Source organism: Oryctolagus cuniculus, chromosome 9 (genome assembly GCF_051225735.1).
Source record: "Oryctolagus cuniculus isolate XC-2025 breed Fujian yellow rabbit chromosome 9, ASM5122573v1, whole genome shotgun sequence".
NCBI lineage: Eukaryota > Metazoa > Chordata > Mammalia > Lagomorpha > Leporidae > Oryctolagus > Oryctolagus cuniculus.
Window position 1 is genome coordinate 102,376,010 of NC_142875.1, and position 72,089 is coordinate 102,448,098.

Consider the following 72,089-nt stretch of genomic DNA (forward strand, 5'->3'; position numbering starts at 1 on the left):
CTTGAACTCTCTAACTCCCTTATCATCAATCTCCTAAGTTTTCCATGTAGATTACTAGGACATATTTTGCACATACACATTTCTTTTATTTTTTCTCTAGCTTTAGATTTGAAGTAGACATAATTGAATCAACGGTAATCCTTGGAGCATGGCATATTGTCATTATTGGTGAACTTTTTTAGTTAACTGGTCATTTACTTCTAGTCATAATAAAACACTGGTGAAACCACCAACTATGATTCATCAATCATACTATATGCCATTTATCACCAAACACTCTACAAACCTCCTATATTTCTAAAAGATCTTTTCCATTCTGTATACAGTGTCATTGTTGAAAACAAATTTTATCAAAGCATTACCCTACTTGCCATACTTCAGGATCTTTTTGATAACCTTATTTTCTGTTATCAGACCCTTTATTTTTATAGATTTATTTATTTATTTGAAAAGCAGAATTAGAGAGAGAGAGAGAGAGAGAGAGAGAGAGAGAGAAGGGAGAGAAAGAGAGAAAGAAAGAATCTTCCATTTGCTGGTTCATTCCTCAAATGGCCACAATGGCTGGATCTGGTCTGATCCAAAACCAGGAGCGAGGAGCTTCTTCCATGTCTCCCACATGGGTGCAGGGGCCACCCATCCACTGCTTTCCCAGGCCATTAGCAGGGACCTGGATTGGAAGAAGGCAGATGGGACTTGAACTTGCACCCCTATATGATGCTGGCACTGCAGGCGGCTGATTAACCCACCGAGCCACAACACCAGCTCTCAGACCATAAGTCTTGAAGCACACAATGATCCTGAGAGATAATCAAAATAGAAATGCTGTGTAATTATCATGCTGAAAAAATTCCTGGAACTGCTATTCAAAAGCACTTTGTTATAATGCATGAACAAAGCAGAATTCCAATTACTAGAACTAAGCAAAAAAAAAACCAGAAATTTGGATTAAAAGAAAACTATTAGCTTATGGCCTTGTCCAAATATTGATGGAGTCTGCGGTCACAACAGGTTTCTATAGCCTTGGCAGCTCATGGTGATCACTGGGGTCATAAATAAGAGTTAATTGTTAAATGAACAACAGAAGTCATTGCACTTACTCCCCATGTAGGACTTCTGTCCTTAATGAGTTGTACTATGAGAATTAACTGCAAAACTTGTTCTCAAAATGTACTCGATATGTTGTGTATGTGTGTGGGTGCAAACTGTTGAAATCTTTACATAGCATAGAGTTGGTCCTCTGTATATAAAATTAAACTAAAAATGAATCATAATGAAAAATGGAATGGGAGAGGGAGTAGGAGGTAGGACGAGAGTCATGGTGGGAGGACAGGTATGGGGTAAGTACTGCTATATTCCTAAAGTTGTATCTATGAAAAATACATTCCTTAAACAAAAGCTTTAAAAATATATCTGGAACAAATTAGAAAGGCAACATTTATTGTTTCTGGTTGGTGGAAGTCTTGGTAAGAAAAAGGCATAGATTTGCTCCATGATTTATATAATAATACTATATACCTGCAATCTATATGGAGAGATTTTCAACTTAACAATAAAGCTTTCTCCACCATAAAATCTAGGTGACTCTGAAAAATCAATCATTCAGAGAAGAGCTACAAGAAGGTATATGATTATTTCAATGGATGTAGAGAAAACATTTGATAAAATACAACACCCTTTCATGATGATACAAGGTCAAAATTCATTCCAAAAAATTAAAAGAAAATATTTCAAAATCTAGCACTACTTCCCTTCTCTATTCCTCTTCCTTCTACCACTTGTCATACCCATTGTCCATACAAAAATGTCTCAGATTTTCCAGCAAAGTATCTTCTCACTTATGTGTCCACTCAAATTTTTCACATCTTCAATTTCCCAAAACCTGGCCCTTGTAGGGGTTTCTCCTGCACCACATATTGTCATAAACATAACTTCTCTCTCCTTCATCAAATTGCTAATAATTGCTTTTTTAATAAGCAGCTTTACTAATGTATAATTGATATAAAACAAGTGCCATATATTAAAGTATTTGATATGTTTAGTTTTGAAATATGTATGTACCCAGGAAACCATCAACACAATCATGATAAAGATTACTAGAAGTAGCCAAGAAGAACCAGAAATCCCCTTGAATAATTTATTTAGAAATTGTATCAGCCAGGACAAGGTAGTAAATTTGAAGGTCCTCTGCTCACATCCACCCCTCCATAGAATCATAAGTTTGGCAGTCATCTATAGACAAAGTACCTTAATGGGAGCTTGGGATACAAACTGAAAGTTACCAAACCCTGCTTTAGCTGTGGGGAGGGATAACTGTTTTAAGACAGTAGATGTATCAAGTAACAGGCTTACTGACCATGGTGCCAGCACCACGGCTCAATAGGCTAATCATCTGCCTTGCAGCGCCGGCACACCGGGTTCTAGTCCATGTCGGGGCACCAGATTCTGTCCTGGTTGCTCCTCTTCCAGTCCAGCTCTCTGCCATGGCCCAGGAGTGCAGTGTAGAACGGCCCAAGTGCTTGGGCCCTGCACCCGCATGGGAGACCAGGAGAAGCACCTGGCTCCGGGCTTCAGATCAGCGTGGCATGCCGGCCACAGCGCTCTGGCCACAGCAGCCATTGTGGGGTGAACCAATGGTAAAGGAAGACCTTTCTTTGTCTCTCGCTCTCACTGTCCACTCTGCCTGTCGAAAAAAAAAAGAGTCAAAGGGATCACATAAGCAAGACTAGCGTCTGCTAATAATAACTGACAGAATTAAAAAGGAGAGAACAAACCAACATGGAAAGCAGGATACACAGCAGACTCATAGAATGGCAGATGTCCTAAACAGCACTCTGGCCTCAGAATCAGCCCTTAAGGTATTTGGATCTGGCTAAAAAGCCCATGAGAGTTTCACAGGTTTGGAAAACCAAAACACTGTGGCAAAACAACAACAACAACAACAACAACAACAAACTTAATTGAAAGATATTGTGAGTGAGATCCCAGCAGAAAAAATGGGCTATTAAAGAAGGAGGTACTTTTCTCTGAAGGGAGGAGAGACTATGGCCTTGTCTAAATAAGATCAGAGTTGGGGCCGGCGCCGTGGCTCAATAGGCTAATCCTCCACCTAGCGGCGCCGGCACACCGGGTTCTAGTCCCAGTCGGGGCGCCGGATTCTGTCCCGTTTGCCCCTCTTCCAGGCCAGCTCTCTGCTATGGCCTGGGAGTGCAGTGGAGGATGGCCCAAGTCCTTGGGCCCTGCACCCGCATGGGAGACCAGGAGAAGCACCTGGCTCCTGCCTTCAGATCAGTGCGATGCGCAGGCCGCAGCGCGCTGGCCGCGGGTGAACCAATGGCAAAAAGGAAGACCTTTCTCTCTGTCTCTCTCTCTCACTGTCCACTCTGCCTGTCAAAAAAAAAATAATAAATAAATAAATAAAATAAGATCAGAGTTGGCAAACTGAAGAGGCTTCCATAGCCTTGGCAGCTTATGACAAGGTGATTACTGATGCCATAAACAAGAGTGTCAATTGTTAAATCAACAATGGGAGTCACTGTGCACTTACTCCCCGTGTAGGATCTCTGTCCTTAACGTGTGAATTAATGGCATAACTAGTACTCAAACAGTACTTTACACTTTGTGTTCCTGTGTAGATGCAAACTGTTGAAATCTCTACTTAGTATATATGAAATTGATCTTCTGTATAGAAAGATAGTTGATAATGAATCTTGATGTGAATGGGATGGGAGAGGGAGTGGGAGATGGGATGGTTGCAGGTAGGAGGGTGGTTATGGGAGGGATAAAGCCACTATAATCCAAAAGTTGTACTTTGGAAATTTATACTTATTATATAAAAGTTAAAAAAAACACAAAAACAAAAAAAGAAAGAATTTTATCACCACTCACCTATCCTTACAAAAGAGGCTTAAGGATGTGCTACACACAGAAACACAGAAATATAGCAATCATTATGAAAGAAAAAGTAAAAGTAAACCCAAAATAAATAACAGGAATATTTATAAAAAATGGCAGGGCTAAGACATTATTTATCAATAGTAACTTTAAATGTAAATGGCCCCGTGGTTCACTTGGTTAATCCTCCGCCTGCAGTGCTGGCATACCATATGGCCACAGGTTCTAGTCCTGGTTTCTCCTCTTCCAGTCCAGTTCTCTGCTGTGGCCCGGGAGGGCAGCAGCAAGTGCTTGGGGCCCTGCACCCACATGGGAGACCAGGAAGAAGCACCTGGCTCCTGGCTTTGAATTGGTGCAGCTCCAGCCGTGGCGGCCATCTGGGGAGTGAACCAACAGAGGGGAGATCTTTTTCTTTGTCCGTCTCTCTCTCACTGTCTAGAACTCTACCTGTCAAATAAAATTTAAAAAATGTAAATGGCATCAACTTTCCAATTAAAAGATACAGACTGAAGAATGGATTGAAAAACAAGATCTATCTATTTGCTCCCTAAAAGAAACACATCTCCCAACAAAGTAACCCACAGTCTGAAAGTGAAAGGATGTAAAAAGCTATTCCATGCTAACAGAAAGCAACAAAGGGCAGGTATCATACAAACTGGACTTTAACACAAAAACTGTTAAAAGAGACAAAGAAGGGCATTATGTAATGATTAAGAGATCTATTCAACTAAGAAATGACTATATTAAATGTATATACACTTGGGGATGGCGCCATGGCTCATTTGGTTAATCCTCTGCCTGCAGCACCGGCATTCCATATGGGAGCTGGGTTCTAGTCCCAGTTGCTCCTCTTCCAGTCCAGCTCTCTGCTGTGGCCCGGGAAGGCAGTGGAAGATGGTCCAAGTGCTTGGGCCCCTGCACCTGTGTGGGAGACCAGAAGGAAGCACCTGGCTCTCAGCTTCAGATCTGCACAGTGCCAGACATAGTGGCCATTTGGGGGGTGAACTAACAGAAGGAAGACCTTTCTCTCTGTCTCTCTAACTATATCTGTCAAATAAAAAAATGAAAAAAAAATGTATATGCACTAAATTACAGGGCATCTGCCTATCTGAAAGAAATGTTAATTCATATAAAGGGAGACATAAACTCCAATACAATAGTAATGGGGGACTTCAGTACCCCACTGTCATCAATGGACAGATCAACTAGACAGAAAATCAACAAAGAAACTACATAGCTAATTGACACTCTGGAGCAAATGGACCCAACTGATATCTACTAACTTTTAACCCACAGTGACAAAATAGACATTCTTAGTGCATGAAACATGCTCCTGAATGATCAGTGGGTCATGGAAGAAATCACAAAAGACATCATTGGGCCTACATCAATAAATGGGAAAGGCACAAAATAAATGCAACTCAGTGAGATTTAGAAAAACATTGAGATTTAGGAAAATGTTAACATTTAACAACATACCAAACCAGATTTTTAAGAAGAAAAGAATAATTAAAATTAGAGAAGAAATAAGCAAAGTTGAACCAAACAACAACAACAAAAAACTATACAAAAGACAAGTGAAATGAAGAGCAATTTTTTAAAAAAATAAACAAAATTGATACAGTATTGGCCTAACTAACAAAAAAGACAGGAGAAAACTCAAAACAATAGAATTAGCGATGAAAAGGTTTGTGTAACAACAGATATTACAGAAATAAAAAGAATCACCAGAAATTACTACAAAGAGCTGTAAGTCAATAAATTGGGAAACCTACAAGAAATGGACAGATTCCTGGCAACACACAATCAATCAAAATTGAGTCATGAAGAGATAGAAAACCTGAACAGACTAATAAAGAAGATGAAAATCGAATCAGTAATAAAGACCCTCCTAACAAAGAAAAACCCAGGACGACCAAATGGCTTCACTGCTGAATTCTGGCAGACATTTAAAGAACTAATTCCAGTTCTTCTCAAGCTATTCAAAACAACTGAAAGGGAGGGTATCCTCCCAACCTTCTTCTATGAAGCCAACATCACCTTAAATACTAAACAGGTAAAAGATATAACAGAGAAAGAGAATTATGGACCAATATCCCTGATGAACATAGATGCAAAAAATCCTCAAGAAAATATTATATAATCAAATCCAGTAACACATCAGAAAGATCATTCACCCGGAACAAGTGGGATTTATCCCTGGTATGCAGGAATGGTTCAACATTTGCAAACCAGTCAATATGATACATCACATTAACAAAGTGAAGAACAAAAACCATATGATTATTTCAATAGATGTAGAGATAGCATTTGATAAAATACAGCATTCTTTCATGATGAAAACTTCAAGCAAATTGGGTACAGAAGGAACATTCCTCAACACAATCAAGGCAACTTATGACAAAACCATGCCAGAATCCTATTGAATGTGAAAAAGTTGGAAACATTCCCAAGATCTGGAACCAGACAAGGATGTCCACTTTCACCATTGCTATCCAGTATTTTACTGAAAGTTTTAGCTAGAACCATTAAGCAAGAAAAAGAAATTTCTTTTTCTTTTAAAGAAAGATAGTCAAACTATCTTTATTAGAAGATGACATGATTCTATAAATAGGGCATCCAAAAGGCTTCATTGACTTTTGGAATTAAAAGAAAAAAGTTTGGTAAAATAACAGGAAATAAAATTAAGACACAAAAATCAATAGCCTTTGTATACACAGACAATGCCATGGCTGAGAAAGAACTTTTAAGATCAATTCCATTTAAAATAGTTACAAAAAGAATTAAATAACTTGAAATAAATTTAACCAAGGATTTCAAAGGTCTAAGTGATTAAAATTATAAAACATTAAAGAAAGAAATAGAAGAAGACATTAAAAACTGGAAAAATGTTCCAAGTGCATGGATTGAAAGAATCAATATCATCAACACCCATACTACCAAAGTATTTACATATTCAATGCAATCACAATCAAAATACCAATGGTATTCTTCATAGATAGAAAAAATGATTGTAAAATTCTGTGGAAACACAAGAGACCCTGAATAGCTAAAGAAATTTTATACAACATAATCAAAGCTGGAGGCATTACAATACCAGATTTCAAGACACATTACTTGGCAGTTATGATCAAAACAATCTGATACTGTTAAATGTATCATAGGGTTAGGATCAAGTGTTAAATGGTCATATAGATAGGATTAAGTAGTTGATAATAATAATAGATAGAATTAAAAGGAGTGAATTCTCCAACATGGGAAACAGTCCATTCAGCAGACTCGTAGAATGACAATCGCTTTAAATATCACTCTGACCACAGAATCAGTCCTTACGGCATTCTGGTCTGGCTGAAAAGCCCACAAGAGCATTTTAGGCATGGAAAGTCAAGACACTGAGGCAAAAAAAGTTTCTTATGTGAAGGACATCTGTGGGAGAGACTCCAGTTGACAGAAGTGATCATCAAAGAAAGATGTACTGTTCTCTGAAGGGAGGAGAGAACTTCCAATTTCCTTATGGTCTTGTCTAAATACTGAAGGAGTTTGTGGATTCAAAAGGCTTTCATAGCCTAAGCAGCTCAGGTCAGAGCCTTGGGTGTCACTGACGTCTTACATAAGAGTGTTAATTGTTAAATTAACGAAGGAGTCATTGTGCACTAACTTCCCATGCAAGACCTCTGTCCTCAGAGAGCTGTAATATGAAAGTTAACAGCAAAACTTGTTCTCAAAGATTTATTTTATTTTAGTGTATTAACTGGAGGATATTCTTATGTCTCGTAAGTTTTAGTTATGCCTAAGTATCCAACTCCATTGCTTATTGTCTTAGGTACTTCAATAATCAATGATAAAACTTGTTCTCACGGACTTACTTTGTTTAATGAATTAAGTGGATGATATTCTTATGTCTCAAAAGTTATAGTTATGTCTAAGTGCTTGCAAATAGAAGAGGATACCAAAAATGGAAAAATCTTCCATGCTCATGGATTTGAAGAATCAATATCACCAAAATGTCCATTCTCCCAAAAGCAATTTATGGATTCAATGCGATACCAAAGACATTCTTCATAGACATGGAAAAAATGATGCTGAAATTCATATGGAGGCACAGGAGGCCTCAAATAGCTAAAGCAATCTTATACAACAAAAACAAAGCCGGAGGCATCACAATACCAGATTTCAGGACATACTACAGGGCACTTGTAATCAAAACAGCATGGTACTGGTACAGAAACAGATGGATAAACCAATGGAACAGAATAGAAACACCAGATATCAATCCAAACATCTACAGCCAACTCATATTTGATCAAGGATCTAAAACCAATTCCTGGAGCAAGGACAGTCTATTCAACAAATGGTGCTGGGAAAACTGGATTTCCACCTGCAGAAGCATGAAGCAAGACCCCTACCTTACACCTTACACAAAAATCCACTCAATGTGGATTAAAGGTCTAAATCTACAACCCAACACCATCAAATTATTAGAGAACATAGGAGAAACTCTGTAAGATATAGGCACAAAGATTTCTTGGAAAAGACCCCAGAGGCACACGAGCCAAAGCAAAAATTAACAATTGGGATTACGTCAAATTGAGAAGTTTCTGTACTGCAAAAGAAACAGTCAGGAAAGTGAAGAGACAACCAACAGAATGGGAAAAACATTTGCAAGTTATGCAACTGATAAAGGATTAATAACCAGAATCTCAAGAGATCAAGAAACTCCACAACATCAAAACAAAGAACCCATTAAAGAGATGGGCCAAGGACCTCAATAGACATTTTTCAAAAGAGGAAATCCAATGGCCAACAGACACATGAAAAAATGTTCAAGATCACTAGCCATCAGGGAAATGCAAATCAAAACCACAATGAAGTTTCACCTCACCCTGGTTAGAATGGCTCACACACAGAAATCAACTAACAACAGATGCTGGCAAGGATGTGGGGGAAAAGGCACACTAATCTACTGTTGGTGGGAATGCAAACTTACCAAGCCACTGTGGAAGTCAGTTGGGAGATTCCTTAGAAACTTGAATATAGCCCTACCATACAACCCAGTCGTCTTACTCCTTGGAATTTTTCCAAAGGAAATTAAATTGGCAAATAAAAGAGCTGTTTGCACCTCAATGTTTATTGCAGCTCAATTCACAATAGCTAAGACAGGGAATCAACCTAAATGCCCATCAACAGAAGACTGGATAAAGAAATTATGGGATATGTACTCTATAGAATACTATACAGCAATAAAAAAAAAAACAATGAAATCCGGTCATTTGCAACAAATGGAGAAATCTGGAAAACATCATGCTGAGTGAAATGAGCCATTCCCAATGGACAAATATCATATATTCTCCCTGATCAGTGACAACTGACTGAACAGCTAAAAGGAAACCTGTTGAAGTGAAATGCATACTATGAGAAACAATGACTTGATCAGCCCTCGTTCTGACTGTTGAGGAATAGCTCACTATTTTATTCCTTTTACTATTTTTTGTTTTGTTCTACTTAATACCATTGGTTGAACTCTTTAATTAACACACAATTATTCTTAGGTGTTTAAATTTAACTGAAAAGTGATCCCTATTAAATATAAGAGTGGGAATAAGAGAGGGAGGAGATGTACATTTTGGCACATGCTCACTCTAACTTACCCCTAATGGTAGAGCTAGAAATGTTCAAGGGGATTACAATTCAATCCCATCAAGGTAATATATACAAATGCCATCTTACTTGTTAAAGTGCTTAGTTTCAGTTCATAATTGATCAAAAAGATAGGATTGTCAAAGGAATCTATAAATAAGACCAGTGTCTGCAAATAATAATTGATAGAATTAAAAAGGAGAGACTGATCCTACATGAGAAGTACGATACGCAGCAGGCTCATTGAATGGCAAATGCCCTAAGCAGCACTCTGGCCTCAGAATCAGCCCTTAAGGCATTCGGATCTGGCTAAAAAGCCCATGAGAGCTTCACAGGCATGGAAAGCCAAGACACGGTGAAAAAAAAAATGACCTAAATGAAAGATATTGTGAGTGAGATCTCAGTGGAAAAAATAGGCCATCAAAGAAGGCAGTACCTTTCTCTGAAGGGTGGAGAGACCTTCCACTTTGACTATGGCCTTGTCTAAGTAAGATCGGAGTTGGCAAACTGAAGAGGCTTCCATAGCCTTGGCAGCTCATGACAAGAGCCTCGGGTGATTACTGACGTCATAAATAAGAGTGTCAATTGTTTAAATCAACAACGGGAGTCACTGTGCACCTGTCCTCATGTAGGATCTCTGTCCTTAATGTGTTGTACTATGTGGATTAACGGTAAAACTACTACCCAAACTGTACTCTACACTTTGTGTATCTTTGCGGGTGCAGTCTGTTGAAATCTTTACTTAGTATATACTAAGTTGATTTTTTGTATATAAAGATAAATGAAAATGAATTATGAAGAATGGGATGGGAGAGGGAGTGGGAAATGGGGTGGTTGCGGGTGGGAGGGAGGTTATGGGGGGAAACTGCTATAATCCAGAAGTTGTACTTTGGAAATTTATATTTATTAAATAAAAGTTTAAAAATAAAGATTTGCTTATTTATTTTAAATTCAGAGTTACACAGAGAGAGGAGAGGCAGAAAGAGAGAGAGGTCTTCCATCCAATGGTTCACTCCCCAATTGGCTACAATGGCCAGAGATGGGCCTATCTGAAGCCAGGAGCCAGGAGCTTCTTCTGAATCTCCCACGTGAGTGCAGGGGCCAAGGACTTGGGCCATAGCAGAGAGCTGGATTGGAAGTGGAGCAGCCGGGTCTTGCACCAGCGCCCATATGGGATGCCAGTGCTTCAGGCCAAGGCATTAACCCACTTTGCCCCTGCACCATCCCCCTTGGGTGCTTCTTTAAAGTTAATAAGTTTCTCAAAAAAAAAAAAAAAGAAATGAAATTAACTTTGCGATGCAAAGACTTTGAACAGCCCTTGTTTCAACTGCTGAGGAACAGGTTTTTTTTCCATACAAATTGTTGATCTCATTACTTAGTGTATTGTTGGTCTTCTGTGTATAAAGTTAACTGAAAATAGATCTTAGTAGAGAAGAGGATTGGGAATGGGTGAAGGAGGAGGAAGAGGGTTGGGAGTCTGTGTGGGAGGGTGGTACAGTGTGAAGAATCACTATATTTCTGAAGTTGTACTTATAAAATGCATGAGTCTTATTCCTCATGAAAAAAAGAAAAAATCTAATACTTTGGATTTTTCCTTTAATGCATTTTGGGTGGAATAGAGCAACATGCAGTCTAGGGCGAATTATTCACCATCCCTTTCCTTGGCAACTTAAGGCTAAGAACAAATACAAAAACTGTGGTTGACATTCTTTGTAAGTGTAGTTACTATGAGACTGTGTTTTCTGGAGTAACAAGTAGTTAGTTATTTTTCCTAGTGATGTGAAAAATCATTGCTCAATTGAGAAATAAACTTTAATAAAGAAAATAAAGTATACTATACAGGGGTAAGTACTCAGAGAAAAGTCTCAGAGCAGCTTTTGGGGAGGCAGGACACACAGAGGAACAATATGTGTGAAATACCATGAAACAAGGCGAGGTTTTGCACGCCCAAGAAAGGAAAGCAAGCCAGAACGCCCTTGTTGATTGTATTATAATGAATATTTCCCTGGAAGACTGAAGACATTTCTTTAATTCCCCATATCTGGTATATGACTGACACCTGACAATTCAAGGGTACTTCAATAAGTTTGTAGTAATTTTTAAAAAAGCTTATTTTGGTGCAAATAAAGTTTTTCAATTCATGCATACTTTTTCATAACATGCATTTTCATGAACTTTTTGTAGTGCCTGTGTATTTATTCCATGTTTACCATTAGCAGTTGTTTTAAATTCTCATGTTTTTACTTGCTGATGTTCACTTGTATTGCTGCTTCTTCCGCCTTAAGCTCTTTTACTTTTTTTATTTGAGATTTATTTATTTGTTTGAAATAAAGGGCTACAAAGAGAGAGGGAGGGAGAAGCAGAGAGATTGTCTATTCACTAGTTCACTCCCTAAATGGCTACAATAGCCAGGGCTGGGAGAGGCCGAAGCCAGAAGCCAGGAGCTTTTTCCAGGTCTCTCACATGGGTTCAGGGGCCCAACTACTTGGGCCATCTTCTGCTGCTTTCCCAGACACATTGGCACTGAGCTGTATCGGAAGTAGAGCAGCCTGGACTTGAACTGGCGCCCATGTGGGATGCTGGTGTTGCAGGAGACAAATAACCTGCTATGTTAGAATGCCAGCCCCAAGCCCCTTTATTTTTTGTACCTTTAGCAAAGTCCCTACCTTTCGACACAATTTAAGCCTCTCTTCATAGAACAAAGTTTTTCATGTGTACCTTTCTCTGAGCAGATCTGACCATTTTTTCCTTTAGTTTATTGCTATTCTATGGTTTCCCTTACTGGAATCTGAGTTATTTGGAACTGAAACACTGTTTTGGTCATTTTTATCTTACCACTTGTGTAATCAGTAATAGTCATCACTAATTCTATTGGTGTGCTCTGTCCATTAGAAAAGGAACACAAATGTTGTCCATACACAATCTATACAAAATTAGCCATTAGATGGGTTGAACATTTAACCTAGTAGTTAAGATGTCTGCATTCCACACTGTAGTATCTGGGTTCAATTCCCAGCTGTGGTTCTTGACCCTGACATCCTGCTAGCACAGACTCTGGGGGTATCTGTGATGGCTCAAGTAGTTGAGTTTCTGCAATCCACATGGGAGCCTTTGATGGAAATTCCAGATCCTATTTCCAACCCTAACCTACCCTAGGGCTTTTGGAAAGTGGACTAGAAAATAGGAGGTGTGTGTGTGTGTGTGTGTGTGTGTGTCTTATGTGTCTCTCTCTACCTCTAAGTAAAAAAGTCATTATACACTTTATTATGAAAATGTTAAACATGAATATAATGATAAAATATTACTTGTGTTTTGTCTGTTTTGCTTTAGCAAATAAAAATAGTAATTTAACTATATAACAATTATTGTGTTTTGTATGTTTAAGATGTTAGACAATCTACAAGATGCACTTTTTCCTAGTATTGTATAATTTTAATCTGTGAAGCATGTCACTGAAGGAACTAGAGTAAACAATTGTAATCTGTTATTTTTGTTTTGTATCCAGAATGCTGAACCTGGGCATTTGCAAGTTGTAGATTAATTTGTGTGCATATATATATATATATATATAATCTTGATGTTTATATTTCTGATTCTAGTTATAACATTACTGTGAAATTACATTGATTCAGTGTCATTCTAAAATAAATTTTCCTGGCAGCCAAAAAAAAAATGTTAGTCCAAAATTAAAAATACTCAATTTAACAGCAACAAAATATTAATATTTCTGCTTAAGTTTCATAAATATATGGGAAGTATTTCTCAATTTCCTTTGATTTGTTTAATGTTCTATATTGAAGAAAACATAAGCATGAAGTGAAACCTAAGCTCTTTCAATGACTTCCCCTTTTGGGTTAACTCCTCCTCCTCCATTATATAGCCTTTCCATTTTTGTGAGTGAGTGATTTTCAAAATTCTCAGTAATTCTCTTTTTGAGGAGAATACGTCTATGGACTGATATAAGAAGATCTAGAATAATTTGAATCATAAAGCACTGGAATGGATAAACTCAGAATGATACTACTTGAAGACTCAGGACCTATTGGTAAAAACTTCAAATTTATCCCACATTCACTCCGTAGTGAGTATACAATTATTCTTATAGTCAACAGATAAAATTTAAAAATATTTGGCATCAAAAGAGTAAGAAACAGAAAAAGGGCACCAAAGCTTAGATAGCAGTACCTTTGATCTGTCATATATTCAAAAGTGAAGATATAAGAAAAGGATTAGAGTTGACGTCAATTATAAAACTGCTGAAATGAAATTAAGAACTGAAGTTAACTATATTGAATATTAAAATCATAAATTTTAGAAATTATAGAATATGCAGAAGTGAATGTTGATTGAAAGGTGATTATCTAGAAGAAATTTAGAGTAATATCTTGAGTACTGAAATCTACTTCATAATTTATATGAACAAGTTGAAATAATTTAATATTCTTCCTTCTAGTATTGGGTTAGAGAAATAAAGAGAAATGGACTGTTAACAACACTAAAGAACGCTTTAGGATGTATCTAAAGAGATTATGGGATCCCATTTGGGGGTTTTACAGAGGAAACCTCTGAAACATTTATTACATTGTACAGTTACCACTTGCCAGGTACTGATGAAGCTAATAGATGATATAATACATTCCTTCTTACCTCTTACAGATGGATCAGGCAGACACACAGTAGTTGAATATTCAGGCGGTAATGGAATATAGAAATCTCAGAAAACCTGCTCTGTGCCTACACAGAGAATTGCTCGCTTCTGTTTCACGGGTGCCTTTTCAATTTTCCAGGTTTTAAGGCTTGTCCTTGCCATTATTTGTTCCACTCTAAGTTTTTTCTAATCCCTCACTCCTAGCTTGCCTGTGAACACAAACATTTGCCAAGCTATTTCACCAAGACTGTGGAATCCTGCTATGTATTTTTTTCTTGGATTCCTTCCATTTAGAAGGAAGGATTTTTCCCTCCTGGTTGACTTTCTTTGTTGATCTCAGTCCTCTAAAACCACCTTCTTTTTCTAAAGTTTCTTGAAGGAAGACTATACTTTTCCTACTTCCCCCTTTTTTCACAGATTTTAGAAGAGATTTTGTCCACTTGCATCCCTTCACTATCGCTTTAGTCTCACTTCTCAGTGCCTCCTTCATCGCCAGTTCTCTTGGTAAGTGCTTTGTACTTGGAGCCTTAGCCCACCCTGACAAAAAATCATTAAAAAGCAAATAATAATTCTAAAGGTTGAGCAGCATCTAAAAACTAATTAACATACTCAATGGATTCAAAGGATGAGATATTAAAAGCATACAATAAGAAGCTAAGCGTGTGAAACCAAAATATCAGCAAGTTTTCTCTTCCAAAATAAAATACAGAGAAAAGTGCATTTTACAAAAAAAAAAAAAATGCCTAGCTGAAAAACAAAGAAGAATACAGAGAAGAAGAAATTTCAGAATAGCAAGGATAAAAGATAATTTTAAAACCACTTAAACCAATGCCAAAATTTATCTAGAAATATATTGAAGGAAGCCAGGCTGGTAGAACAAGCAGGCTCCTGAATTATGCTAAAGTAATGCCAAGGAGACAACTGATGGAATTTGGGAAGGGTGTGGGGAGTTTACTTTATGGTAGAAGATAATATGAAACTATCGCCATTTCAATTTCCCTTTATGTTAATAAGGTGCAGTCATATTCCAACTGTTATTTTTAAAATTCAGGCAATTTTTCATATATATAGGAAATAGGTGTTAAACTCTTTTCATTCTTCTAAGTCCACCATCAGCCTTCTTTCATTGATTTTATGATTTGGAAGAAACTTATGCAGCTCATTCTATTCATCTTATTGAACCGGTAAATTCTCCTTGAAGATTCCATAAAGTTCCACTATGAAGAGTATCCAGCCATAAAATAAAGATACCATATAGTATTGTGTTACTTAGCTTTGTTGATTGTATTCCATAGCCTCATTTAAAGCCTGTGAAACTAAGAGTTGTATTTGAATGGCTATGAAATATCATTCTCATACTATACTATGGATGGGTCCAGGGTGACTCTCAACTCTGACTTTGAAAACTATGTAAGAAACCTGAAAAGTGAGTAGTCTCTATCTTCCCTGAAGAGACCTCAATCAATTGATGTATTAACCCAACATTGCAGGTGGAACAGAGAAGCAACTGAGGCTCATGGCTGGTGAAAACAATTGTAGTGGGAGAGTAGAAGTGAAAGTCCAGGAGGAATGGGGCACAGTGTGTAATAATGACTGGAGCATGGAGGAGGTCTCTGTGATATGCAGACAGCTCGGATGTCCAACTGCCATCAAAGCCCCGAGCTGGGCTAATTCCAGCGCAGGTTCTGGGCGCATTTGGATGGACCATGTTTCCTGCAGAGGAAATGAATTGGCTCTTTGGGATTGCAAACATGAAGGATGGGGAAAGCATAACTGTACTCACCAACAAGATGCTGGAGTAACCTGCTCAGGTAAGAACTGCTAAATCAAAGTATCAATATGAAATAGTTGATGGGAAAAATATGTGTAGATGGTTTGAAAACTAAAAGGAACTGCTTTTCTGTAAGTAACGTAGTCCATTTATAAAATTACCTAATCCGTGGATAGAAGAGCATAAAATACATGACAAAGCCCGTATGATTTTTTTCACTTTTTTTCTTTTTTTTTTTTTTAAAGATTTGTTTTATTTATCTGAAAGATAGAGATACAGAGAGAGGTAGAGACAGAGAAAGAGGTCTTCAATCCGCTGGTTCACTCCCCAGATGGCCACAATGGCCGGAGCTGAGCCAGTCTGAAGTCAGGAGCCAGGAGCATCTTCTGGGTGTCCCACGTGGGTACAGGGGCCAAGGCCTTGGGCCATCTTCCACTGCTTTCCCAGGCCATAGCAGAGAGCTAGATCAGAAGAGGAGTAGCCGGGACTAGAACTGGCACCCATATGGGAAGCTTGCACTTCAGGCCAGGGCTTTAATCCACTGTGCCATAGTGCTGGCCCTGTTTTTTCGCTTTTTTTTTAAAAAAAGATTTATTTATTTTATTGAAAGGCAGAGTTGGGGCCAGCATTGTGGGTTAAGGCACCCCCCAGATGCTGACATCGTTTATGGGTGCCAGTTTGTTCCTAGCTGCTCCGCTTCCAATTCAGCTCCCTGCTAATGCACCTGGGAAAGCAGCAGAGGGTGGTTTAGGTGCTTGAGCCCCTGCACCCATGTGGGAGACCTGGATGAAACTTGTGGCTCCTGGATTTGGCCTGTCCCAGCCCTGATCTTTGTGGCCATTTGAGGAGTGAACAAGCAGATGAAAGACTTTCTCTCTCTCTCTCTCTCTCTCTCTCTCTCTCTCCCCACCCCCTGTAACTGGAAGGAAGGAAAGAAGGAAAGAAGGAAAGAAGGAAAGAAGGAAGGAAGGAAGGAAGGAAGGAAGGAAGGAAGGAAGGAAGGAAGGAAGGAAGGAAGGAAGGAATCAAAGGAGATATACAGATAGGGAGAGACACAGAGAGAGCAAGATCTTCCATGCATTGGTTCACTCCCCAAATGGCCACAGTGGCCAGGGCTGGGCCAAGCTGAAGCCAGAAGCCTGGAAGACATTCGGGTCTCCTCCATGGGTGTCAGGGGTCCAAGTACTTGGGCAATCTTAAGCACTGTGCCACAATGCCAGACCTACATATTGTTTTTAAAAAGGGGTTGAAAAAGGCTCTGTTGTGATGGAATCTTCCCAGAGTGAACATTCATGAGCAGAAACACAGTGACTACTGGCTATGAAGTCAGAACACCATGCAGAGGTGGCCTAGAAGCAGGCATTTCAAAGTAGATAAACCAAATAGGGCTACAGTCAAAGAGAAGAGACTTCCAAGGAAACAGTCAACAAAGCCTTAGACACAAAATCTCCGTGCAAACTGCTGAAAGGTCGCTGAGCGTCCTTCACCCTGAACAATGCTTGTACTTGCTGAACAAACGAATGTGTGGAAAAAAAATCCCCACAACAGCCCTAGGTGGAAAAGTTTCTAATCACATTTTAAAGATGAAGAAATAGAAGTGCAGAGAGAACTGAGGCCTCTAAAACATTAACATACAAAACATCTTGTGGATCTTTTGAAAACATGGATTCTGATGCAGCAGGTCTGGTGAAGCTTCTGTATGCATTTCTGCATTTCTCACTCACAGGTGATGCTGGAGCTGCCAGACAGCTGTGCATCCAGACAAGACAATGGCTTTAGGTCTTGCAGGGAACTATGCAGGCTAGCAGTTTATAAGGAACGCCAGCCTAGGCACCTACCAGCTCTGTGACTCTGCCTGTCTCTCATTCTGTTACATCTCCATCTCCTTAGCAAATTAATTGAAGAGAGAGTGAACTTGATTAAAGTACTTGATACAGTGCCTGAAAGGCTGGGGCTGAGGCTGGGCCAGGGCCAAAACTGGGAGCTGGGAATCCAATCCAGGTCTCCAATATGAGTGACAGGAATCCCATTACTGGAGCCATCACCTGTTGCATTAGCAGGAAGCTGGATTCCAGAGCCAGAGCCAGGTATTGAACCCAGACACTCCAATGTGGAACCAGGGCAGCTTAACAGCACCTTAACCATTATGCTAAACACCTACCCCTATAATAAAATTTTCATAAAATACTATTACTATAATTAAAATCAGAGAAACAGGACTAATCAATAAGGAAGTGACTGGCTTTTTGTAACCTCATATTCCTCCATAAAATATCTTAACATCTAACTCAATTCCTTATCCCTTTTCCCAGTGACATATTCATTTAAGGTACTAAACCATAAATCATTACCATTGCATCCAGTAATGATAATCCACATAGTGAATCAAGTAAAAAATATTCCTAGCACCAGTATATCCTTCCTGTTGCTTCCAGCATGCTTTGAAGGTTGAAGGGCTTCAAAAAGGTCCTGGAAAAGTGGAATTGAAAGTAGTGTGCATTTTCCATGAACGTTTTGAAGCACTTCAGTGTGATTTCCCTTGTGCACTGCTATTCATTTAATTTACACTGTGATTTCATTTACCTTGTAAGTTTTATCTCAGTTGACCTCAGAGTAACCCAGAAATTACACATCAGGCCTTTCTGCTTGCAAATATCAAGGTCACGTTTTGGACCCAGTTCATACTCCTGGGCTCCCCATTTCCCCTTGCTCATTTTGCTGACTTTTACAATCTATGTCACAGTGTGTTGGAAACAGCATAGACTGGTATCTAGAAAAATACTTTGAATTAAATTCTAGCACAGTCACTCATTATTGCTATGATTTCGTGCAAGTTGTTAACTCTAAATTTCACTTTCTGAGGACTCTGATAACAATGCATGCAAAGCTACTGGTATACTGTTCTGGGTATTGAAAATATGTGTTTCCTCACACTGCCTATCTTTCATTATCTTGTGAACTCGGTTTCCTTCTTTCCCTCCTTTCTTCTTTCCTCCCTCACTCCCTCTTGTCCTTCCCTCCTCCTTCTTTTCCCTCTGTCTCTCTTCCACTCTCTCCCACTTCTCCTCTTCCTCCTTTACTCTTCCTGTTAATCATTATGGGAGTAGGGGAGACTAGGGAATAACTAAAGTAACATCTATAGCAAAGTTTAAAATCATAAATCTTACCAAGTTGTCACCATAATTATTACTGTTTATAGAGCTGCTGTTTAGCTAAGACATCAGTGTTATTTTCAGCTCTTGTGTCCTGTCTGTTTTTAACTAAGAATGGAGTTAAACTCATTTTCCAAAATGTGTACACCTAATCCTCCACATAGAAATGAATAATAGAAAAGAACTTATTACTGTTCAAAGATTCCCTAATTTTATGAGGTCATGGAGTCTGCACTCTGAAGTCCTGCACCCTAATTAATGTTCAGTCCTCAGAGCCTCCAGCTCTTGGGAGGTTTTAGTATTGATGGGCACTGAAGCAGTGCATCGTGAGAGTCAAGGGAACTGGCTCCAGGACGGCACTCCTTTCTTTCTCTTCCCGGCTCTGTTATTTTCTAGGTGCTCATGACAAACACCTAGACTCAGGCTGCTCTTCTGCACAGGGAGGGTAATGATAACAGCACACAAGAAGAGTTGTTGTGATAATGGCAATAATGCTAAATAAAAACCTCATTAAGTGGACACTTGTGTAGTGTAGAGCTTTTAAAAATAATTCCTTTTTCAAGAAAGAGCTTCTAAACATTTTGTTGAATCACAAATAGCTTTTGTTTCTCAGGTGTTCCAAAAAGTCATTCAAAATCTTTTCTCAGGTATTTTTCATAAATATCAAATAATCATATCTTCAGAGAAAATCTAAGGGATAGTGGATACAGATAAATTTCCATAAGAAAAATTTGTTGCTTAAAATGATAGCAGATGCTTTGGGGACTATAAAAGATTTGGTTCCAAGAGAAAATTGGTAATAAAGGAATTAACTGAACAGATTTTCCCCCAAGTTTTAAGAATTTTATATACCACAGTGTGCTTTTTTTGTGTGCAAGCTGTTTTTGCTTACTTATGCATTTTTTGCTTTGTCTTATTTTCAATTTCCAAATTCAACTTTACTCAGCTATTCACATTCTGAATTAGTTGTAATAAATGTTAAAATAAAGATTTTAAATGCTCAACAGACAACTAGTTTGTTATTTTCACTGCTTTATTGTTTCAGCTGATTTTATTTTTGTTCTACTTTTTAAAAATAAACGATTTGATTAAATTTATCTATTTCTATACAAAAGAATATTCATTTCTGTCTTAGTAGTGAAAGGAAATAAAACAAAGCAGAAAATTTTAATTTGCAAAATAGTTTCCTTGGTAAGTAGATGTAGAGAAAAGTCTAAATCTGAATTGTTAACTGAATCTTACAGATTAAAATTCTCCAATATGTGGAGTATAATTTAAGGACAGCAAAAAATCCCAAGTGTCCAGAGGAACCTCATTTTCTAAAGTCATCCCTAAATGAATATCACTTGTGGACTCTGGTCTTTTCTCTGCCTTAGATGGATCTGATTTGGAAATGAGGCTGATGAATGGAGGAAACCGGTGCTCAGGAAGAATAGAGGTCAAGTTCCAAGGCCAGTGGGGAACAGTGTGTGATGATAACTTCAATATCGATCATGCCACTGTGGTTTGCAAGCAACTTGAATGTGGAAGTGTCATCAGTTTCCTTGTTTCAGCAAAGTTTGGAGAAGGTTCTGGGCCAATCTGGTTTGATGATCTTGTATGCAGTGGAAATGAGTCAGCTCTCTGGAACTGCAAGCACAGAGGATGGGGCACGCACAACTGCGATCACGCTGAGGACGCTGGTGTGATTTGCTCGGGTAAGGACTCAAGAAGCTTAGGCTGTTCTGCACAAGAGGACTGAGTCTCAAGAGCCTGTACTCTCAGGAACATAGGAAGCCTCTTCCTTTGCCACCTCACTATTGCCTCATTTGGGGTTCCAGTTCTGATCATAATCAAGGCAAGGAATGTCCAACAAGAAAGAGAGAGGGAGGAGGGTCTTGACAAGGATATTTTGTTCCCTGGATGAGTTTTAAGAGCAGCTCACCTCCTCATCTAACTGACAAATCTCCTGTTTAGCCCCATTAATCCACTCTTTCCCAAATCATTAGTTCAGACTAACAGAATCAGATGATGAAAACAAAACTTAAAAGCCAACATTTTTATTTCCTACTAAAATCTCATCTATAGTAGGGTTACAGGGTGAGTATGCTCTGTGTCTACCTAGAAACTTTCATATTCCACAACTGGATCAGGGGACATGGTAATGGGTTGATGTGAGCAAGGCTACCACTCTTCCTTGTTCTATTGATTTCTTAGTTTGAAAGAGATATATTGTGTCTTGACCTTCAGAGATCTATTAGGAAATATTGAATAAAAATATTCCTATCTTAACCAATTCTCTCTCTCTCTCTCTCTCACTCACTTCCTCCTTTCTTCCATTCACCCTTTCCCCATTCCAACCAAAGGAAGGAAATTATATTCAAACAAATTTTAAAATAAGGGAATATTGATTCAGAAAACTGAGAAATCCAGAGGTTACAGGTGGCTTCATGCATGACTAGATTCAGGTGCTTGAAAAAGTCACCTGAGTTCTGTCTTTTTCTCCAATTACTTTTTAAAAAATAATTTATTTGAGGCAAGGGGAGAGACAGACAGACAGACAGAGAAGAGAATTCCCATCTGCTGATTCACTCCCCAAAATGCCATCACCACTGCACCAGGGCTGTGCCAGGCCAAAGCCAAGAGCCAGGAGCTTCTTCTTCCAGGTCCTCCACATGGGTGAAGAGGCTCAAGCACTTGGGCCATCTTCTGCTGCTTTCCGAGGTGCATTATCAGGGAGTTGGATTGCAAGTGAAGCAGCCAGGTCTCACACCAGCACCCACATAGGATGCCGACCACAGGTGGTGGCTTAACCAACTATGCCATGATGTGGTCCCTTTGCTCTGCTTTTAGACTATGGAAGTGCTCTCAAGAGGAGCAGAAAAATAACATAATTAGGTAATATAGATGGGTAATGCAAAGGGAGTGTTTAGTATTGAGGCACATTGGAATATGTGGGTTTCATTGAAACACATGCAAATGTATTTGAGCAAGAAAAGTAAACAATCCAAGCAAAATTGTGATTATCAAACAAGCATGCATCTAAACAGATCTCCTGTTAGGAAAGCTTCCTGAAGTATGTGCTCTATACTAAAAAGTCCAGTTTCCTTGCCTGACCCACTCCACCTTCCCGCCTTCCCACCTTCCCACCTTCCCTCTTTAACAATTTTCAGAGGCGTAAAGCATGGTCATCTTTGTCTCCACTGATATCTCTCCCCTTTCCTTAACTCATCTCAGGTGGAGCTGTTTGTGGTACCCTCATTTAAGTTTCCTTATTGTTGACTTGTTGTGTGTCCCTGTTATAGATGGGGCAGATCTGAGCCTGAGACTGGTAGATGGAGTCACTGAATGTTCTGGAAGATTAGAAGTGAAGTTCCAAGGAGAATGGGGAACAATATGTGATGATGGTTGGGACAAGAAGGATGCCGCTGTGGCTTGTAAACAACTGGGATGTCCAACTGCCATCACGGCCATTGGTCGAGTTAATGCCAGTGAGGGATCTGGACACATTTGGCTTGACAGTGTTTCCTGCAATGGGTATGAGTCTGATCTCTGGCATTGTAAACACCAAGACTGGGGAAAGCATTATTGCAGTCATCATGAGGATGCTGGCGTGACATGCTCAGGTAAGTCAGAATGAAACAAAAAGCAGAGAAGAAAGGATCTGTGCTCTTTATGAGTAAGAATAGCTGTGTGATGTGAGCTATGTGCAGACCTAAGAAATTCCTCACTGGGAATTAACTTACAGTTGTGAGGAATTGTTGTCTCATTCTTTATTCAGCTAGTGTGGAGAGTTGTCCAACTCTCTTCTGTGTCTTAATTATTAAGTTTTCTGTTATGGATCACTACTCAAATTCTAAGTCAATAACTCAGAGACAAATTTCTGTGGGACTCTCTTTTTCCTTTTCTTTAGTTTTACCATATTTGATTGTTTATTTGGAATCAAAATGCCACGACATCATTTTGAATACTGGGAACATAAACATGAACAAAACCCAGACATCATGCTCATGAATTTTTTAAAATTGTATTTAAGGGGGCCGGCGCCGTGGCTCAATAGGTTAATCCTCCACCTTGTGGCACCAGCACACCAGGTTCTAGTCCCAGTCAGGGCGCCGGATTCTGTCCCGGTTGCCCCTTCTTCCAGGCCAGCTCTCTGCTGTGGCCTGGGAGTGCAGTGGAGGATGGCCCAAGTCCTTGGGCCCTGCACCCCATGGGAGACCAGGAGAAGCACCTGGCTCCTGCCTTCGGATCAGCACAGTGCGCTGGCCGTGGTGGCCATTGGAGGGTGAACCAATGGCAAAAAGAAGATCTTTCTCTCTGTCTCTCTCTCACTGTCCACTCTGCCTGTCAAAAAAATTGTATTTAAGGAATACAAACTTTATGCATTTCATATATAGAAATTTAGAAACACAGTAATCTTTCCCACCCATACTCCTACCCTTCCTCCTCTTTCTTTCATTCCCATTCTTATTTTTTACAAAGATCTATTTTCAGTTAACTTTATACTCATAAGATTAATGTTACACTAAGTAGAGAGTTCAACAAATAATATAAAGGAAAAAAACAAAACAAAACAAAACAAACATTGTTTCTCAACAGTCAGGACAAGGGCTGTTCAAAATCATTGCCTAACAAAGTGCCAATTTCACTCCTATAGATTACATTTTAAGTACTCTGTTAGTTACCATTGATCAGAGAGAATATATGGTATTTATCTTTATGGGACTTGATTATTTCATTAAGTATAATGGTTTCCTGTTCCATCCATTTTGTTGCAAATGACAGGATTTCATTTTTTCACCACTTTGTGTATTCCATAGTATATAGATATCATAATTTCTTTATCCAGTCTTAAATTGATGGACATCTGGGTTGATTCCATATCTTAGCTATTGTGAACTAAGCTGCAATAATGCTCATAAATTTCTGCTGTTGACAATTTTTTTGACAGGAAGAGTTAGACAGTGAGAGAGAGACAGAGAGAAAGGTCTTCCTTCCGTTGGTTCACCCCCCCAAATGGCTGCTACGGCCAGCGCACTGCACTGATCTGAAGCCAGGAGCCAGGTGCTTCTCCTGGTCTCCCATGCGGGTGAAGGCCCAAGCACTTGGGCCATCCTCTACTGCCTTCCCAGTCCACAGCAGAGAGCTGGACTGGAAGAGGAGCAACCGGGACAGAACCGGTGCCCCAACTGGGACTAGAACCTGGGGTGCTGGCACCACAGGCGGAGGATTAGCCTAGTGAGCCGTGGCGCCGGCCTACTGTTGACAATTTTTATTAGCTTTTCAAACTACAATCTCTTTTCTAATCAGATTCATGATCTATACTTGTTGTCTTCTTAAAATGTCAGGAAATAACTAAACCATAATTTCAGTATTTCAGCATCTGAAGAGGTGGTAGACAAAAAAAATCCTTTGAGAGAATCTATACCCTAAGTTTATGCTTTTTTTACAGATGGATCAGACCTGAAGCTGAGACTTGTTGGTGGAGGCAGCCGCTGTGCTGGAACAGTGGAGGTGGAAATTCAGAAACTTTTAGGGAAGGTGTGCAACAAAGGCTGGACAATGGAAAAAGCTAATGTGGTTTGCAGGCAACTGGGATGTGGATCTGCACTCAAAACATCCTATCAGGTGTATTCCAAAATTAAGGCAACAAACACATGGCTATTTGCAAGCAGCTGTATTGGAAATGAAAGTTCACTTTGGGACTGCAACAATTGGCAGTGGGGTGGACTTCCCTGTGATCCTGAAGAAGAAGCCCAAGTCACCTGCTCAGGTAAGGCATTTAATCAACTTACTAAGAAGTTTAATTCTTTTTTTTTTAACTTTTATTTAATGAATATAAATTTCCAAAGTACGACTTATGGATTACAATGGCTTCCCCCCATACCGTCCTTCCCACCCACAACCCTCCCCTTTCCCACTCCCTCTCCCCTTCCATTCACATCAAGATTCATTTTCGATTATCTTAATATACAGAAGATCAGCTTAGTATATACATCAAGTATGGATTTCAACAGTTTGCTCCCACACAGAAACATAAAGTGAAAAATAATAGATGATTTTTTTTAAAATGATGATGAAATCAGAGCAGACCTATTGTCATGTTTAATCCCAGTGAGAGTCAAGTTGGGAATTGATAATTTCTTTTTTTTTTTTTTTACAGAGGATCAGTTTAGTATGCATTAAGTAAGGATTTCAACAGTTTGCACCCCCATAGAAACACAAAGTGAAATATATTGTTTGAGTACTCGTTATAGCATTAAATCTCAATGTACAGCACATTAAGGATAGAGATCCTACATGAGGAGTAAGTGCACAGTGACTCCTGTTGTTGACTTTACCAATTGACACTCCTGTCTATGGCATCAGTAATCTCCCTATGCTCCAGTCATGAGTTTCCAAGGCTATGGAAGCCCTCTGAGTTCTCCGACTCTTATCTTGTTTAGACAAGGTCATAGTCAAAGTGGAGGTTCTCTCCTCCCTTCAGAGAAAGGTACCTCCTTCTTTGATGACCTGTTCTTTCCACTGGGATCTCACTCGCAGAGATCTTTTGCCAGAGTGTCTTGGCTTTCCATGCCTGAAATACTCTCATGAGCTTTTCAGCCAGCTCCGAATGCCTTTAGGGCTGTTTAATTCTAAGTGAGTAAATATCCAGTAATATCCTTGAAACTGCAAAGAAACACTAGTCTGGAATACCTCTAATTCTCTGGCTTTTTGAATGATGAAACATGTGAAGGAAAACATATTTATTGGTTGCTGAAACGTTCATGAGCAGATGTGAAGCTTCAAGACAGAACCATGACTCAAGGAATGCATAAAGGATTTTGATAAGGCTGTCAGGAAGCAAGGAGGAGAAAACGGGGGGAAGGAGTGACATACATATCAAGGTAATAAATGCCCAAGTAAGAATGGGTCATGTTTATTTTTAAAAGTCAGAAGTTTGATGAAAACTACATAGAAGCATCAAAAACGGTGAAGACAGACCCAAGATGCAGTGAGTGGAGGATGATGTACAGGACCAAGAGATGGAGTCAGTGGCCTCTAATGTTATGAATAATGTAAGCAAAATGCTAGAAGGAAAGAAGTATCATTGCCCCAGGAATGGTTGTCTATAGACGGAAAAGTTACAGAATTCTTTCAGAAGGTTAGGTCCAAAGAGAAATGAGGAGGTCAGGAATTTGCTGTGTCAAAGTCTTTGTCTCATGGCAAAGCCATGAGGAACAAGTGTGAGAAGTCACCAAGCATCATGGCCTCCCTTTCCAACTCTTCAATCCCTTCCATACCCCCAGCATGAAGGAAAATCGAGAAACCATGTCATCTCTCACATAACTGTTATTATTTTTCAGGCCACAGGGAACCCAGGCTGGCTGGAGGGGACATTCCCTGCTCTGGTCGTGTTGAAGTGAAGCATGGTGACAAATGGGGCTCCGTCTGTGATTCTGACTTCTCCCTGGAAGCTGCCAATGTGCTATGCAGAGAGTTACAGTGTGGCACAGCCATCTCTATCCTTGGGGGAGCTCACTTTGGAGAAGGAAATGGACAGATCTGGGCTGAAGAATACCTATGTGAGGGAAATGAGATGCATCTTTCACTCTGCCCAGTAGCACTCCGCACAGATGGGACTTGCAACCATAGCAGGGACATTGGCGTAGTCTGCTCAAGTGAGGCCCAGAGGAATCTTCAGTTTGCTCTGATACTGGGAAGGGAGTAGGGTAAGGTAGTCACAAACATTTTTTCTAAAGCCCTGTCTCCTTCCAGGATACGCAGAAGTTCGGTTGGTGAATGGCAAGTCATCCTGTGAGGGAAGGGTGGAGCTCAAAGTGCTTGGGACCTGGGGAGCCCTCTGCAATTCTCACTGGGACATAGAAGATGCCCACGTTCTTTGCCAGCAGCTTAAATGTGGAGTTGCCCTTTCTATCCCAGGAGGAGCACATTTTGGGAAAGGAAGTGGCCAGGTCTGGAGACACATGTTTCACTGCAGTGGGATGGAGCAGCACATAGGCGATTGTCCTGTAACTGCTCTGGGTGCATCGCTTTGTACAGCAGGCCAAGTGGCCTCTGTGATCTGCTCAGGTAAGAAGGTGAAGGGTATCCAGGGATGAGCCTCCCCCACGTGATGTGCCTTAGGAACTGGATGGAGAGGAGCAATGAAAGAGAATGAAGAGTATTGAGGGATCATGAGAGGCGTGTCAGAATATTAATCTCATTTGTCTTCTTAGAGGACAAGTGAACTTAATTTTCATAGACTTTGTTGTTTAAGCATAATATATGCCAAGCTTTTCTCAAATACCCAATTCACTCTTAGGTTGACTTCCTCTCTAAAGTGATGCTTCTCCAATACTCATCTACAGGACACTCCATCTGAGCTTCCTTACTCCTCTTAACATTTTGTGTTTTGTATGACTGACCACTTTGGTATTTGCAGGAAACCAGTCCCAGACACTAGCTCCATGCAATCTGTCTTCTTTGGCCCCAACAAGCTCTACCAGTCCCAAAGACAGTGCTGTTGCCTGCATAGGTGAGAATCAGTAACCAATCTAGGAAAATGGATGCATTTAATTAGCATTTTCTTTTTTTAACTTTTATTTAATAAATATAAATTTCCAAAGTACAGCTTATGGATTACAATGGCTCCCCCCCCATAATTTCCCTCCCACCCGCAACCCTCCCCTTTCCTGCTCCCTCTCCCCTTCCATTCATATCAAGATTCATTTTCAATTCCCTTTAAACACAGAAGATCAGTTTAGCATACATTAAGTAAAGATTTCAACAGTTTGCACCCACATAGAAACACAAAGTGAAAAATACTGTTTGAGTACTAGTTATAGCATTAAATACCAATGTACAGCACATTAAGGACAGAGCATTTTCATTTCTTTTCAGGGAGTGGTCAACTTCGCCTGGTAAATGGTGGAGGTCGCTGTGCTGGAAGAGTAGAGATCTATCATGAGGGTTCCTGGGGCACCATCTGTGATGACAGCTGGGACCTGAGTGATGCCCACGTGGTGTGCAAACAGCTGGACTGTGGAGTGGCCATTAATGCCACTGGCTCTGCTCATTTTGGTGAAGGAACAGGACCTATCTTGTTGGATGAAATGAACTGCAATGGCAAAGAATCCCATATTTGGCAGTGCCTTTCACATGGCTGGGGCAGGCACAACTGTAGACATAAGGAGGATGCAGGAGTTATCTGCTCAGGTAAGCTCTACACAGAACTTATGGTTACAACTGCATGAAAAGGATGGAGGTGAGGCAAAGGTAATGCAGGATAATCTAAAAGGTTCCCTTGAAAATTGAGTTCAGAGGAAATTATTGGAAGAGTTGGAATTCCCAGAAGTATGGATCTCATGGATAAGTGTTACCTCATGTGCCAGGTAGTATGTTATAAAGAGAAGAATCCAGAAACAAGCTTATATACCAGGAAAATAACACCAAAGGTAATAATGAAGTTCTTCTATAAACTAGATATTATATAAGGATTTGATGAAAGTACTATGTAATTACTCTATTAATTTTTTAATTAATTAATTAATTTTTATTTAGTAAATATAAATTTCCAAAGTACAGTTTATGGATTACAATGGCTTTCCCCCCCAATAATTTCCCTCCCACTCGCACCTCCCCCATCTCCCACTCCCTCTCCCATTCCTAATTACTCTATTAATTTAAAAAGTGGATTTAAAGGGACAAGAATACACTCAGCCTGTCATTCTACAAAGGAAAATATAATTATCATGTCCAAGTAATTGTTCCTGGCAGATAAGTGGTAATTATTTGTTAAGGAATAAAAACTGCCATTAGAGTCCACTTCTCTTGTTTTGAATACATGGTGAGTTTCCGAAATTATTGTGAAATAGAAAAATGTACTCTGTGGTGATGCACTGGAGAAAACAATACTACAACTCAGTAAGTTGGGGAAGTGAAAAATTCTGTATGCCAGCAGTGATTAACTCCTATTTCAAGACAAAAATCTAGTAGAGAGCATGCACAGCAAAACTGTGAAGTGTCAGGAAAGGAAATCTTTCATTTTAACCTAATGAACACAATACATTGGTCTTAGTGCCTTTGTTGCACTAACTTTATCAAGCACAGTTGCCAAAGAAATAAAAAAGAGCACACAAAGAAATGAGATATGTTTGAGGTGATGAATATACTAAGCACCCTGCTTTGATCTTTACACAATGTTTATATGCATTGAAACATCACATCATATCCCACGAATATATACAACTGTAGTGTGTTATCTAAAAATAAACAAAAGAGGACAGATAAGATTCTTAAGCTTAAAACTACAGTAAGTTTGGGAGAAAATCCAAACTAGATAATTGAATAAAGTCACGGTGCCTTTGGTTAAATTGGCAAAGCATCTTATGACCACTGATGGCCTTGTACAGACAACTCTTTGTCCAAAATTCAAGACTAGAAAACCATAAGATAGGTATATAATAAACTCTATGTTTAACTGAAGTCAACTAAACCATCCAGAAGGTACTAAAGAATTGCTAGTGGTTGACATAGTGTGCCGTTCTCACGTCACAGTGAAGGGAGGGAGCCTTTGATTCTTCAGATGATGTGAAGCCACTACTTCTGTGTTTCACCCCAGAGTTCATGTCCCTGAGACTGACCAGTGAAAACAGCAGGGAGACCTGCAGAGGGCGTCTGGAAGTTTTTTACAATGGAGCTTGGGGCAGCGTTGGGAGGAATAACATGTCTTCAACCACTGTGGGGGTTGTATGCCGGCAGCTGGGCTGTGCAGACAAAGGAAACATCAACCCTGCATCCTCAGACAAGACACCATCGAGGCACATGTGGGTGGACAACATTCAGTGTCCCAAAGGACCTGCTACATTATGGGAATGTCCATCATCTCCATGGAAGCAGAGAGTGGCCAGCCCCTCAGAGGAGACGTGGATCACATGTGAGAGTGAGTAGCCATTGTTTCAAATACAAACTCCCTTCTGTAGCTCCACTATCACCTTCTCATAAGGCCTATTTGGTTTTATTTTCCTATTCTCATACCAGCTTCACTTGTCAGATCTCCTTAGACAAGAATGGGTAACCTCTAGGTAATTGTTATTCTACTTAGGTGGTGTCATTGGTTTTATTTGACTTGGCCTAGATATATTCAGGATGAAATACTATTATTCCAAAGAATATAATGTTCCCCATACTCTACTTGAAGGTTTTATTCAACAGCTTTCTCTGTGAACAAATGAACAGAGAGTATGTGATTCTCTATTTGACTATTGAATGATTTACCTTTCCTTTTGCCATTTTCTTCCAAATATTATCCTGCTACACTGATATAAGGAGAAAAGCAGTCATAAAGATCAACCCTAAAGCATTTCCCCATTCCACATTTATTAGACAGTGACTTTTAGCTATTTAAGAATTTTTCAGGCTTTTTTCCATTTGAGAGAATTTAACCTTCCAGATTTACCATGTTAACTTTATTCATTTGACATTATCTGAGTCACAATGTGATTCTAGAGGGAAAATATTTATTACTTTGAAAGGCAGAGTTAGAGAGAGAGAGAGAGAGAGAGAGAGAGAGAATCCATCTGTAGGTTCTACTCCCTAGATGACTACAATGGCCCAGTGTAATCCAGGTCAAAGTCAGGAGCCTGAAATTTCTTCTGGGTCTCCCAAATGGGTTTCAGGGAACTAGGAACTTGGGGCATCATCTATTGATTTCCCATGTGCATTAGCAGGAAGCTAAATTGAAAGTGGAGCAACCAAGACTTGAATCTGCTCTCTGATATGGGATGCTAGCATCACAAGTGGTAGCATAAGAGCTGTGCCATAATGCTGTCCCCAACACAATGGAAAACAGTGATACTTTCCCATACCCTGCCTCCTGCCCATGCTCCAACCTTCTTCCTCCACCCTTTCATATCCCCACTGATAATTTTTACAAAGATTTATTTTCAGTTTACATAAAGATCATATAGTTAACCCTACACTAGAAGAGACAAGGGCTATAAACAATCTTCAAATCTCAAAACATCCATTTCACTCCAAAACATTACATTTTAGGTACTCTATTAGTTACCCAAGATCAGGGAAACATTTGATATCTGTATTTTGGGGACTGGCTTATTTAACTAAGTATAATGGTTTCCAGTTGCATCCATATTGTTGGAAAAGACAGGACTTCATTTTTTATAGCCATGTAATAATCCATAGTGTATATGTACCATAATTTCTTTATCAGATCAACAGTTGATTGACAACTGGGTTGATCCACATCTTAGCTATTATGAATTGTGTTGCAATGAACACTGAGGTACAGATAACTCTTTCATATACTGATATCTCTTGGTTTGGGTAAATTCCAAGGAGTGGGACAGCTGGAACATATGCCAGGTCCATATTCAGATTTCTGAGGCATCTCCATACTGTCTTCCACAGTGGCTTGACCAGTTTGCATTCCCACCAACAGTGGATTAGGGTACCTTTTCCCCCGCATCTTTGCCAGCATTTGTTGTTTTTTGATTTCTATATGAAAGCCATTCTAAGAGGAATGAGGTGAAACCTCGTTGTAGTTTTGATTTGTATTTCCCTGATGGCTAGTGATCCTGAGCATTTTTCCATGTGTCTGTTGGCCATTTGAATTTCCTCCCTTGAAAAATACCTGTTCAAGTCCTTTGCCCATTTCCTAACTGTATTGTGTGTTTCATTGTTAAATTTCTTGAGCATTTTATAGATTCTGGTTATTAACCCTTTATCAGTTGCAGAGTTTGAAAATACTTTCTCCCGGACGGTGCCTTGGCTCACTAGGCTAATCCTCTGCCTGCAGCACTGGTACTCCAGGTTCTAGTCCCGGTTGGGGGCACCGATTCTGTCCTGGTTGCTCCTCTTCCAGTCCAGATCTCTGCTGTGGCCCAGGAAGGCAGTGGAGGATGGCCCGAGTGCTTGGGCCCTGCACCTGCATGGGAGATCAGGAGGAAGCACCTGGATCTTGGCTTCAGATGGGTGCAGCGTGCCGGCTGTGGCAGCCATTTGGGGGTGGGGGTGAACCTACGGAAGGAAGACCTTTCTCTCTGACTCTTTCTCTCACTGTCTAACTCTACCTGTCAAAAAATTTTAAAAAATAAAAAATAAATTAAAAAAAGAAAATACTTTCTCCCATTCTGCTGGCTGCCTCTTCACTTTGCTGAGTGTTTCTTTTACAGTACAGAAGCTTCTCACCTTGATGTAATCCCATTTGTCAGTTTTGTATTTTATTACCGTGCTTCTGTGGTCTTTTCCAAGAAGTCTTTGCCTATGCCATTGTCTTGCAGAGACAGTGCTCTCTAGTAATTGGATGTTATCAGGTCATAGATTTAAGTCTTTGATCCATTTTGAGTGGATTTGTGTGTAAGGTGTAAAATATGGGTCCAGTTTCATCCTTCTGAATATGGAGATCCAGTTTCCCCAACACCATTTGTTGAAAAGACTGTCCTTGTTCCAGGGACTGGTTTAATCTCCTTTGTCAAGATAAGTTGTTTGTATATGCATGGATTGATTTCTGAAGTTTCTATTGTGTTCCATTGATCTATATGTCTGTTTTTGTGCCAGCATCAGACTGTTTCAACTATAACTGCCGTGTAGTATGTCTTGAAATATGGTATTGTGATGCCTCTGGCATTGCTTTTGTTTAATAAGATTAATTTAGCTATTTGGGGTCTCCTGTATTTTCAAATGAATTTTAGCATCTTTTTTTCTATATCTGCAAAGAATGTTGTTGGTGTTTTGATTGAGATCACATTGAATCTGTAAGTTGCTTTTGGTAGTTTAGATATTCTAATAAAGTTGATTCTTCCAATATGTGAACATGGAAGATTTTTCCACTTGTTAGTGTCTTCTATTTCTTTCTTTAGTGTTTGGTAATTTTCATCATAGAAATCTTTGACATTCTTGATTAAATTTATTCCAAGGTGTTTAATTCTTTTTTGAGCTATGATGAATGGGACTGAACTTAAAAGCTCTTTCTCAGCCATGGCATTGTCTGTGTATACAAAGGCTATTGAATTTTTGTGTTAATTTTATATCCTGTCACTTTACTGAACTCTTTTATGAGTTCCAATAATCCCTCAGGGGAGTCTTTTGGATTCCCTGTATATAGAATCATGTCATCTGAAAATAGGGATAGTTTGACTTCCTCCTTTCTAATTTGTATCCCTTTGATTTCTTTTTCTTCCCTAATAGCTCTGGTTAAAACTCCCAGGAGTCTTACATTAAATATCATATTATATTAAATAACAACAGTGAGAGTGGACCTCCTTCTCTAGTTCTGAATTAGGGGGAATGCTTCCAACTTTTACTCACTCAATAGGATACTGGCTATCTGTTTGTCATAGATTGCCTTGATTGTGTTGAGGAATGATCCCTCTATATGCAATTTGCTTAAGGTTTTTATCATGAAATAGTGTTATATTTTATCAAATACTTTCTCTTATCTATTGAGATAATCATATTGTTTTTGTTGTTCAGTTTGTTAATGTGATGTATCATACTGAATGATTTGCAAATGTTGAATCATCCCTGTGTACCAGAGATAATCCCACTTGCTCTGGGAGAATGATCTTTCTCATGCATTGCTGGATTCAATTAGCTAATATTTGTTGAGGATTTTTACATCAAGTTCATCAGGGATATTTGTCTATAGTTCTCTTTCTCTGTTGTATCTTTGTCTGGTTTAGGAATTAAGGTGATACTGGCATATTAGAAGGAGTTTGGGAGGATTCCCTCCCCTCCAATTGTTTTGAAGAGCTTGAGAAGAATTGGAATGAATTATTCTTTAAAAGTCTGCTAAAATTCAGCAGTGAATCCATCCAGTCCTGGGTTTTTCTTTGTTGGGGGCTCTTTATTACTGATTCAATGTCTGTCTTGGTTATTGGTCTGTTTAGGTTTTCTATGTCTTCATGACTCAGTTTCAGTAGATTGTATGTTTCTAGGAATTTATTCATTTCTTGTAGGTTCCCCAAGAATTCTCTTTGCAGAAATTCCTGATGATTCTTTTTATTTCGGTGGTATATGTTGTTACATTTCATTTTCATCTCAGTCTTTATTGATTTGGATTTTCTCCCTCCTTTTTTCATTAGTTGGGCTAATGATGTATTAATTTTGCTTAATTTTTCATAAAACCAGCTCTTCATTTCACTGATTTTTTTGTATCTTTTCAATTTTGTTTATTAGCTAATTTTAATTATTTTTTTCCTCCTACAAATTTGGAGTTTGATTTGTTGTTGTTTTTATAGGAACTTACATGCACACAATGATTCTTATGTACATAATAATGTATATCCACTTTGTTGAAAGGATGTGAACTTTAATAGAATATAAATTTCATAAAAATATAAATTTTAAAGTACACGTCAAAGTTTTAAAATAGATTTTGAAAAATCAATTTCATGTATCTTTCCTCTGTGACTTTTTAGAAGCTTTTGTCTTCCCAGAATAACCCAGATGTCTCTGATTCCTCAGACAAAATAAGACTTCAAGAAGGGCCCAACAATTGTTCTGGACGTGTGGAGGTCTGGCATGGAGGCTTTTGGGGGACAGTGTGTGATGACTCCTGGGACATTGTGGATGCACAGGTGGTTTGTCGCCAGTTGGGCTGTGGCGAAGCTTTTGAGGCAATCAAAGAAGCTGGCTTTGGTCTAGGGACTGGACCTATATGGCTCAATGAAGTGAAGTGCAAAGGGAACGAATCTTCCTTGTGGGAATGTCCTGCTGGACCATGGGGGCACAGTGACTGCTGGCACAAGGAAGATGCAGCTGTAAAATGCCACCCAGGTGAGGCTCAGGAGCCTGCATTAAGCTTGGGTCTCTGGGAGCAAACTGGGGAGCACACTGGGGTCATATAAAAATTGGACATAACAGCAGGGATCTGAAGGGGCGAGAATCATGATAGTTCTAATGAAAAATAATGAAAATATTTGTTGTTATATGAGGAGTCTTTAAAAATTTCATGGAAAATGCATACTATGTGTGGATTCAAAATTATTTTGCACCAAAATGAACTTATCTTTTAAAAAAGATTTATTTATGTTTATTTGGATGTCGAGAGACAGAGAGATCTTCCATCTGCTGACTCACTCACCTGCATTGGCTGGTGCTGGGCCAGACTGAAGCCAGGAGCCAGGAGCTTCTTCCTGGTCTCCTACATGGGTGGCAGGGTTCCAAGGACTTGGGCCATCTTATGCTGCTTTTCCCAGGCCATTAGCAGGGAGCTGGATCAGAAATGGAGCAGCCAGGACACGAACTGGTGCCCATATGGGTTACTGGCATTGTCAACAATGGTTTTACCTGCTATACTACAACAACAGCCTCAAACTTATGATTCTTTTTTCCATGAACTTTTTGAAGTCATCTCATACACTGGCCTTCATTGAGGAAAAGTATATTACCTATTGGTATCGCTTTGCAGAGGAGAGAAAGATGAGGAGACTCTAGTTTTAAGTGGAAGGCAGTAGACTACTTTATTAGGAAGCATTTAGAGCTTAGACAAGAATATGGCCATGTTTTCTTTATTCATGATTTCCAGAAATAAGCTTCTTTCTCTTTTTTCCTGCAGGATATTCAGATACCAAAGGACCACTGAGAAACACAGGTATATCATGGACTTTATTAGAATGAAACCAATTATCTGCATTACTCAGAATCCCTCTCAAGAGACTTTGAGACAGAAGTCTGAGGATTGGAGATTTATTTCAGTGATTCAGCCTCTGACCTATGAGAGTAATTAGGACCCAGATTTTTTTAACTGAGGCATTACCATCTCTCTTGATATTTATTTTTGCTTAGGTCATCCATTCCTTATTGCATTTGGAATCCTGGGAATCATTCTGTTGGCCGTTCTCATTGCATTCCTCTTGCGAACTCAAAACCGAAAACAAATACAGCTGCTTACAGGTCTGAGCCAAATTATGATATCTCTAATATGTCTACTTCTTAGAATTAAAAAAATCTCTGAAAATATTAGTGTCACATATCAAGTGGGAAGAAAATGAGATTGGGAAGTTTCTCAGTAGAGGAAGCAGGATTTACAAGAGAGAAAGGGGGCTTGGTTGCATTGATGACTCCTATATTCTATGCATATGTTTAATTGGGGTACTGAATTGAAGGTTTACAGATGATCATGCTACATATAATTTAGGATGAATCCCTTTCCCCTACATTTATTTTCTCTTGCTATTACATCTTTATTACTGATTTTATTTTACTGCCAAGTGTTGTGCTAGGCTCTAAAGATTTAGACATGGATAATAAAATGTTTTAATCTTCATGGAATCTCAAGTTTAGTGAAAGAGGTGTATATTTAAAATAGTCATCTGTAATGTGGCACTATACATCAATGTGAACCAAGAGCAAAAGTGGTCCAGAGAAGAGAGTGACTAACCAAAAGTGGAAAGAGTAAAGGAGGCTTCTAGGATATTTCTGAGATACATTTTAAAGACGGGAGTTCAAGCAACAAGGGAGGAACATTCCAGGGGGGTAGAAGGACATGTCAAAGCACAGAGAAACTTAACGGACAGCACTTCCGTTGTTTTGTAGGGAAGTACAAACTGAGCACAAGGAGAAAAGTTGCTGGTAAGGCTGAAGAAGAGGGAAGGAACAAACTATCTAGTTCTCATAGTCCATGGTGAGGGATTCTTAGTCATTAGAACAATCTGTAGGGAACTGAAACAGTCAGGCTGTCTTTAGAAAGTTCTTTTGGCAACAGGATGTATGAAGGATTGAAGGAAGAACATGTTACTGACAGGAATTCCACTTTAAAATAGTTTAGATGAAAAGGCCTTTAACTAGAGTGAGAATTAAAGAGATAGGAAGGATTTTTAGAAAGATTTTAGAAAAATCTCCAAAGTTATGGGTGATTGCTGACTTCCCCGGGGGGAAATGTGTTTATTATGTGATGTCAATAGGAAAGATTTAGCCTCACGCCTCTTTTATGTGTGTGTGTGTGACGTGATAATGAAACATCTTGGTAACAGACCAGGGTGGAAACAGTAGCGTGGATTAAGACCAGGTATGTTTGCCCTGCTGGGAAAAAAGATGCATAAGGAAAGGAAAGTTTTCTTATGAATTCCTGTTTTCAGTTTTCTCAAGAGGAGAACATCTTGTCCACCATGTTCAGTACCAGGAGATGAATTCTGGCACCAATGCAGATGATCTGGACCTGCTGACTTCCTCAGGTCAGTGGTTTCTTTGAGGGTCCTATAGCCCAGAGGAGCAGACCAGGGACAGCAAGCCTGAAGCATCCTACTCTATCAGTGGAAAAATTCTAAAAATATGTCACAGGAAGCTTATGATGCATATAAAGGGAAAGAAAGGTAGGAATGAACTGAGTTATTCTTTATTCTTAGAGAATATGAAATTTGCAATCATAGGCAAGTCCCTAATCTTTCTATTATTATTTTTCCTCAAAATTAATTTTTATCTTAATTATTATATTTGATACTTCTGTAGTTTAATTTGCAAAAAGAATTTTTATAACATATTATTTCCTACAGAGCTGCAAAGAACCAGGCAGCAGAATGTTATGACTTGAACCTCATTTTATTAAAATTCACATTAATTTTCTAAAAGACTACCATAAGAGACAGAATAAATTTTCTCTTTAAAAATGGATTTTATTGAATGTATTTAAGGTATGCAACATGATATTATTGTATGCACACAGAAAATAAAAAGAATACTAAAATGAAGCAAATTAACACAGCCACCATCTCACATGGTTACTCATTTAGGGATGTTTGCTTTTGTGGAAGAGCCAGCTAAAATTTGCTTACTTGGCATGAATCTCACACATGGGTACAGTACAGTACAATTTTATTACAGATGGTCCTCATATTGTACTTTACATATTTACACTGGTTAATCCTATATATCTATTGCTTTGAATCCTGACCTACATAACTTTTTCAGTTTCTTTCCATTTCCATTTCCTGTCGCTTTTTTTTCTTGAGTTCAATAGTTACTAAAAGCTCTAAAAGCTTAAAATGTCTATATATTCATCCTATGGGAAATCATCATGTCTATAGGTTGAGCCTCATTTCTCCTTATGTAGTGTTTCTTTTCTTTGTTCTCCAACTTCTGTGTGGCACCAGTGCACAAACTCTACCTGAGGACGGCGTGACTCTCTTGGGTTGGAAGAAACCCTGGTACTCATTTTCCTTACTCTATGTAGCCCGATTTCCCTTCTAAGAAGGGTCTGCCTTGTTTATCCAACCCAAAGCATTTAGTATTTGCTGCTACTATGCCAACACACATATTTAAGGAATAAGAAAGACTTCCTGTGTTCTTAATTCACATCTGCTTGCTGTCTTACTTGTGGACAGTGTTCTAGGATGTTCAAAGGGTTTAACAGGCATTTAAGGAGAAGTCTGATCCCCCCCAGGTAATTGTTGTCTTCATTTAAGAAAATTTTAACGAATCATATGGTTTCAATGCTTCCGTACTAATTTCTGTGTCTAAATATCTTCCTGTTTTTGGAATGAAAAGGTGCCACTTTGAAAGACACTGAAGAGAAAAATGAGAATTTATAACCCATAAGGTGAGAACAATTTATTCATCATAGTCCAAAACAGTATATTTCTTGTGAAGACTGAGAGTTCCTATGGCATTAGAAAGAAATTATATATATGAACACCTGTGTCTTTGCACATATATGTTGGTAAATGTATGTATCAGTTCTATTCAGAATATGTAGTAGCTTTTAATAAACATGACTCCTCAATTTCTTATTTATAAATATGTGGCATAGGAATACCTTTTATTATCATTGGCAATGGAGCTAAGGAAAAACTGTGTAAATAAACATAAATCTTTTCAGGAAACATATCATATACATCTACAGTTGTGTAGCACATGCCATGGAAAGATTGTACAAGATACTACAGGAGGGACCAGCATTGTGGCTAGGCCCCTGCACCTACGTGAGAGACCCAAAGGAAGCTCCTGGCTCCTGGCTTTGGCCTGGTCCAGCCCTGACCATTGCAGCCATCTGGGAAAGATGGAAGATCTCTCTCTCTCTCTCTCTCTCCCTCTTTCCCTGTAACTCTACCTTTCAAATAAATAAATAAATCTTTCAAAAAAAAACCAACAAGACACCACGAGAATATAGATAACAGAAGAACAATCATTCGGGGAAATGACACAGAATATACAAACAATGGAGGCGTAGAAGAGAAGCACACCTGTAGGGAACAGCAAGACGTTTTTCATTCAAAAGTACATATTGAGCGTATTTATGACAAGCAGTGTCTTGCACTGAAGCACTGAGATAAAACACGGTCTTGACAACACTGTGATTTTTTCACAGTAAATGTCATAATCTATGAGTGGTACAGAGCGGTCATGTGGAAAAATGACTCTAAGCTGAAAAGGTTTCTTATAGTCTTATCTGCTATTTGCCAAATTCATATTTTACTTTAGGGACTGTTGGGGTGGTAGTGAGTGTCAGAAGATAAAACTGGGATAAAACATGATAAGATTTGCATTTTTAAATTTTCTTTGATGAGGAAAGTATAACAACAAAAATTAAAAAGTGAACAGGGTGAGAAAGTATGTTAAGCTATATATACATCATGAAGAAACGATGGTGAAATGAGTTGATGGATAGATTATTTGGGGAGAACTATACATTTAGATATAATATGTATGAAAGTATGTTTTGTAGAAATATTATATAAGACATGAGAAATACAGATTGAGACAAAGGATGAAAGTTGGAACTCTTAAAAGTATACAAATCATAATGTGTTAATATCTACAAAATGCAAAGAACTAATTATACACAGACTCACATGTGAATTCTTATAAGTTGCATATGAAGTAAAAAGGGTTCATATATATTTACATAAATTTTATATGTATGTGTAACTAAAATTAAAATTAAAAGCACTGTGAATTGAGAACTATGGCTAAGTTTTGATTTATAATCTAAAACATGTATTTCATTAAATAATAATCACTGCTGAATAACCACTTCATAATTACATGGAAGCATTTTTTAAATGGAATTTCTTGATTCCACTATAGTTCCACTGAATAAAAAAATTCTAATGCACAATAAAGTTCAAATATTGCATTTAAGGCTTATACACATTTCAAAACTAGCATATTTTTAATAGATGTGAATTTTTCACTGTGTTATAATGAATTCTTCTATGCATTTGCATGTAAAAAGAAAAATCACATATTTCTATTTATGGTTTAGTTCAGCCTTTAGGATGACTTGATGAAGACCTGAACTTGAATGAAGCAAGAACATACCTTGTTCACTGAAGATTATAGTTGCATTTAAAGCCCTTTCTTTGCTAGTATTCAAAGACTATTGTTGAATTTACAAAAATTAATTTTGTGAATGTAACTGTTCACTGGTATATATAAGACTTTAAGAGAATTAAATTTTTAAAAATTATTGTCACTGACTTTGTCTTAATTTCTTATTCTTGACCTTTTAAAATTTTGTTTAAGTTATACAAGTTTCATGTACTTCATATATTCAGATTTGGGAACATGGTGACACTTCCTCCCCTACCTTCCCTCTTGCCCATGCTCCAACCCTTCCTCATCCTCCCTCTCACATTTCCACTCTTGATTTTTTTATTTCTTATTTTTAGTCAAAATATCAGATTATAGTTTTTACCATCTCTTTTTCATTATTCTTTTTTAAATTTAAGATATACAAGTTTCACATATACAGACTTAGGAAGTCAGTGGTACTTCCCCATCCCAACCTTCATTCCTGCCTATGCTCCAGACTTTCTTCCCCTCCTTCTCAGATTCCCATCTTAATTTTTACAATGATCTAGTTCCAGTACACTTAATGATCAGATAGTTAAACCTAATCTAAGTAAAAGAGCTCAACAAATAGTATGAAGAGAAAACAAACAAACAAAACACTGTTCTTCAATGGAACAGACAGGGCCTTAAACAATCATCAGTTCTCAAAATGTATATTTCACTCTAACACATTTCATGTCAACTCTATTAGTTATCTCTGATCAGGGAAAACATATGATATCTGAATTTTGGGGACTGGCTTTTTCACTAGATATGGTTTCCAGTTGCAAACCATCTCATTGCAAAAGACAGAATTTCATTTTTGTAACAGCTGAGTAGTACTTCATAGTGTATATATACTATAATTTCTTTATCCAGTCAACAGTTGATAGACATTTGGATTGATTCCATATATTTGCTATTAGGAATTGTGCTGCAATGAACATTGGGATACAGATAACTTTTTCATATACCGATTTCTTTTGGTTTGGATAAATTCCCAGGAATGGGATGGCTGGAACAAATATTAGGTCCATATGCAGATTTCTGTGACATCTCCACACTGTCTTCCACAGCAGCTTGACCAGTTTACATTCCCACCAACAGTGGATTAGGATACCTTTTTCCCCCACATCCTTGTCAGCATTTGTTGTTTGTTGATTTCTGTATGAGAGCCATTCTTACTTGTGTGAGGTGAAACCTCATTGTGTTTTGATTTACATTTCCCTGATGGCAAATGATCCTGAGCATTTTCTCAAGTGTCTGTTGGCCATTTGAATTTCCCCTCATGAAAAATGCCTGTGGGGAGGTTTCAAGATGGTGGAGTAGGGAAGGAGATTACTGCTCTAGTCCAGGAGAAGATAGTTTTTTAAAGTGGAGAGAGTGGTCTCAAGGAAGAGTTAGGGAGAAAACAGCAGAGAAAACTCTAAGCAAATTAGAGGGACAATGTGGACCTATGTGGGGAGCATGGACACCCACAACTCAGGACTCCAGCAGCCGAGAACCTGTGCAACACATTGGAAAGTGAGACCAGACACAAGCAGCCCAATCTACTGATGCTAAAGCTACAGGAAGATCCTAGAGGGAACCCAGATTGGAGCCCTGTGGGGGAGAGTGTACCTGCCAAACTAGAGGAGAATATAAAAGGAGGGACACATTCCTCTCTCCCTGATCACTTTACAGCAGCATCCTGTAACAAGCCAATAGAGTGGGTGCCATTTGGGGCATATGTAACAGCTGTGCCAGTTGTGTCCGTGCCCAGCAAGCAGCTGAAGTGGGACTCCTGACTCTGGTGGGGAGAAATAACAGGAGGCTGGGAGCTTGTGACTTTGGATGGCTTGTGTGCCAGGACTGAGAAAAAACTGAGGCTGTATGGTAGGACTCACAGTGTGGCTGGGACTTTGGACAGTCACTGTGGGAGACTTCACATGCTCAGGGCTTCCTGGATAGCTGGTGAGGGACATTGCTGGGGAATATGAACTTAACACTGAGGACTGCACAGATCATTTATGTGGTCCGTGGGGCAGAGCAAACAAATAATATAGCCAAGCACTGGTCTCCTTTGAGGAGAAGAGTTCAGCTGAGCAGAATAAACTTCCCTTCTGATAAAAAAAAAAGCACAAGAAAATATGCAGTCAAACCCAAAACAAGAAGAAATTAGAAAACTAAAAAACACTGTTGGGAAGCTACAGGATACCATCAAATGACCCAACATACATGTTCTAGGAGATCCTGAAGGCATGGAAAGAGAGAAATGATTAGAAGGTCTTTTTAGTGAAATAATTACAGAAAACTTTCCTAATTTGGAGAAAGAAAGGACATCCAAAGACAGGAAGCACATAGAACTTCTGAAACACATGACCAGAAAAATCTCAATATGACACATTGTGATCAAACTCACCACAGTAAACCATAAAGAAAAGATTCTAAAATGTGCACAAGAGAAATGTCAGATTACTTTCAGAGGATCCCCAATTAGACTTACAGTGGACTTCTCATCAGAAACCTTACAGGCTAGGAAAGAGTGGTGAAACATATTCCAGGTCTTAAGAGAAAAGAACTGTCAACCCAGAATACTTATGCCCCGCAAAGCCCTCATATATGAGTGAAAGTGAAATAAAGAGCTTCCAAAACAAACAGAAATTGAAAGAATTTTTCATCACCCATCTAGCCCCACAAAAGATGCATAGGAATATGCTGCACATAGAAACACAAAAACATGGTCATCACTATGAAAGAAGGGAAAGGAAGAAATTATCTCAGTAAATGTTTAAAAGAAACTCAAAGTAAAAAAACAGAAATATATTTGGGAAAATGGCAAGGGAAAGCCATTACTTATCAATAGTCACCTTGAATATAAATAGCCTCAGTTCTCAAGTTAAAAGGCAGATTGGCTGAATGGATTCAAAAACAAAACCCATCTATTTACGCCTACAGTAAACACATTTCAACAACAAAGATGCATGTAGACTGAAAGTGATAGAATGGAAAAAGATATTCAATGCTAACAAAAACAAAAAAAAGAGCTGGTATAGCCATCCTAATATCATAAAAAATAGACTTTAATGTAAATATTGTTAAAAAAAGACAAAGAAGCCGGTGCTGTGGCTCACTTGGCTAATCCTCCACCTGAAGCGCTGGCACCCCAAGTTCTAGTCCTGGTTGGGGTGTCAGATTCTGTCCCGGCTGCTCCTCTTCCAGTCCAGCTCTCTGCTGTGGCCCGGAAGGCAGTAGAAGATGGCCCAAATTCTTGGGCCCTGCACCCGCATGGGAGACCAGAGGAAGCACCTGGCTCCTGGCTTGGGATCAGTGCAGCGCCAGCTGTAGCGGCCATTTGCAGGGTGAACCAACAGAAGGAAGATCTTTCTCTCTGTCTCTCTCTCTCTCACTGTCTAACTCTGCCTGTCAAAAAAAGAGAGAGACAAAGAAGGTAACTATGTAATTGTTAAGGGACCAAATCCACAGGAAGATGTAACTATTATAAATGTATATGCACCTAATTACAGGGCCTCTGGCTATAAAAAGAAATGATAAAGGATCTAAAAGCAGACATTGACTCCAATATAAGAGTAATGGGGGACTTCAATACCCCATTTTCAGCAATGGACAGATCAACCAGACAGAAAAACAGCAAGAAAACAGCAGTTTTAATCGACAATATAGACAAAATGGACCTAACAGATATCTACAGAACTTTTCATCCTACAGTTGCAGAATACACAATCTTCTCACAAGTGCATGAAATTTTCTTTAAGACAGACCACATGCTAGGCCATAAAGCAAGTCTCAGCAAATGCAAAAAAAAAATCATTCATACCATGCATCTTCTCAGACCAGAATGTAATGAAGCTGGAAATCAGCAACTTGGGTATCTCTAGAACATAGACAAACACAGGGAGAATGAATATCATTATCCTGAATGGATCATAGGAGAAATCAAAAGAGAAATCAAAAATTTCTGACAAAAATAAAGATGACAACACACCATATCAAAACTTATGGGATACAGCAAAAGCAGTGTTAAGAGGAAAGGTCACACCAATTGGTGCCTACATCAAGAAATTGGAAAGGCACCAAATAAATGAGCTATCAATGCATCCCAAGGATCTAGAAAAACAACAGCAAACCAAGGATAAAAGAAATAATTAAAATTAGAGATGAAATCAACATAATTGAAGCAAAAAATACAAAAGATCAGCAAAGTGAAGAGCTGGTTTTTTTTTTAAAAACATTATGCTGAGTGAAATAAGCCAATCCCAAAAGGACAAATACCATATGTTCTCCCTGATCGGTGACAACTAACTGAGCACCAAAAAGGAAACCTGTTAAAGTGAAATGAACACTATGAGAAACGGTGACATGATCAGCTCTCACCCTGACTGTTGATGAGCAACTTAATATGTTATCCCTCTTAGTATTTTTTTTTGTTTGTTCTACTTAATACTTTTGGTTGAATACTGTAATCAATACACAATTATTCTTAAGTGCTGAAACTTAACTGAAAAGTGATTGCTGTTAAAAAAAGAGTGGGAATAAGAGAGGGAAGAGATGTGCAATTTGGGACATGTTCAAGCTGACTTACCTCAAACGGTGGAGTTAGAAACATACCAGGGGATTGCAATTCAATCCCATCAAAGTGGCATGTACCAATGCCATCTCACTAGTCCAAGTGATCAATTTCTGTTCACAATTGATCATAATGATAGGACTAAAACCAAAGGGATCACATAAACAAGAATAGTGTCTGCAAATACTAGCTGATAGAATAAAAAAGGGAGAGAACGATCCAACATGGGAAGTGAGATACACAGCAGACCCATAGAATGGCAGATGTCCTAAACAGCACTCTGGCCTCAGAATCAGCCCTTAAGCCATGCGGATCTGGCTGAAAAGCCCATGAGAGTATTTCAGGCATGGAAAGCCAAGACACTCTGGGGGAAAAAAAACTAAATGAAAGATCTCTATGAGTGAGATCCCAGTGGAAAGAACAGGCCATCAAAGAAGGAGGTACCTTTCTCTGAAGGGAGGAGAGAACTTCCACTTTGACCATGGCCTTGTCTAAATATGATCAGAGTCGGTGAACTCAGGGGGTTTCCATAGCCTTGGCAGCTCATGACAAGAGCCTAGGGTGATTACTGATGCCATAAACAAGAGTGTCAATTTGTAAAGTCAACAACAGGAGTCACCGTGCACTTACTCCTCATGTAGGATCTCTGTCCTTAATGTGCTGTACATTGAGATTTAATGCTATAACTAGTACTCAAACAGTATTTTTCACTTTATGTTTCTGTGGGAGCAAACTGTTGAAATCTTTACTTAATGTATGCTAAACTGATCTTCTGTATATAAAGAGAATCAAAAATGAATCTTGATGTGAATGGAAGGGGAGAGGGAGTGGGAAAAGGGAGGGTTGCGGGTTGGAGGGACATTATGGGGGGAAGCCATTGTAATCCATAAGCTGTACTTTGGAAATTTATATTCATTAAATAAAAGGATGGAAAAAGATAAAAAAAATTTAACAAAATTGACACATTATCAGCCCAACAAACCAAAAAAAAGAAAGGGATGACCCAAATCAATAAAATTAGAGATGAAAAGGAAATGTAACAATAGACATCATGGAAATAAAAGGAATCATCAGAAATTACTACATGGCTGTGACTCAGAGGACCTACTGGGAGAACAAGGTCGCCCACCACGCAGAAGCCGAGCCGCGGGAGCCGCAGGGTCTGCGCGCCAGTACAGGAAGGGGAGTGGATGTCACACAGACACCAGCAGGGAGAGTTGGGACGCCCAGGGCCCCGAGTCCACACATCGGCGCTGGAAGGGGAGGTGAGCTCAGTAACCGGAGACATTGGCGGGGAAACAGCGGTCAGAATCTAGAGGGGAGTGGGAAAGTTCACCAGACTGACTACAGGAGAGAAGGAAAAAAGGTGGGGGGTTTCTCTCTCCACCAACCTTGCAAAGGTTGCAAGGTTGCAAGGTTTGCAAGAGTTTGCAAGAGTTTGCAATCTTTGCAAGAGACAAAGAGCAGGCCCCCACTCTGGATTTACATAGCAACAGGGGAGAGCTAAGGAACTGAGTCACTACAATTCAGTAGCCTAGGCAACCCAGTGGGAGTCCAGAGGAGAAACAGAGCCTGCACAGACTCTTTGGGTAGAAGCCAGAGATTGGAAGCTAAATACCATCAATTCTGCACAGCCGTGCGGTGTGGTATTACTTACCTCCTGAATAAATAAATAAAATAAATAAATAAACAAATAGAGAGAGAGAGAGAGAGAGAGAGATTTACCACGCATAACCTGAAGGTGTCATCTTTGCACACCCGTAACCCGGAAGAACCAAGCAGCGCTCTCAGGCCACACGCATCTCAAGCCTCCAAGGCTCCTCCAACAGCAGGCAGTCCACTGAACACAGACATAGTATAAAATAATAAAAAAAAGCACAGTGACAAAAGTAGAATTAACTATGCCAAGCAACAAACACAGAAATCGAGGGAACAAGATCAACGATGACACTACGATGCCTCCAAATAAACAAAACACCCCAAGCCAAGATTATGGAGATGATGAGACAGAAGAAATGCAAGATAAGGATTTCAAAAAATTTATGATAAGAACATTTAGAAGTTTTCAAAAGCAAATCCTTGAACTACAGAAATCCTTATTGGACAGGATTGAAAATCTCTCTCATGAAAATGAAATTTTAAGGAAGAATCAAAATGAAACGCAGAAACTAGTAGAACAGGAAAGTGTGATAGTGAAGAGAAATCAAAATGAAATGAAGAGCTCAATAGATCAAATGACAAAAACATTAGAGAGCCTTAAAAACAGAACGGGTGAAGCAGAAGAGAAAATATCGGACTTAGAAGACAGAGCACAGGAAAACATACAGTCAAACCAAAGAAAAGAAGAGGAAATTAGAAATCTAAAAAATATTGTTGGGAATCTACAGGAAACTATTAAAAAAAACAATATTTGAGTTTTAGGAGTTCCTGAAGGCATGGAGAGAGAGAAAGGATTAGAAGGCCTTTTTAGTGAGATATTAGCAGAAAACTTTCCAGGTTTGGAGAAGGACAGAGACATCCTAGTACAGGAAGCTCATAGAACCCCCAATAAACATGACCAAAAGAGATCCTCACCATGACACATGGTAATTAAACTTACCACAGTGAAACATGAAGAAAAGATCCTAAAATGTGCAAGAGAGAAACGTCAGATTACTCTCAGAGGATCTCCAATTAGACTCACAGCAGACTTCTCATCAGAAACCCTACAAGCTAGGAGGGAATGGCGAGACATAGCACAGGTGCTAAGAGAGAAAAATTGCCAGCCCAGAATATTATATCCTGCTAAGCTCTCATTTGTGAATGAAGGTGAAATAAAGACCTTTCATAGCAAACAGAAATTGAAAGACTTTGCGGCCACTCGTCCGGCCCTGCAAAAGATACTTAAAGATGTGCTACACTCAGAAACACAGAAACACGGCCATCAATATGAAAGAAGATAAAGGAAGAAAAACCACCAGTAAAAGAGCACGGGAAGCTCAAAGCATATACTAGAAAATTTCTCCAGGAAAATGACAGGGCAAAGTCACTACATATCAATAGTCACATTAAACATTAATGGTCTTAACTCTTCAGTTAAAAGACACCGATTGGCTGATTGGCTCAAGGAACACAACCCAACTATTTGTGGCCTACAAGAAACACATCTCTCTAACAAAGAGGCATGCAGACTGAAAGTGAAAGGTTGGAAAAAGATATACCATGCCAACAGAAACCAAAAAAAAGCAGGTGTAGCCATATTAATATCAGACAAAATAAACTTTAATACAAACACTGTTAAGAGAGACAAAGAGGGACACTATATAATGATTAAGGGTTCAATTCAACAGGAAGATGTAACTATTATAAATGTATATGCACCTAATTACAGGGCACTGGTCTACTTAAAAGATATGTTAAGGGACTTAAAGGGAGATTTAGATTCCAATACAATAGTACTGGGGGACTTCAATACTCCACTCTCAGAAATAGACAGATCATCCGGACAGAAGATCAACAAGGAAACAGCAGATTTAATTGACACTATTGCCCAAATGGATCTAACAGATATCTAGAGAACTTTCAACCCTACATCTACAGACTTCACATTCTTCTCAGCAGCGCATGGAACCTTCTCTAGGATTGATCACATACTAGGCCATAAAGCAAGTCTCAGCAAATTTAAAAGAATTAGAATCATACCATGCAGCTTCTCAGACCACAGCATAATGAAGCTGGAAATTAGCAACTCAAGAAACCCTAGAAAGTATGCAAACACATGGAGACTGAACAACATACTCCTGAATGAACACTGGGTCATTCAAAAAATCAAAAACTTTCTGAAGTAAATGAGGATAACAACACAACATATCAAAACTTATGGGATACAGCAAAAGCAGTACTGAGAGGCAAGTTTATAGCAATAGGTGCCCATATGAAGAAATTGGAAAGGTACCAAATAAATGAGCTTTCAGCGCATCTCAAGGACCTAGAAAAACTGCAGCAAACCAAACCCAAATCTAGTAGGAGAAGAGAAATAATTAAAACCAGAGAAGAAATTAACAGGATTGAATCAAGAAAAACATTACAAAAAATCAGCCAAGCGAGAAGCTGGTTTTTTGAAAAAATAAACAAAATTGACACCCCATTGGCCCAACTAACTAAAAAAAGAAGAGAAAAGACCCAAATCAATAAAATCAGAGATGAAAAAGGAAACGTAACAACAGACACCACAGAAATAAAAAGAATCATTAGAAATTACTACAAGGACCTGTATGCCAGCAAACAGGAAAATCTATCAGAAATGGATAGATTCCTGGACACATGCAATCTACCAAAATTGAACCATGAAGACATCGAAAACCTAAATAGACCCATAACTGAAACAGAAATTGAAACAGTAATAAAGGCCCTCCCAACAAAGAAAAGCCCAGGACCAGATGGATTCACTGCTGAATTCTACCAGACATTTAAAGAAGAACTAATCCCATTTCTTCTCAAACTATTCAGAACAATTGAAAAAGAGGGAGTCCTCCCAAATTCTTTCTATGAAGCCGGCATCACCTTAATCCCTAAGCCAGAGAAAGATGCAGCACTGAAAGAGAATTATAGACCAATATCCCTGATGAACATAGATGCAAAAATCCTCAATAAAATTCTCGCCAATAGAATACAACAACACATCAGAAAAATCATCCAACCAGACCAAGTGGGATTTATCCCTGGTATGCAGGGATGGTTTGGGGCGCCGGATTCTGTCCCGGTTGCCCCTCTTCCAGGACAGCCCTCTGCTGTGGTCAGGGAGTGCAGTGGAGGATGGCCCAGGTGCTTGGGCCCTGCACCCCATGGGAGACCAGGAAAAGCACCTGGCTCCTGGCTCCTGCCATTGGATCAGCACGGCGCGCCGGCCGCGGTGGCCATTGGAGGGTGAACCAACGGCAAAGGAAGACCTTTCTCTCTGTCTCTCTCTCTCACTGTCCACTCTGCCTGTCAAAAAAAAAAAAGGGATGGTTCAACATTCGCAAATCAATCAATGTGATTCACCACATTAAGAGACTACAGAAGAAAAGCCATATGATTATCTCAATAGATGCAGAGAAAGCATTCGATAAAATTCAACACCCTTTCATGATGAAAACTCTAAGCAAATTGGGTATAGAAGGAACATTCCTCAATATAATCAAAGCAATTTATGGAAAACCCACGGCCAGCATCCTATTGAATGGGGAAAAGTTGGAAGCATTTCCACTGAGATCTGGCACTAGACAGGGATGCCCACTCTCACCACTGCTATTTAACATAGTTCTGGAAGTTTTAGCCAGAGCCATCAGACAAGAAAAAGAAATTAAAGGAATACAAATTGAGAAGGAAGAAGTCAAACTATCCCTCTTTGCAGACGATATGATTCTTTACTTAGAGGATCCAAAGAACTCTACTAAGAGACTATTGGAACTCATAGAAGAGTTTGGCAAAGTAGCAGGATATAAACTAAATGCACAAAAATCAACAGCCTTTGTATACACAAGCAATGCCACGGCTGAGAAAGAACTGCTAAGGTCAATACCATTCACAATAGCTACAAAAACAATCAAATACCTTGGAATAAACTTAACCAAGGACGTTAAATATCTCTACGATGAAAATTACAAAACCTTAAAGAAAGAAATAGAAGAGGATACCAAAAAATGGAAAAATCTTCCATGCTCATGGATTGGAAGAATCAACATCATCAAAATGTCCATTCTCCCAAAAGCAATTTATAGATTCAATGCAATTCCAATCAGGATACCAAAGACATTCTTCTCAGATCTGGAAAAAATGATGCTGAAATTCATATGGAGGCACAAGAGACCTCGAATAGCTAAAGCAATCTTGTACAACAAAAACAAAGCCGGAGGAATCACAATACCAGACTTCAGGACATACTACAGGGCAGTTGTAATCAAAACAGCATGGTACTGGTACAGAAACAGATGGATAGACCAATGGAACAGAATTGAAACACCAGAAATCAACCCAAACATCTACAGCCAACTTATATTTGATCAAGGATCTAAAACCAATTCCTGGAGCAAGGACAGTCTATTCAATAAATGGTGCTGGGAAAACTGGATTTCCACGTGCAGAATCATGAAGCAAGACCCCTATCTTACACCTTACAAAAAATCCACTCAACATGGATTAAAGACCTAAATCTACGACCTGACACCATCAAGTTATTAGAGAACATTGGAGAAACCCTTCAAGATATTGGCACAGGCAAAGAATTTCTGGAAAAGACCCGGGAGGCACAGACAGTCAAAGCCAAAATCAACTATTGGGATTGCATCAAATTGAGAAGTTTCTGTACTGCAAAAGAAACAGTCAGGAGAGTGAAGAGACAACCGACAGAATGGGAAAAAATATTTGCAAACTATGCAACAGATAAAGGGTTAATAACCAGAATCTACAAAGAGATCAAGAAACTCCACAAAAACAAATCCAACAACCCACTTAAGAGATGGGCCAAGGACCTCAATAGACATTTTTCAAAAGAGGAAATCCAAATGGCCAACAGGCACATGAAAATATGTTCAAGATCACTAGCAATCAGGGAAATGCAAATCAAGAGCACAATGAGGTGTCACCTCACCCCGGTTAGAATGGCTCACATACAGAAATCTACCAACAACAGATGCTGGCGAGGATGTGGGGAAAAAGGGACACTAACCCACTGTTGGTGGGAATGCAAACTGGTCAAGCCACTATGGAAATCAGTCTGGAGATTCCTCAGAAACCTGAATATAACCCTACCGTTCGACCCAGCCATCCCATTCCTTGGAATTTACCCAAAGGAATTTAAATTGGCAAAGAAAAAAGCGGTCTGCACCCTAATGTTTATTGCAGCACAATTCACAATAGCTAAGACCTGGAACCAACCCAAATGCCCATCAATGGTAGACTGGATAAAGAAATTATGGGATATGTACTCTTTAGAATACTATACCGCAGTAAGAAACAACGAAATCCAGTCATTTGCAACAAAATGGAGGAATCTGGAACACATCATGCTGAGTGAAGTAAGCCAGTCCCAAAGGGACAAATACCATATGTTCTCCCTGATCGGTGACAACTGACTGAACACCAAAAAGGAAACCTCCTGTAGTGAAATGGACACTATGAGAAACGGTGACTTGATCAGCATAGCCCTGACTGTTAATGAACAACTTAATACATTATCCCTCTTAGTATTTTTTTTTTGTCTTTTCTACTTAATATGACTGGTTTAATTCTGTAATTAATACACAGTTATTCTTAAGTGTTGAAATTTAACTGAAATGTGATCCCTGTTAAACATAAGAGTGGGAATAAGAGAGGGAAGAGATGTAGAATTTGGGACATGCTCAAGCTGACTTGCCCCAAATGGTAGATTTAGGAACATACCAGGGGACTCCAATTCAATCTCATCAAGGTGGCATGTACCAATGCCATCTCACTAGTCCAAGTGATCAATTTCAGTTCACAATTGATCATAGTGATAGGTCTAAGAGTCAAAGGGATCACATAAACAAGTCTAGTACCTGCTAACACTAACCGATAGAATAAATAAAGGGGAGCGTGATCCAACATGGGAAGCGAGATACTCAGCAGACTCATAGAATGGCAGATGTCCTAAACAGCACTCTGGCCTCAGAATCAGCCCTAAAGGCATTCGATCTGGCTGAAAAGCCAATGAGAGTATTTCAGGCATGGAAAGCAAAGACACTCTGGAAAAAAAAAAACGTAAATGAAAGATCTCTGTGAGTGAGATCCCAGTGGAAAGAACAGGTCTTCAAAGAAGGAGGTACCTTTCTCTGAAGGGAGGAGAGAACCTCCACTTTGACTATGACCTTGTCTAAACAAGATAAGAGTCAGAGAACTCAGAGGGCTTCCATAGCCTTGGAAACTCATGACTGGAGCATAGGGAGATTACTGATGCCATAGACAGGAGTGTCAATTTGTAAAGTCAACAACAGGAGTCACTGTGCACTTACTCCTCATGTAGGATCTCTATCCTTAATGTGCTGTACATTGAGATTTAATGCTATAACGAGTACTCAAACAGTATATTTCACTTTGTTTTTCTATGTGGGTGCAAACTGTTGAAATCTTTACTCAATGTATACTAAACTGATTTTCTGTAAAAAAAAAAAAAAAAAGAAATTATCAATTCCCAACTTGACTCTCACTGGGATTAAACATGACAATAGGTCTGATCTGATTTCATCATCATTTAAAAAAAATCATCTATTATTTTTCACTTTATGTTTCTGTGTGGGAGCAAACTGTTGAAATCTTTACTTAATGTATGCTAAACTGATCTTCTGTATATTAAGATAATCAAAAATGAATCTTGATGTGAATGGAAGGGGAGAGGTGATTGGGAAAGGGGAGGGTTGCGGGTGGGAGGGACGTTATGGGGGGGAAGCCATTGTAATCCATAAGCTGTACTTTGGAAATTTATATTCATTAAATAAAAGTTAAAGAAAAAGAAATTACTACAAAGAGCTGTATGCCATAACTGGGAAACATAGAAGAAATGGATACATTCCTGGACAGATACAACCTATATAAACTGAGACATGAAGACATAGAAAACCTAAATATACCCATAAACAAGTTAGGAATTTAATCAGTAATAAAGACCCACCCAACAAAGAAAAGTCTAGGAATGGATGGATTCACTGCTGAATACTACCAGACATTTAAGGAACTAACTCCAATTCTCAACTTACTCAAAGCAATTGAAAGGGGAGGAATCCTCCCAAATTCTTTTTATGAAGCCAGCATCACCTTAATTCCTAAACCTAAAAATGATGCAACAGAGAAAAAGAATTATAGACCAATTCCCTGATGAACATAGATGCAAAAATCCTCAACAAAATTCTAATCAATCAAATCCAATAACACATCAGAAAAATCATCTTCCCAGACCAAATGGGATTTATCTCTGGTATGCAGGGATGGTTCAACATTTGCAAATCAATCAGTGTGATACATCACATTAACAAACTGCTGAATAAAAACCATATGATTATCCCAATAGATGCAGAAAAGCATTTGATAGTAAAACATTCTTTCATGATGAAACCCTTAAGCAGCTGGCGTATATAAGGAACATCCCTCAACACAATGAAGGCAATTTATGACAAACAGATGACCAGCATCCTATTTAATAGGGGAAAAGTTGGAAGCATTCTCACTGAGATCTGGTACCAGATAAGGATGCCCTCTCTCACCATTGCTATTCAATATAGTCCTGGAAGTTTTAGCCAGAGCCATTAGGCAAGAAAAAGCAATCAAAGGGATACAAATTGGGAAGAAGACAGTCAAATTATCCTTATGTGCAGGTGGCATGATTCTACATATTGGAGATCCGAAAACTCCATTAAGAGATTATTGGAACTCATATAAGAGTTTGGCAAAGTATCAGGATATAAAATCAATACACAAAAATTAACAGCCTTTGCACAGACAATGCTTTGAGCTTCTTAGACCAATGTCATTCACAATAGCTACAAAAATAAATAAATACCCTGGAATAAATTTAACCAATGATGTCAAAGATCTCTATGATGAGAATTACAAAATATTAAATAAAGAAATTGAAGAAGATACAAAAAATGAAAACTTTTTAATATTCATGAATTGAAATAATTATATTATCAAAATGTCCATTCTCCCAAAAGTAATTCACAGATTCAATGCAATCCCAATCAAAATACCAAAGACATTCTTCTTGTCCAGAAAATATTTTGCTGAAATTTATATGGTGGCACAGGAGACCTCAAATAGAAAAAGCAATCTTATACAACAAGCACAAAGCCTAAGGCATTGCAATACCAGATTTCAAGATATACTACAAGGAAGTTATAATCAAAATAACCTGGTTCTGGTACAAAAATAGATTGATAGACCAATGGAACAGAATAGAAACACCAGAAATCAATCCAAACATCTACAACCAATTTATATTTGACCAAGGATCTAAAACCAATCCCTGGAGCAAGGACAGTATCTTCAACAATAATGCTGGGAAAACTGGATTTCCAAATGCGGATGTATGAAGCAACACCCCTACCATACACCTTATACAAAAATCCACTCAACATGGATTAAGGATCTAAATCTATGACCCAACACCATCAAATTAATCAAGAACATTGGGGAAACCCTGCAAGACATTGGCACAGGTGAAGAGTTCTTAGAGTAGACCCCAGAGGCACAGACAGTCAAAACCAAAATTAACAAATGGGATTACATCAAATTGAAAAGCTTCTGTACTCAAGAAAGTGAAGAGGCAACCAAGAGAATGGGAGAAATTATTTGCAATCTAAGCACTTTTTTAAATTCATTAACATTTTATTTTAGCTAATAACATGACCATTTCACATTTTGTAAGCTAGTAACATTTCTTTTTTTTTAATTTATTTAATGAGCATAAATTTCCAAAGTACAGCTTATGGATACAATAGCTTCCTCCCCCCTATAACTTCCCTCCCACCCACAACACTCCCCTCTCCCACTCCCTCTCCCCTTCCCTTCACATCAAGATTAATTTTCAATTATCTTTATATACTGAAGATCAATTTAGCGTCTATTAAGTAAAGATTTCCACATTTTGCTCCCACACAGAAACACAAAGTGTAAAATACTATTTGAGTACTAGTTATAGCATTAATTAAACACCTAAGAGTAATTGTGTATTAATTACAGAGTTCAACCAATAGTTTTAAGTAGAATATAAAATGCAACTTTTGTATTGTTGTGGCTTCCTCCCCCCAACCTCCCTCCCTCCCGTGGCCCTCCCCTCTCCCACTCCCTCTCCCATCCCGCCCTTCATCACATTTCATTTTCAATTACCTTCATATACTGAAGATCAACTTAGTATATACTAAGCAGGGATTTCAACAGGCTGCACTCACACAACCGAACCAGGTATAGGGTATTGTTTGACTAGTAGTGTTGTTTTTGAGTTTCATAGTTAAACACATTAAGGACAGAGATCCTACGTGGGGAGCATGAACCCAGTGACTCCCGTTGTTGATTTAACAATTGGTACTCTTATTTATGATGTCAGCAATCACCTGAGACTCTTGCTATGAGCTGTCTAGGCTTGAGTTCACCAACTCTGAATTTGTTTAGTCAAGGCCGTATCACAGTGGAGGTTCCTTCCTCCCTTCAGAGAAAGGCGCCTCTCTCCTTGATGGCCTGATCCTTCTGCTGGAGTCTTGTTCACCAGGATCTGTCATGGCTTTCCATGCCTTTGAGACTCTCATGGACCTTTTAGTCAGATCCGAATGTCCCAAGGGTTGATTCTGAGGCAGGAGTGCTGTTTTGGGCGTTTGCCATTCTATTAATCTGCTGTGTGTCCTGCTTCCCCTGCAGGATCATTCTCTCCCTTTTGATTCTATCCTTCATTATTTGAAACTAAGCAACTTATAAAGGATTAATAACAAGAATATACAAAAAGGTCAAGAAACTCCATGACAATTAAACAAACAACCCAGTTAAGAGATGGACCAAGGACTTAAATAAAAAATTTTTCAAAAGAGAAATCCAAATGGCCAACAAACACATAAAAAATTGTTCAGGATCAATAGCTGTCAGGGAAATACATATCAAAATCACAATGAGGTTTCATCCCCGTTAGATGATACTGATTTTCAGGAAGATTTCTGATTTTCAGGAAACATGGAAGCCGCAGCAGTAGCCAGTGTCTAAGGACAAAAACAAAGCCAGAGGCATCACAATACATGCTTTCATAACATGCTACAAGGAAGTTATAATCAAAACAGCCTAGTACTGGTGCAGAAACAGAGTTGTGGTCCAATGGAACATAACAGAAATTCCAGAAATCAATCCATGCATCTATAAACAACTTACCTTTGACAGAGGAGCTAAAATCAATCCCTGGAGGAAGGGCAGTCTCTTCAACTTAGTACTGGGGAAACTGGGTCTCCATGTACAGAAGTATTCAACTAGACCCATACCTTACACCTTACACAAAAATCCACTCTAAATGGACCAAAGACCTAAATCTGTAACCAGATTTCATAAAATTACTAGAAAACATTGGAGAAACTCTGCAAGACATTCACAAGGGCAAAAGCTTCTTGGAAAAGACCTCAGAAGCACAGGTAATAAAAATCAAAATTGACAAATGGGATTACATCAAGGTAATATGCTTCTGCACTTTAAAAGAAACAAGAAGCAAAGTTAAGAGGCAACTGACAGAATGGGAGAAAATATTTTCAAACTTTGCAACTGATAAGGGCTTAACATCCAGAATCTACAAACTGTCCAAGAAATCCAATACAACAAAACAAACAATCAAGCTAAGAAATGGAAAAAGGCCATCAAAGAGGGTGGTACTTTCTCCAAAGGGAGGAGAGAACTTCCACTTTGTTTTTTTTAAACTTTTATTTAGATGGAGGTGGAGCCAAGATGGTGGAATAGTGAGGGCGCGCACCGATAGTCCGGGAAAATTTAGTTTAATAAAAGGGGAGTTACGGTAGCCGCAGAAAATAGAACCAAAAAAAAATTGCAGGGGAAACCCTTCTGGATGGAGCAGCCGTGAATCGGAGGACCTACTGGGAGAACAAGGTCACCCACCGCGCGGAAGCCAAGTCGCGGGACCGAGCCGCAGAAGCCCCAGGGTCTGCGCGACAGTGCTCCAAGGAGACTGCATGCCACACAGACAACAGCGGGGAGACTTGGGATGCTCAGGGCTCCGAGTCCACACATCGGCACTGGAAGGGGAGGTGAGCTCAATAACCCGAGACATTGGTGGGGAAACGGGGGTCAGAATCTAGAGGGGGGCCGGAAAGTGCAGCAAACTCACTACCGGAAAGAAGGAAAAAAAAAGCTTTGGGGTTTCTCTTCCCCCTAACCTTGCAAAGGTTACAAGGCTGCAAGGCTTGAAGAATTCCCAAGAGACAAAGAGCAGGCCTCCTGTCTGGATTTACATATCAATGGGGGAGAGTTAAGGAACTGAGTCACTACAATTCAGTAGCCTAGGCAACCCAGTGGGAGTCCAGAGGAGCCAAAGACTGGAAGCTAAATACCATCAATTCTGCACAGCCCTGCCCTGCGGTGTTACTTACCCCCTGAATAAATAAAATAAATAAATAAATAAAAAGAGAGAGATTTACCACGCATAACCTGAGGGTGTCACCTTTGCACACCCTTAACCAGGAAGAACCAGGCAGAGTTCTCAGGCCACACCCATCTCAAGCCTCCAAGGCTCCTCCAACAGCAGTCAGTCCACTTAACACGGACACAGTATAAAAAAAAAAAAGAAAGAAAAAAAAACGCACAGTGACGCAAGAAGAATTAACTATGCCGAGTAACAAACACAGAAATAGAGGGAGCAAGATCAACGATGACACTATGATGCCTCCAAATAAGCAAAACACCCCAAGCCAAGAGTATGAAGATGATGAGATAGAAGAAATGCAAGATACGGATTTCAAAAAATTTTTGATAAGAACATTTAGAAGTTTTCGAAAGCAAATCCTTGAACTACAGAAATCCTTAATGGACAAGATTGAAAATCTCTCTCATGAAAATGAAATTTTAAGGAAGAGTCAAAATGAAACTCAGAAACTAGTAGAACAGGAAAGTGTAATAGTGAAGAGAAATCAAAATGAAATGAAGAGCTCAATAGATCAAATGACAAACACATTAGAAAGCCTTAAAAACAGAATAGGTGAAGCAGAAGAGAGAATATCGGACTTAGAAGACAGAGCACAGGAAAACATACAGTCAAACCAAAGAAAAGAAGAGGAAATTAGAAACCTAAAAAATATTGTTGGGAATCTACAGGATACTATTAAAAAAACCAACATTCGAGTTCTAGGAGTTCCTGAAGGCATGGAGAGAGAGAAAGGATTGGAAGGCCTTTTTAGTGAGATACTAGCAGAGAACTTTCCAGGTTTGGAGAAGGACAGAGATATCCTAGTACAGGAAGCTCATAGAACCCCCAATAAACATGACCAAAAGAGATCCTCACCACGACACGTGGTAATTAAACTTACCACAGTGAAACATAAAGAAAAGATCCTAAAATGTGCAAGAGAGAAACGTCAGATTACTCTCAGAGGATCTCCAATCAGACTCACAGCTGACTTCTCATCAGAAACCCTACAAGCTAGAAGGGAATGGCGAGACATAGCACAGGTGCTAAGAGAGAAAAATTGCCAGCCCAGAATATTATATCCTGCCAAGCTCTCATTTGTGAATGAAGGTGAAATAAAGACCTTTCATAGCAAACAGAAATTGAAAGACTTTGTGGCCACTCGTCCGGCCCTGCAAAAGATACTTAAAGATGTGCTACACTCAGAAACACAGAAACACGGCCATCAATATGAAAGAAGGAAAGGAAGAAAAACCACCAGTAAAAGAGCACGGGAAGCTCAAAGCATATACTAGAAAATTTCTCCAGGAAAATGACAGGGCAAAGTCACTACATATCAATAGTCACATTAAACATTAATGGTCTTAACTCTTCAGTTAAAAGACACCGATTGGCTGATTGGCTCAAGGAACACAACCCAACTATTTGTGGCCTACAAGAAACACATCTCTCTAACAAAGAGGCATGCAGACTGAAAGTGAAAGGTTGGAAAAAGATATACCATGCCAACAGAAACCAAAAAAAAGCAGGTGTAGCCATATTAATATCAGACAAAATAAACTTTAATACAAACACTGTTAAGAGAGACAAAGAGGGACACTATATAATGATTAAGGGTTCAATTCAACAGGAAGATGTAACTATTATAAATGTATATGCACCTAATTACAGGGCACCGGTCTATTTAAAAGATATGTTAAGGGACTTAAAGGGAGATTTAGATTCCAATACAATAGTACTGGGGGACTTCAATACTCCACTCTCAGAAATAGACAGATCATCCGGACAGAAGATCAACAAGGAAACAGCAGATTTAATTGACACTATTGCCCAAATGGATCTAACAGATATCTAGAGAACTTTCAACCCTACATCTACAGACTTCACATTCTTCTCAGCAGCGCATGGAACCTTCTCTAGGATTGATCACATACTAGGCCATAAAGCAAGTCTCAGCAAATTTAAAAGAATTAGAATCATACCATGCAGCTTCTCAGACCACAGCGGGATGAAGCTGGAAATTAGCAACTCAGGAAACCCCAGAAAGTATGCAAACACATGGAGACTGAACAACATGCTCCTGAATGAACACTGGGTCATTCAAGAAATCAAAAGAGAAATCAAAAACTTTCTGGAAGTAAATGAGGATAACAACACAACATATCAAAACTTATGGGATACAGCAAAAGCAGTACTGAGAGGCAAGTTTATAGCAATAGGTGTCCATATGAAGAAATTGGAAAGGTACCAAATAAATGAGCTTTCAGCGCATCTCAAGGACCTAGAAAAACTGCAGCAAACCAAACCCAAATCTAGTAGGAGAAGAGAAATAATTAAAACCAGAGAAGAAATTAACAGGATTGAATCCAAAAAAACATTACAAAAAATCAGCCAAGCGAGAAGCTGGTTTTTTGAAAAAATAAACAAAATTGACACCCCATTGGCCCAACTAACTAAAAAAAGAAGAGAAAAGACCCAAATCAATAAAATCAGAGATGAAAAAGGAAACGTAACAACAGACACCACAGAAATAAAAAGAATCATCAGAAATTACTACAAGGACCTGTATGCCAGCAAACAGGAAAATCTATCAGAAATGGATAGATTCCTGGACACATGCAATCTACCAAAATTGAACCATGAAGACATCGAAAACCTAAATAGACCCATAACTGAAACAGAAATTGAAACAGTAATAAAGGCCCTCCCAACAAAGAAAAGCCCAGGACCAAATGGATTCACTGCTGAATTCTACCAGACATTTAAAGAAGAACTAATCCCATTTCTTCTCAAACTATTCAGAACAATCGAAAAAGAGGGAATCCTCCCAAATTCTTTCTATGAAGCCAGCATCACCTTAATCCCTAAGCCAGAGAAAGATGCAGCACTGAAAGAGAATTATAGACCAATATCCCTGATGAACATAGATGCAAAAATCCTCAATAAAATTCTGGCCAATAGAATACAACAACACATCAGGAAAATCATCCACCCAGACCAAGTGGGATTTATCCCTGGTATGCAGGGATGGTTCAACATTCGCAAATCAATCAATGTGATTCACCACATTAAGAGACTGCAGAAGAAAAACCATATGGTTATCTCAATTGATGCAGAGAAAGCATTTGATAAAATTCAACACCCTTTCATGATGAAAACTCTAAGCAAATTGGGTATAGAAGGAACATTCCTCAATATAATCAAAGCAATTTATAAAAAACCCACAGCCAGCATCCTATTGAATGGGGAAAAGTTGGAAGCATTTCCACTGAAATCTGGCACCAGGCAGGGATGCCCACTCTCACCACTGCTATTTAACATAGTTCTGGAAGTTTTAGCCAGAGCCATCAGACAAGAAAAAGAAATCAAAGGAATACAAATCAAGAAGGAACAAGTCAAACTATCCCTCTTTGCAGACGATATGATTCTTTACTTAGAGGATCCAAAGAACTCTACTAAGAGACTATTGGAACTCATAGAGGAGTTTGGCAAAGTGGCAGGATATAAAATCAATGCACAAAAATCAACAGCCTTTGTATACACAAGCAATGCCATGACTGAGAAAGAACTGCTAAGATCAATCCCATTCACAATAGCTACAAAAACAATCAAATACCTTGGAATAAACTTAACCAAGGACGTTAAATATCTCTACGATGAAAATTACAAAACCTTAAAGAAAGAAATAGAAGAGGATACCAAAAAATGGAAAAATCTTCCATGCTCATGGATTGGAAGAATCAACATCATCAAAATGTCCATTCTCCCAAAAGCAATTTATAGATTCAATGCAATCCCAATCAAGATACCAAAGACATTCTTCGCAGATCTAGAAAAAATGATGCTGAAATTCATATGGAGGCACAAGAGACCTCGAATAGCTAAAGCAATCTTGTACAACAAAAACAAAGCCGGAGGAATCACAATACCAGACTTCAGGACATACTACAGGGCAGTTGTAATCAAAACAGCATGGTACTGGTACAGAAACAGATGGATAGACCAATGGAACAGAATTGAAACACCAGAAATCAATCCAAACATCTACAGCCAACTTATATTTGATCAAGGATCTAAAACTAATTCCTGGAGCAAGGACAGTCTATTCAATAAATGGTGCTGGGAAAACTGGATTTCCACGTGCAGAAGCATGAAGCAAGACCCCTACCTTACACCTTACACAAAAATCCACTCAACGTGGATTAAAGACCTAAATCTACGTCCTGACACCATTAAGTTATTAGAGAACATTGGAGAAACCCTTCAAGATATTGGCACAGGCAAAGAATTTCTGGAAAAGACCCGGGAGGCACAGACAGTCAAAGCCAAAATCAACTATTGGGATTGCATCAAATTGAGAAGTTTCTGTACTGCAAAAGAAACAGTCAGGAGAGTGAAGAGACAACCGACAGAATGGGAAAAAATATTTGCAAACTACACAACAGATAAAGGGTTGATAACCAGAATCTACAAAGAGATCAAGAAACTCCACAAAAACAAAACCAACAACCCACTTAAGAGATGGGCCAAGGACTTCAATAGACATTTTTCAAAAGAGGAAATCCAAATGGCCAACAGGCACATGAAAATATGTTCAAGATCACTAGCAATCAGGGAAATGCAAATCAAAAGCACAATGAGGTGTCACCTCACCCCGGTGAGAATGGCTCACATACAGAAATCTACCAACAACAGATGCTGGCGAGGATGTGGGGAAAAAGGGACACTAACCCACTGTTGGTGGGAATGCAAACTGGTCAAGCCACTATGGAAATCAGTCTGGAGATTCCTCAGAAACCTGAATATAACCCTACCGTTCGACCCAGCCATCCCATTCCTTGGAATTTACCCAAAGGAGTTTAAATTGATAAACAAAAAAGCGGTCTGCACCCTAATGTTTATTGCAGCACAATTCACAATAGCCAAGACCTGGAACCAACCCAAATGCCCATCAATGGTAGACTGGATAAAGAAATTATGGGATATGTACTCTTTAGAATACTATACCGCAGTAAGAAACAACGAAATCCAGTCATTTGCAACAAAATGGAGGAATCTGGAACACATCATGCTGAGTGAAGTAAGCCAGTCCCAAAGGGACAAATACCATATGTTCTCCCTGATCGGTGACAACTGACTGAACACCAAAAAGGAAACCTCCTGAAGTGAAATGGACACTATGAGAAATGGTGACTTGATCAGCATAGCCCTGACTGCTAATGGACAACTTAATACATTATCCCTCATAGTATTTTTTTTTGTCTGTTCTACTTAATATGACTGGTTTAATTCTGTAATTATCACACAGTTATTCTTAAGTGTTGAAAATTAACTGAAATGTGATCCCTGTTAAACATAAGAGTGGGAATAAGAGAGGGAAGAGATGTATAATTTGGGGCATGCTCGGGCTGACTTGCCCCAATTGGTAGAGTTGGAAACATACCAGGGGATTCCAATTCAATCCCATCAAGGTGGCATGTGCCAATGCCATCTCACTATTCCAAGTGATCAATTTCAGTTCACAATTGATCATAATGAAAGGACTAAGAGTCAAAGGGAGCACATAAACAAGTCTAGTATCTGCTAACACTAACCGATAGAATAAATAAAGGGGAGAGTGATCCAACATGGGAAGTGAGATACTCAGCAGACTCATAGAATGGCGGATGTCCTAAATAGCACTCTGGCCTCAGAATCAGCCCTAAAGGCACTCGGATCTGGCTGAAAAGCCCATGAGAGTATTTCAGGCATGGAAAGCCAAGACACTCTGGCAAAAAGATCTCTGTGAGTGAGATCCCAGTGGAAAGAACAGGTCTTCAAAGAGGGAGGTGCCTTTCTCTGAAGGGAGGAGAGAACCTCCACTTTGACTATGACCGTGTCTAAACAAGATAAGAGTCGGAGAACTCAAGGGGCTTCCATAGCCTTGGAAACTCATGACTGGTGCATAGGGAGATTACTGATGCCATAAACAGGAGTGTCAATTTGTAAAGTCAACAACAGGAGTCACGGTGCACTTACTCCTCATGTAGGATCTCTGTCCTTAATGTGCTGTACACTGAGGCTTAATGTTATAACGAGTACTCAAACAGTATATTTCACTTTGTGTTTCTATGGGGGTGCAAACGATTGAAATCTTTACTTAACGTACACTAAACTGATCTTCTGTAAAAAAAAAAAAAAAAGAAAAGAAATTATCAATTCCCAACTTGACTCTCACTGGGATTAAACATGACAATAGGTCTGCTCTGATTTCATCATCATTTAAAAAAAATCATCTATTATTTTTCACTTTATGTTTCTGTGTGGGAGCAAACTGTTGAAATCCTTACTTAAGGTATACTAAGCTGATCTTCTGTATATTAAGATAATCGAAAATGAATCTTGATGTGAATGGAAGGGGAGAGGGAGTGGGAAAGGGGAGGGTTGTGGGTGGGAGGGACGGTATGGGGGGGGAAGCCATTGTAACCCATGAGTCGTACTTTGGAAATTTATATTCATTAAATAAAAGATAAAAAAAACCTTTTATTTAATAAATATAAATTTCCAAAGAACAACTTTTGAGTTATAGCGGCTTTTCCCCCCCATAACTTCCCTCCCACCCACAACCCTCCCCTCTCCCGCTCCCTCTTCTATTCCATTCACATCAAGATTCATTTTCAATTATCTTTATATACAGAAGATCAATTTAGTATATATTAAGTAAAGATTTCAACAGACTGCACCCACACAGACACATGAAGTATAAAGTACTGTTTGAAAACTAGTTATAGCATTAATTCACACTGTACAACACATTAAGGACAGAGATGCTACATGAGGAGTGAGTGCACAGTGACTCCTGTTGTTGATTTAACAATTGACACTCTTGCTTATGGCATCAGTAATCACCCGAGGCTCTTGTCATGAGTTTCCAAGGCTATGGAAGCCTTTTGAGTTCACCGACTCCGATCTTATTTAGAGAAGGCTATAGTCAAAGTCGAAGTTCTCTCCTCCCTTCAGAGAAAGGTACCTCCTTCTTTGATGGCCTGTTCTTTCCACTGGGATCTCACCCGCAGAGATCTTTCATTTAGGTCATTTTTTTTTTTTTTGCCAGAGTGTCTTGACTTTCAATGCCTGAAATACTCTCATGGGCTCTTCAGCCAGATCCGAATGCCTTAAGGGCTGATTCTGAGGCCAGAGTGCTGTTGAGGACATATGGCATTCTATGAGTCTGCTGTGTATCCCGCTTCCCATGTTGAATCGGAGGAACTTCCACTTTGACTATGTCCTTGTCTAAGTAAGATCAGAGTTGGTGAACTCAAGAAGCTTCCATGGCCTTGGCAGCTCATGACGTCATAAATAAGAGTGTCAATTGTTAAATCAACAATGGGGGTCACTGTACACCTGCTCCCCATGTAGGACCTCTGCCCTTAATATGTTGTGCTATGATAATTAATGGTAAAACTACTACCCAAACAGTACTCTATACTTTGTGTGTCTTTGTGGGTGCAGTCTGTTGAAATCTTTACTTATTATACACTAAGTTGATCTTCTGTATATAAAGATAATTGAAAATGATAGGGGCCAGTGCCCTAGCTCACTTGGTTAATCCTCCACCTGCGATGCCAGCATCCTATATGGGCACCGAGTTCTAGTCCTAGTTGCTCCTCTTCCAGTCCAGCTCACTTCTGTGGTCCAGGAGAGCAGTGGAGGATAGCCCAAGTGCTTGGGCCCCTGCACCCGCATGGGAGACCAGGAGGAAGCACCTGGCTCCTGGCTTTGGATCGGCACAGTGTCGGCCATAGTGGCCATTTGGGGAGTGAACCAATGGAAAAAAGACCTTTCTCTCTGTCTCTCTTTCTCACTTTCTATTACTCTACTTGTCAAACAAAAAAAAAAGATAATTGAAAATGAATCATGATGAAGAATGGGATGGGAGAGTGAGTGGGAGATGGGATGGTTGTGGGTGGGAGGAAGGTTATGGGGGGGGGAACCGCTATAATTCAAAAATTGTACTTTGGAAATTTATATATATTAAATAAAAGTTGAAAATAAAAATAAAAATAAAAAGGCCTTTTATTCCATTCTCTCTTTCCACACCTTCAGGAATTCCTGAGACCCATATGTTCGGTCATTTGATAGTATACCGTAGATCTCCAACACTGATTTTTGATTTTCTAATTTCTTCTTCTTCTTCTTTTTTTTTTTTTTTTGGTCTGACTATAAAATTTCCAGCAATTTGTCTTCTGACTCAGATATTCTTTCTTCTGCTTCACCAATTCTGTTGTTAAGACTTCCCACCACCAGGACCGGCACTGTGGTGCAATAGGTTAATCCTCCGCCTGCAGCATCAGCATCCTGTATGGGTGCCGGTTCTAGTCCCAGCTGCTCCACTTCTAATCCAGCTCTCTGCTATGGCCTAGGAAAGCAGCAGAAGATGGCCCAAGTCCTTGGGCCCCTGCACCTGCATGGGAGAACAGGAAGAAGTACCTGGCTCCTGGCTTAGGATTGGCATAGCTCTAGCTGTTGCAGCCATCTGGGGAGTGAACCAACAGAAGGAAGACCTTTCTCTCTGTCTCTCCCTTTCACTGTCTGTAACTTTACCTCTCAAATAAATAAATAAAATCTTAAGAAAAAAAACACTTTTCACCACATTTTATTTTATTTTTTTCTATTGAATTTTTTATTTCCAATAATTCATTTTGATATCTCTTTAAGGTCTCAATTTCATGGGAGAAGGTTTTTTTTATGTCATGTATGGATTTCATTAGTTCATGGATTTGCTCTGATTACTTCTAAGTAACCCAATGATCAATGTTTTGAATTCCATTTCTGGCATTTATTCCATCTCTTCATCTTCACATTCCAGTACTGAAGTGTTGTGTTCTTTTGAGGGCATCATATTGTCTTCTTTATTCTTGTTTCTCGAATTACTGCATTTATTATTGGGCATTTGTGGATATACTTGTTGGTTTCTATTTTGTTTTATTTTTTTTTTACCTGTGATGGCTTTGATCATTGGACTATACCTCTGTGGCTTAGTGGAGTGTCTGCTTTTTCAGTGAATACCCAGAGGTATGTGGTGTGTGTGGCCCTGTTTGGTGCTCCAGGGTGAAGGGAGTGTCCAAGGTGACACTCAGTTTCCACGTGATAAATTTCCTCTTTATTTTTTTTAATCAGAGGGGAGGTTTGTTCTGCTCCATTGGTATAGTCTCACAACCACCTCCTCTGTTCAAAGGAGACCAGTGCCTGGGTACTAGCCTCAGTGGGTCAATGTTCATATGCGCTGCCAGTGGTGTAAGCACAGATCCTGCGACAATGATATTCACCAGGGAATCAGGGAGCACTGAGCATGTGCAGCCACCCACAGTGACTGCCTAATGTCCCAGCCACACTCTGCACCCTCTCATGCAGCCACAGTGTTTTTACAATCCTGGCACACAAGCCTCCCAGAGACACAAGCACCCAGCCCCCTGTCAATTCTCCCACCAAGACTTAGGCATCTCTACTCGGCTGGTTGCTGGACACAGGGACGTGGAATGGCACAGCTGTTATGTATGTCCAAAATGGTGCCCAGCTTCTTGTGGCTTGTTATAGGATACCAGTGCATGGTTGTTGGAGAGAGAGAAATGTGACCCCCCTTTTTTTCTCCCAAGTGCCCTCTCAGCCCAGTTAAGGCTCCCAGAACTTCCCTGCTCGCTCGTGAGCCCCTGCAGCCAGAGGCCTGGGCTCTGCTTACACAAATTTCTGGGCGATGGCAAGCATCTTGGAGTACTCACCCTCCCTCTGGTTTGTATGTACACTGTCTATGTTTGTAAGTACACTGTCCCCCACAGGGCTCCAAGCTGGACTCATGTCAGGTTCGTCCTGCAGCTTTGTTGCCAGTGGGTTGGGCTGCTACAGTCTGGTCTCACCTCACTCTCTAAAGCTGATGCTGAGGGCCTCAGCTGCTGGAGTCCTGAGCTGTGTGCTTCCACACCCTCCAAGTGGGTCCACAGTGTCCCTCTAATTTACCATTTTCCTAATTCTTCCCTGAGACTGCACCTGCTCCACTTTAAAAAAAATATATATCTCCCCCTAGACTAGAGCAGTAAGCACCTTCCCTATTCCACCATCTTGGAATGTTATTCTTTATAGATTTTGTGAAAATTTGTTTTATCATAATGTTCTCTGTTTTTACAATTTTTGATAAAGTCTTTTTATCTGATATTGGTATAGCTACTTCTGCTTATTTTTTGTTTCTGTTTGCATGGTATATCTTCCAACCCTTCACTTCAACGTATGAGTATCTTTACCTGTGACATGAGTTTCTTGTAAGAAGCATATAGCTTGGTCTTTTTTTATCCAATTGGTTAATCTATTTCTTTACCTTTGGAATTTAATTCACTAACATTGGTGATTAATATTGATAGATAATAACTAGTTCCTGCCATTTTATTGATTGCTTGTTGTCTTATATATTCTCTACTTCTTTCTCCCTCTCTTATTATTTATTTTTCTGTTTTTGTATATTTATGTCATTATAAGCTTGGATTCTCCTCTCTTTTTTGTATATCTGCTCTGTTGGTAAATTTTGTACTGTTATGTGTTTTCATTATTGTTTTTATGGTCCTTTAATTTCTCATATAGGACTCCCTTCAGGATTTCTTATAGGGATCTTCTGGTGATAGTGAATTTACCCAATTTCTCTTCTCAGGGCACTTCACTCACCCAGACTTTACCACTGTCCAGAACATTGATTCACTCCCTAGTGTGTCCCCCAACATCACTGTGACATCCATCTCCAGTGTGCAGGAAGCTCTTAGTCTCCACAATCAGATGAAGTGTGTGTACTAGACACAACTTGCAATTTTTTCAAGCCATTGAGAGGGTGAAGGCAGTGGGAAAGAGGATGACTCCCAACTCTGTTGGAACTTGCTTCCTTACATCAGAGCACCAACTTCCTCTCCCCACTGTCCATCCCAGCAGAGTGTCATGTGGGCCTGACACTGCTGCCCTGTTGGGTGCAGATGGACTCATGAAGCTCGATCTCCCCACATACATGCAGAAATGTCTCTGGGGCCCCTGGAAATCAGACAGACAAGAATGTCTTGTGAGCAGCTCCCCTCTCAACAGACTCAGTCCAGAGCTGCAGAATTCAGAGGGTACCTTACCTATATCTCTGTGTCTCACAAGCTGATCATGGGTTGTGCTGGGGATTGTATACTGGCATGCGTTAAGCTTGAACCAGTGGGATGCACATATTGTCTTCTTCAGGCCCCAAGGATGAAGTCCCTAGGGCTTATATATCAGTCACATACCCACAGCTGAAAGACACAGTGAAATTATTAACCAGATCTCTCAGGGTGAACTCAGGTCACTCTGGAATATAGCTGACACAGTCACAGTTCCAGAGCTGTAGAACTCTGAGGGTATCTACCCAAGTCTCACATGGTGACTGCAGGTTCTGCAGAGGATTATACACAAATAGGTGCAGACCTGTAGCAGAAGAATGTATATAGGGCCTTCCTCAGGCCCAGTGAGGGAGCATAGGTGCCCCCTGAGACTCATAGAACCAACTGTCACAGTCCTAGAGGTACAGGATTCAGTAGGTCCTTACTCAGGTATGATAGGATGAGTGCAGGTTACAGTGGAGACTGTGGACTGGCAAACACCTGCTAAAGCAGAGAAATACAGATAGGGCCCTCCAGGTCCCATCAATGAGTGCAAGTTATTCCTGTGATGGAAACACCAACAACCACAGTCTCAGAGCTGCAGGACAAGAACAGACTGCCTCCAGTTCCAAAAGGCATGAAAAGGTAACACAGGGGCTATGCCCTGGCCACCCAGGACCCCGTGCTACAGGATTCACAGGGAATTCCCTCAAGTCTGGTCCTCTGGGTTTGGGCAACCACTTCTGCTGGCACCAAACCCCAAGAAGCAGATGAGAAAAGGCCTAGATCATGCAAAGCAAGCAAGTGTGGCTCTGCTGCTTGTGTATAACAATCTCACAACTACAGGGTGCAGAGAAGACTGCTCTATGCTCTTTGCAACACCTGGCCTGGTGGGTAGGGGAAGACTCTGGTGGAAACAGGGCTGCCTGCTATTTACTAATAGAGAATGGAGTTTAGTAATGACTGTGTTACAACATCTAGGGTGTGGGGCTTTGGGGGCAAGTGGAGGCCACATGAGTTCCTTTTTGGAGCAAAAAAAGTCACTAGAACCCCAGTTAACTCTCTAGTCCTTAAAGCCAATAAAGGCTGTGAACTTCTCCTGTAGTCAGGACTTCAGGTCTGCTGCAATGCTGTCGTCATGGAGAGGTCCGCTTAACTTTTCCTGGCAAGATGGTATCCCTCCCACCTCCAGTGAGCCAGGTAGGAGCTGGAATGCGCTTTGTTCCTCTCTCCATGCTGCTGCCCTCGTCTCGATTCTCTACTGCAGTTCTCTCTTATGCAAACCCAGGAAAAGCCACCCCTCTTTGTTGTGGTGGTGATGCTCTCAGGGCCTCTCTATACAGCCATCTTGGATCTCTCAGTGGGAAATAAATTCATTTCTACCGTTCCTATGTAGCACAAACCAGCACAGGCTATTATCATGGTTGGTTTATATAATACTCAAGATGTTCTTTCTCAGTAACTAACTTTTTTTTTGGGAGGGGGGCAAGTCAGCCGGTTCATAGAGCAGTCACCACCACAAAATACAGAATCTGGGCCATGAGATAAAGTCACTACTCTCCTTTTTTTCCACATGTCATTAGCCAAAAAGCATCTTTGAAGAGCAGTGGTTTCTTGGGAAGGGAATTAAGACTAGAATGTTGGTGCACCTCACATGAAGATATTATGTTTTAAAACTGAGCTTTGAGAGAAATGGATTGAAAGTCATCGTGATAATAGTGTGCTTCCAAAAACATAAGAGGAAGTGTGGTTTCCATACTTGGAATTCATTCCCAAAAGGATGGGACCTTGACATCGTATTGGTCATTGGTTAAGTCCCTCTGACTCAGGAACCTGAGGAATTGCTGTGAAGAGCAGCTACAGGAGATACAGGAGTCTGTGGTGTGATCATTAGGATTTTGCTGGTGGTGAGTGGAGAGCTTCCCTTTGCCACTGCACGGCATTGCCTCTCAGCAGTTCCTCACCCTTCCTGCCCCTTTCTGTGCACTCCCTGAATGACTCTGTTTATGGGGCTGAGAATTACATTTCCAATAATCCCTCTTGGGAAGAATCTAGGCTTGGTTCTACCAGTAAAACCAATTCATGGGAGATTTTGCTTTTGCAGAGGTCATTGCACCTGTCCTGAAATTGCCAGCCTTGATGTCACAGCATCGTGGCTTTTAATGGTTTCCTGGGGGTGGTGGGAATTGGGGGTTAAACTTTTTGGGGAGGCTTCTGTAAGCACATTTAATTTCCTGTTGTAAACCACTTCCTGCTTTAACTATCTAGAGGACTAGTTGATGTCTGGTTTCAGCGCCCCTGCTGTCCTTGAATTCTTTTAACCATGTAAAGAATTACATCTTAGAGCATTTTTAAAGATCTTAGAGTCACATTCTTTCCTTCCAAATCAGTGACCTATGAAGAATTAAACATTGCAGGAAATATGTTGGGAAGGTAGACAGAAAAAAAAAAGAAATTACAGTCTTAAAAAATCGAATTCAGGAAATAGAAAGTAGTAAGAAATACACAGCTCAAAAAATGAAAACAAGAAAAATGATTGAAAATGTTTTAAAGAATCAAAATAACAAAAAGAATCAATAAAAATTTAAAATAACATAAAAGACAGTAACACAAAATAAAATGAAAAACAAAAAAATGAAAAACATGCCCCCCCAAAACTTCAGGGGCATCTAGAAAGGAAAAATGAGGGTATACAAACATACAAATGACCCAGATCCCAAAGAAACAGATGCAGCCAGGAGACACTAACACCCCATAACTGTTTTGAATATCTGAACACACATGCAGTTTTACAAACATTTGGCTGAACTAGAAGTTCAATAGTTATTACAAATTGTTATAATTATTAGACAATAAAGGGAATCTTCCAGACTATTTTAACTTCCTATTCCATACAAAAAA

The 72,089-nt window shown here is 39.4% G+C and overlaps 1 protein-coding gene across 4 annotated transcripts; it reads left to right on the top strand.

Annotated features, from left to right (window-relative positions):
* The first annotated feature begins 13,354 nt into the window (after positions 1-13,354).
* On the top strand, positions 13,355-40,490 carry CD163 (CD163 molecule). 4 transcript variants are annotated; one of them, XM_070049297.2, is made up of 17 exons: positions 13,355-13,573; positions 14,594-14,680; positions 15,667-15,987; positions 20,476-20,796; positions 22,384-22,704; positions 24,534-24,854; positions 26,428-26,742; positions 26,840-27,154; positions 27,507-27,599; positions 27,965-28,279; positions 29,685-30,005; positions 34,550-34,861; positions 35,643-35,678; positions 35,873-35,980; positions 37,165-37,260; positions 38,570-38,621; positions 40,287-40,490. In XM_070049297.2, the coding sequence occupies exons 1-16, from the start codon at positions 13,528-13,530 to the stop codon at positions 38,611-38,613; spliced, it is 3,372 nt and encodes a 1,123-aa protein (XP_069905398.1). In that variant the 5' UTR covers positions 13,355-13,527; the 3' UTR covers positions 38,614-38,621; positions 40,287-40,490. The 4 variants fall into 4 exon arrangements, with proteins under 4 accessions (XP_069905398.1, XP_069905399.1, XP_069905397.1 ...); XM_070049296.2 differs by having other exon boundaries at positions 13,429-13,609; XM_070049298.2 differs by lacking the exon at positions 14,594-14,680 and having other exon boundaries at positions 13,427-13,573.
* Positions 40,491-72,089: the final 31,599 nt, after the last annotated feature.

Excerpts from the sequence above, each read along its gene's own strand:
- CD163 (XM_070049296.2), top strand. The coding sequence starts at position 13,528 with ATGGATAAACTCAGAATGATACTACTTGAAGACTCAGGACCTATTGGT. Across the intron at positions 24,855-26,427 it reads AGCCCAAGTCACCTGCTCAG|GCCACAGGGAACCCAGGCTG; the intron begins GTAAGGCATTTA and ends ATTATTTTTCAG. Across the intron at positions 35,981-37,164 it reads ACAAATACAGCTGCTTACAG|TTTTCTCAAGAGGAGAACAT; the intron begins GTCTGAGCCAAA and ends TCCTGTTTTCAG.